This window comes from Hibiscus syriacus, unplaced genomic scaffold, assembly GCF_006381635.1.
Source record: "Hibiscus syriacus cultivar Baekdansim isolate YM2019G1 unplaced genomic scaffold, ASM638163v2 tig00110633_pilon, whole genome shotgun sequence".
Lineage (NCBI taxonomy): Eukaryota > Viridiplantae > Streptophyta > Magnoliopsida > Malvales > Malvaceae > Hibiscus > Hibiscus syriacus.
The window spans coordinates 711,249-783,337 of NW_024062806.1; the positions used below are offsets into that span (position 1 = coordinate 711,249).

Consider the following 72,089-nt stretch of genomic DNA (forward strand, 5'->3'; position numbering starts at 1 on the left):
TTCCAAACGAGAAGTTTGTGAGGAAGTTAGTTTACTCACTTCCAAAATCATGGCAATCCAAGAACACGACAATCATCGAGGCTAAGAACCTAAAATCCTTAACTCTTGAAGAGCTAATCGGTTCCCTCCTCACTCATGAAATGATGCTTGAAGATGAGCTGGACCTCGATAAGATTGAAGAGACACCAAAAGAGAAGGAGAAGAAGAAAAACATTGGAGTTGCTCTCAAATCCACAAAAGATGAGAGTGATTCGGATGAAGATGATGATGATGAGGAGATGGCATTGTTTGCCAAACGGTTCAGAAAAATGATGAGACCTTACCGAGGAAGAAAATCCAAACGAAATGATGGCCTCAAAAATGAACCAAAAGAGAAGGACCCAATCATTTGCTATGAATGCAAAAAGTCGGGGCATGTCAAATATGATTGCCCACAATTGAAGAGGAAGGGTCAATCAAAGAATAAACACAAGGCTCATGTGGCTACATGGAGCAATGAAGGAGGTTCTGATGAAGAGGAACAAGAAGTAGCAAACTTGTGTTTGATGGCATTCGGGGAAGATTCTAAGGTAACCTGTAACTCATCTGAATTAGATGATTTGTCGTATGATGAGTTATTAGAGGAATATAATGGGTTGGCTTCGGATTATGAGAAATTGTTTTTAAAATATAAAAATGATATTTCAAAATTGAAAAATGAAAATAAACTCATATCCAAGACCAACAATGATCTTGAAAGTAAAATCAAAGATTTGCAAATCAAACTAGAAGAGTTTGAAAAGAAAAATTCGGATTTGCAAAATTTACTTTCAAAGGTTAATGATGATCATCAAAAGAAAATTGATGATCTTAAAGCTTCTTTTGATAAAGTTGGATCAAAACGTTTTGAAAAAGGAGAAAATTCAAAAACAACTTTGTTAGAAAAAGTTTTAGAAACTACAATCATAGAGGTCCCCGAAGAATCTCTAATGGAAAAATCATTAGAAGTATATGGGTTCCTAAAGAACTCATTACTACTAAAGATAAGGATATCCTACACAAATAGAGCATTTCTACAAGGCACGGGAAACAAATTCAAATTCATGGTATCTTGATAGTGGATGCTCGAGACACATGACCGGTGAAAAAAGTCGGTTCATTGAGCTTAACACCAAAAATGGAGGAGAAGTGACTTTTGGTGATGATTCAAAAGGTCACATTGAAGGTATAGGTACTATAGGTAATACCTCTTCCATACAAATTAAGAATGTTTTATATGTGAATGGATTAAAGCATATCTTTTGAGTATTAGTCAATTTTGCGATAAAGGATTCAATGTCATGTTTGAAACTAATGGTTGTAAAGTTATTGACATTGCATCTAATCGGATTATGCTTGTTGGTCATAGAATAGGAAACATTTACATGGTTCATTTAGATTCTATTAATGTGACTAATTTATGCCTAGTTGCAAAAGATGAGCATGATAGTTGGTTATGGCATAGGAGACTAGGACATGCTAGCATGAGTGTTTTGCAACGGTTAATTCAAGGAGACTTAGTAAGAGGGCTGCCTAAACTGAAATTTGATAATGATAAAATCTGTGATGCATGTGCTAAAGGAAAACAAAAGCGAGTTTCTTTTAAATCCATTAATGATGTACAACTAGTAGAGTATTACAATTGATCCATTTAGATCTTTTTGGGCCATCTAGAACTACTAGCTTGGGTGGAAAACAATATGCATTTTTCTTGGTAGATGACTATTCTAGATATACTTGGGTTCTATTTTTAAGTACTAAAGATGAAGCATTTGAAAACTTTATCACGTTTTCAAAAGTAATCCAAAACGAAAAAGGTTATTCTATAACTAGTGTTAGGAGTGATCATGGAACTGAATTTGAAAATCTTGGATTTACTGATTTTTGTAATTCTAATGGTATTAGCCATAATTTTTCAGCACCTAGAACCCCTCAACAAAATGGAGTTGTTGAGAGGAAAAATCGAACTTTAGAAGAAATGGCTAGAACCATGCTTTGTGAAAACAATTTGCCAAAATATTTTTGGGCGGAAGCCACAAATATCGCTTGTTATGTTCTAAATCGAGTAATGATTATGCCTATTTTAAAGAAAATCCATATGAACTTTTCAAAAATAAAAAGCCTAACATTAGCTATTTTCATCCTTTTGGATGTAAGTGTTTTGTTTTAAACAACGGTAAAGACAATCTTGGCAAATTTGATGCTAAAAGTGATGAAGGAATTTTCTAGGTTATTCCTTAAATTCTAAAGCTTATCGAGTATTTAATAAAAGAACTTTGGTGGTAGAAGAGTCTATACATGTTGCTTTCGATGATAATCTCCTTCCGAGGAAGGATTCTTGTGTGAATGATGATGTAGGTATTATAAATACAAATAACGTTAGACATGACATTGGAGAACCATCATCAAAGGAAGAAATGAAAAATGAGGAAACTCATGATCCTCTCGAGAATCTAACCATTGAAGAAAGGGAAGTCTCTTACCCAAGGGAATACAACTATGTCAAGGATGGTGAGATTATAGGTGATCCATCCAAAGGGCTAACAATTCGATCCTAGCTTAGAAATATTTTTAATTATGCGGCATTTATCTCATGCATAGAGCCTAAGAATATTAAAGAAGCATTAAAAGATTAACATTGGATTATGGCTATGCAAGAAGAGTTAAATCAATTTGAGAGGAGTAAAGTATGGACATTAGTTGAAAGGCCTAGTAATAAATCTACTGTAGGTACTAGATGGGTATTTAGGAATAAACTTGATGAGAGTGGTAATATAGTGAGAAACAAGGCTAGACTTATTGCTCAAGGCTATACTCAAGAAGAAGGCATAGACTATGACGAAACATACGCTCCCGTAGCTAGGATGGAAGCAATTAGAATCTTATTAGCATTTGCATGTTTTCATGAATTTAAATTATATCAAATGGATGTTAAAAGTGCATTTTTAAATGGTTTTATAAAAGAAGAAGTGTATGTGGAACAACCTCCAGGTTTTGAAGATTCAAAATTTCTGGACCATGTTCTTAAATTGAAAAAAGCATTTTATGGTTTAAAACAAGCTCCTAGAGCTTGGTATGAAAGATTGTCAATTTTTTTAATTGAAAAAGGTTTTTCAAAAGGGAAGGTTGACACTACAATGTTTTAAAGCATAAAGGTAAAGATTTATTAGTAGTTCAAATTTATGTTGATGATATAATATTTGGTTCTACTAATGATGTTCTTTGCCAAGAAATTTCTAAGCTAATGCAAAGTGAATTTGAGATGAGCATGATGGGGGAGCTCTCATTTTTCTTGGGACTCCAAATCAAGCAAAGAAAAGATGGAATCTTCATCAATCAAGCTAAATATGTCAAAGATATGCTCAAGAAGTTTAGAATAGAAAATGGGAAACCTCATGACACTCCAATGAGCTCATCAACAAAGCTTGAGTTAGATGAAGGAGGTAAATGTGTGGATGTTAAATTTTATAGGTCAATGATTGGTTCTTTGCTTTATCTAACTGTAAGTAGACCGGACATTATATTTAGTGTTTGCCTATGTGCTAGATTTCAATCATGCCCTAAGGAATCACATTTACTATCTGTTAAGAGGATCTTTAGATACCTTAAGGACACTCCTAGTTTAGGACTTTGGTATCCTAGAGACTCTAGCTTTAGCTTGCATGCCTTCTCCGATGCGGATTATGGAGGATCCAAATTAGATAGGAAAATCGCCTCCGGTACTTGCCAATTCCTTGGAAATATGCTGATTTATTGTTTTTCAAAGAAACAAAATTGTGTTGCATTATCTACCACTGAAGCGGAATACATTTCAGCGATAGTTGTTATGCAAGTTTTATGGATGAAACAATAACTTTTTGATTATGGAATTGAAGTAAGTACCATTCCTATCAAGTGTGACAATACTAGTGCTATTTGTCTCACTAAAAATCCCATCCAACACTCTAGAACTAAGCACATTGAAATAAGACATCACTTCATTAGAGACCATGTCACTAAGGAAAATGTAGTTCTAGAATTTGTTGATACTTTGCATCAATTAGCGGATATCTTTACAAAACCTTTAGACAAGGAAAGATTTTGGACACTTAGGAGAGAATTAGGTTTAACTGACCTATCTTCACTTAGTGTTTAAAATAATTTTATCACTTTTAAGAATAAATGAAAAATGCTTATAATAGTTGCATTCATTGCTATTAGTTAGAGGGAGTTTATGTTATTTGGTGAAAATTGATTTCATGTTCAAATGTTGTGTAAAGAGTAATTTGATTGATTGAACATGATTAATTTTCAATATATGAGTTGCCAATACCACTAGAGCTAATTAATTTAGCATTTTAAGTATTTAAAATGGATTTTTGATATTTTTGTGCTTCATGCATCGATATACTTAACAGTGCATCCTTTGAATGTGCATCGATTCATCATGTTATGCACCGATGCACGCCTTGAATGTGCATCGATGCACATGGTCATGCATCGATGCATCCGTTGGGTTTTAGGTATTAAAACCCTATTTTCTCATTCTTTCAAATGTCTAAACCTCAAAACACCCCGCCATTCATCCCTCTTTCACTCAAAAATCTCATTTTGCTTAAAATCAACACAATATTATTGGAATCTTTGAGTTTTTCAACTCCTAATCCTGCATTTATCATCAAATCGTACAAAACAACATCACATTCCTCTCAAACCCAAAATTTTCAAGGTAATATTTCAAAAACCCTATTTTATTGATTTTTGATCTTAAGACTAGTTTTAATTAGTTCTAGAATGAACATTATATCGGGCATTGATAGTTTGATGATTACAAACTAGTTTTTAAACTAATTTTATCAAAAACTCACAAATTTTCAATGAATTTGTGAATTTTCGAAATAAAAAAATCAAAAATCTAAATTTAATGTCTAAATTTGATGTTTTTGATTTAATTATGTTGTTTTCATGAAAAACTATACATCTTATTTACAAATATTATTTTCAAATAGTTTTTCAAAACATTGCACATTAGGATTCGGTTTAGAGAACCTTGAATTATTGAGGACTCAATTGAGTTTTGGGATTGATTATTGTGCATACATGTGTTTCATATTGCAGGTTACATTCCTAAACCATGTCTAATCCCAAACGCCCTAGAACTTCATCGAGTCGTTCTCGTTTAAACCAACCTCCAAATCCCATTCCTCCTCCTCCTAATAGTCTTATAGGACTTTGTTTCAACATGCTTGAACGTCGTAGAGATGACCTGTACCATAGGTATATGGAGCCTTTCCAATCCTATAGAATCCAGGAAGAGCGTATTCCTTCTCTTCAAGCCATGATTGACATTGATTTTGAATACCTCCCAATTCTTAAAACTTGGAAGTTTGATAAATTATTTCGTCTCAAACCTGTCGTTTTTCATCAGTTAGTCCGCATTTTCTATTCTAATGCGATGTGCATTCAAAATGATACTCAATGTGGGACTATTGCTATTAGATCCTATGTCTTAGGCCAATATATTAATATTGACCCCTCGACTATAGCCTCACGTTTTGGGTTAGATGATGATGGGTCATATAATGAAAATGAAAATGTGAATTATCCCTATATTCCAAACGCTAGTGTTAGTACCCTTCGTTCTCATCACGATCGTTTTCTTCATTTGATAATCTCATGGTGGTTTCGACCATCCGCTGGTAGGTACTCCACTCTTCGTGCTAGGGATTTATGGTGGATGTATTGTATTAAGAACAAAATCAAAATAAATCTGCCCCACATTATTTTTAGCCAACTAGTAGATATCATAAACATTGTTCCTTCAAAACATGTAGAAACATTAGTTTATTGATGTCTTCTTAGTAACCTCTTTATCAAACTTGGTCTAGATGTCTATCTCGATAATCCCATTCCTCTCCAAAACCCAATCAATCTAACCTCGTTAAAGAAGGCTGAGTGGAAACAAGACGAGGAAACCAGTCAATGGGACTTTAGACCCGGAAAGCAAACTCCGGGAGCTAGTTCCTCACGAGCTGCTCCTAGCTCCTCCCGTGCTCCTCCTCCTCCTCCGGCTCTAGCTGCTGATGATGATCCTGAATTTCAATAGCTTATGCAAGACATCGACGATCACGTACCAGATGACGAGCCTGCTCCACAAGAGGATCAAGTGCCTCCATACTTTCATTCGTTTTTGGAGACATTTGATCTACGGTATGCTTCCATCGAATCCCACTTGACTGATACTCACGAAGTAGTAAATCAATGCCTAGACACTTTGGAAGCTCGACAGATAGAGTTTCAAAGGGAGATGCTTGCACGAATGGATGCTCTCTCTCTTGAGATGTAAGCCCGATTTCCTCCTCCGCCTCCTGATCCCTCTATGGACGAGTAGCCCTTGTTTTGTTTTGGATCATCTTTGAACTTTTATTGTTAAAACATTTTGAATACTTTAGGAATTAGTGTTTTTTTATATGGATTGTTTGAATTTGTTTGGAGATATGATTTGGATGCTTTGTGGATTTTAAACTTAATATATATATATATATATATATATATATATATATAGTTTAGTTTGAATTTTCACTTTGAGCTTAATGTTTATTAATTTCATTTTTGCGTCATTTAAATATTAGACATATATGACCAATTGTGCCATTTCACATTTTATTATAAATATTGATTATGGAACTAATGGCTAATCTCTCTTTTGATTGTGATCTTAGCAACTTAAGCTATATATATCAATTGGCTATGATTATCAATAACTTGTTTAAAACGTTTTTGAGTCTTTTTGATTTAACAAAAAGGGGTAGAAATGTTAAGGTGTTGAAATGTTTTTAAAGGGGAGAAGTGTTATAGTAAGGGGGAGTAGTAATTTCAAAATTAATTTCAAACTTGATTTTTCAAAGAAAATCTTAAAATTACACAAATGTTTTGTTATATCAAAAAGGGAGAGATTGTTGAAAACATTTTGATGTTTCGATATAACAAATTAAATTAAATGAATTTTAAGATTTCACAAATGATTTTCTAAGTATATTCGATTTAATTACTCGAATATCAAATTATTACTCCAAGTCTTTCAAGATCAATTTCAAACCTTACTAAATGTGTAAATTGTGTTTTATACTTAAACTATTTTTGAAACAATTTTCACAAAGATTTTTGAACCAAAATCAAGCCTAAAATCAATTTTTCAAAGTGATGCACCGATGCACCAATCCATGCATCGATGCACCAATTAATTTTTCAAACATCGAATGCATTTTATGCATCGATGCACTCAGTGCATTTGATGCATCGATGCACAAAACCATGCATCGATTCACTCAGGCTTTTTCAAAACATCGAATGCATTTTATGCATCGGTGCACTCTTAGTGCACCGATGCACTAAGAGTACAACGGTCAAAATATTTGAATTTTACACTGATGCACCGATGCACCTAGGGTATGCATCGATGCACTGACGCTCCCAACTGAATTTATTAATTATTTTCACACTTAAACGACTCTATTGACTCCACTAACCATCCCCAACGTTCAAAATCATTTGAAGGTATTTAAACAAGCTTAGAAGCCATTGATCAACAACAAGCAACTAGAATCAAGAGAGAATCAAAGAGAAAGCATCAAACCTCAAGTTTGAGCATTTCAAGCCTATTTTTCATTCAATATTCATTTTGCTTTCAAGAACACTACTTGTACTCAATTGTATTCATTCTTGAGTGTTCTTTTCTTTGTTCTAGAATTGTGCAAACAATTTACCTTGTGAGGATTTCCTTGTAAGTTTGCAAATTTGTAATATTCTCTTTGAGAAAGAGTGTTCTCAAGAATTGGGGTATATTCTTGAGGGTGTTGTAAGGTTATCTCTTTGGTCTCAAAAGAAAGAACAAATTAGTGAATTTGTTGGAAAATCCTTAGTGTGGATAGCTAAGGTAGTGGACATAGACTTTGGTTGAGAAAGTCGAACCACTCTAAATCGTTGTGCAAATCTTTTCAATTTTCTGCAAAAGCTTCCACCAAAATTTTTAATTGCCAATTCACCCCCCTCTTGGCCGATTCCGTCGATCGATTAACTCAACACAGATCAAATGTGTCTAATCTCCTATATTCATCTATGTGCTCGAGTATCACCTTCTTGAGATAATGCCACAGAAACACTCGCTTTCTCTCCTTTTTTGGATGTGCTCTACTATCCAATTTTCTCCCCTACCAATAATCTTCAAAAGTTTGCTTTTGAAGGATTACTTTCGGAGGTCTGAAATAAATTCTATTTACCTGGAGGCTCTCAAAATTGAATAAAGTTGTATACTCTTCTATTGTTGGAGTCAAATTTTGTCTATTGAATGTGAAGCAGCTGTAAGTAGGATTCCAGAATCTGACCAGAGCTTTAAGCAACGATTCATCTATCTTTACATAGAGGAGATGGGCTATGTCACCATATTTCTTGTGGAATTTCTCCTTGGTAGCTACTCCCCAACTCTCCTAAATCTTTATCAACTCTTGTAGATCATTATGCTTGAAATTGACATTGACATTGACATCTATGGACATTGTGATACATAATCTCCAGGAAAACTATCCCTTTTTACTTTTTATGTTTCTTTAGACCAAACTCGGACAACCGAATTAAGTTTTTCCTTGTTATTAAAACTCTTTTCCATCTTAATGATCACTCTTCTACTCTGATGATTACTTGGTTAATCAACACTTTTCTTTTATTTATGATGATCATGCAATGCCAAACAATAAACAATCAAACATAGAAACTGTGTCAGTATAAAAGAATTTAATTATCAAACTAATATTATTGAAAGATAATTGCAACATCATCCCACATGCTTTTCTACCCTTATTTGGTTAAATCCTACCCAAAACATGCTTTTCTACCCTTATTAGGTTAAATCCTACCCAAAATATGCTTTCTGCCCCCATGCTTTGTTCGAAAGTAAAACCTAACCACATGCTTTTCTAGTTCACATACTTTATTCAGAAAGTAAAATAATACGAGTAAAAAAGAGAGGCTTAGTGTCGTTTTTCCTTTGTGTACACTTATTTGGGCACCTAATAACGGACATAGTTTTAGCATGAATTTTATCGGGGTGGGTTACTAGGGCTCACTATATTCAGTATTGGGTTCAAAGAAAAAGGTACTTGAATTGTCCATGTTGGTGCCCCTTAGGCTACCAAACCCTCAATCCTAGCCCATTACAGGCTCATGCGGATCGAGTTCATTTCGATAGGATACATTCCTTTATGTCCATGCAGAGAAACAATTTATCTCACGTAGATATAAAGTATATAAACCCCAAAGCTTACTTGCTAAAACCCATGCAGAGAAACAAATTATCTCACGTAGACTAAGCTTTCACCTCAACTTAAAAGGGACAAAGCTCGTAAGTGAGCTTATGGTATGTAAATACATGTGTTGTGTGTGAGGAGAAAATCATAAACCTTTAAAACGTGACAAAAGGCAATATTTCTACAAGTTCTAAAATTTGTTCAAATATGAAGACCAACAAAATCAAAAATCAACTAGTTTAAAATAGAATAATGCATGATATGTTGAAACCCAAATAAAAAAAATTAAATACAATTTAAGTTTGTAATTCCCAAGAATAAAAACAATGTATAATCGTTTATGGCCTAACTCTCTAAAATCTACGGTGGAATCACCAAACTGTCATAACTTCTCCCTCGAAGATTCTGTTTTGAAAACAATTAATTTGATTTTGGAGTCACCACCAACCTTTAAGTTATGTGGGTTGGAAACCTTCATTTTAATGAGTTCAGAAAAATCATTAAAAGACGAAAAAAATGGTATGCGGTTTACCAAAAAATCTTTTTTAAGAGTTCGAGAGTCGATTACGTGTGGGAAATGATGAACACCCCCACAACACCCAAGTTTGGAACCTAAATTATTATATGATGTTTAAATGTTGAGAAATTACAAACTCGAAAATATATTTAAATTACGATCATTCCATTTATTTGAATTTATTTAAAAGATGCCAATTTAAAAAAAAACTAAAAAAATGATGCTTTTGCCAATAAGGAAATAAAAATTTGATGACAAATGATAAATGATGTGGGTACAAAAAATTAAAGAGCCCAAAAGACATTTTATAGAATAAGGCTATTTATTTAATAAAAAAATTATAATTATTTTTATAAGAGAAAATACATCATTTTGTACAAACAATCCTTGAAAATGCACTTCCTTTATAGTTAGGAGACTTTTTCATGGATTCTCCTCACAAAACGGCGTTTCTTTAATTTTATGGATGATATAGTTTAAAAGAGAATATTATCATATTAAATTTTTTGAAATGTTCAAATAAAAAAATGATTTTTGTGTAAACAATCCTCGGGAATGCACTTCCATTGTAGTTAGGAGACTTTTCCATAAATTTCCCTCACAAAAAGACATTGCCTCACATTTTTTAATATCAAAGATAAAAATAAAATAAAACAAAACAAAATAAAAATAGAACGAGATAAAAAATAATAGAATAAAAATGTAAAACAAAGAGGACCATCGAATACAAAAAAAACCTTTTGTGCGAAAAATCTTCGAAAAGACACTTTCCCTTGTAGTTGTGAGATGTCTTCATAGATTTCCTCACAACAAGAATTTATCTTTTCTATATATAACAAAAAATAATGATTTATATAAAAAATAAAGTTTGAATAATATAGAAGTGTGCATAAAAATGTAGCAATAAATAAAGATGACAAAATTCAATTTCGAATCTAAAATAAGAGTCAAACATTGGTAGCCTACTAGCATAAATGAGGGACCAACATGCAAGCTTTATAAAGTACTGAAAATTAAAAGGAAATTAAGTTAAGATGCTTAAAAGCAAATACTGAAAATTAAGTGTTGGAAATTAAAAGGACTGAAATAAAATGTAGGAAAATTAAAGGGCAGAAAAATAAAGTATTGGAATTTAAAGTACTGGAAAAATAAATAAAATAAAAACAGAAATAAATTGGATAAATTTAAATTTTAGGGGGTTGTTTTTAACCGTTTAACCTGAACCATAAATAATGCGGATCGTTCCCTAGAGTGAGTCACCACAAGGTTGTTGAATATTCGAATGTTAGAAAATTAGCGAGTTAGTTTGTGTAATAAAACAAAATGTTAGTAAGAACAATAAAAATAAAAGTTAGTATGAACAATAAAATTAAAAAGTTAGAATGTCAGTATAAACAATAAAATAAAAGTTAGAATGTTAGTAAGTTAAAAAAGTTAGCGGTTAGTGGTTAGCATGGTACATACCATAATAATGTGGATCGTACCCCGGATTGGGTCACCACAAGGTCGAGTAATAAGAGAAACAATAAATAAATAATAGTTAGAATGCAAGAAAATAAAAGTCAGTGGTTAATGTGCAATAAAATAAAAGTTAGCAGCTAATTCAAAATAATAAAAATGCATAGATCAGTGACCAAATTAAAATAAAGCAAATCAGGGGGTCGGAATCACAATACATAAAACATATATGCATAGTGACCAAGATGTAAAAACAAAGTAGAAGTGGAGGGACCAAAACATGAAAACATGGTGAGCTTTAGAGGACCAGAATGTGATTTGACCAAAACATTCAGTGACCATAACGCAAATAGGTAGGCAAACTAGGTGGATTTAAAAAAGCATTAACCCAAAAACAGTTTGCACATATATTATATTTTGCCATTTTTTGCGTTAAATCTTAATTAGAAGCTGCTTTCGGGAAGTTTTGTTGTGCGGCGGTTAAAAAATGGCTAAAGAATGGCGTGACCGGTTAAATAAGTGATATGTTAAAATTTACACTGGTTATGTTATATCATTTAACTGGAAATATTATCAAGTACAATAACATATTAGGTAGCGCTTATATAATGTAATAGGTATTTAACCGGAAATATTATCAAGTAAAATAACATATTAACGCTTATATAATGTAATAGGTAGCGCTTATATAATGTACCTAGGTAGCGCTTATATTAATAGGTACCTTATTTTATTTTCTAACTAAACCGGTATATTATACCGGTAACATTGTAAATTTACCTATTACATTATAATTATCGGTTTCGATGTTTTTGGGATCGATACAATTTTAAATGTATCGACACTTTATGCGTGCACCTCATTGGGCATTCATTCTGGAAAAAAGTATCGACACAAACTTAAAACGTGTCGATACATTATGTAAACCTATTTTCTCATAAAACTGGTATATTTCTACCGAGTACATTGTAAATTTACCTATTACATTGTAATTATCGGTTTCGATGTTTTTGGGATCGATACTTTTAATAAATGTATCGACACTTTATGCGTGCACCTCGTTAGGCATTCATTTTGGAAAAAATGTATCGACACTTTTTAAATTTGTTTGGATACATTATGTTGACTTATTCTCTCATAAAACCGGTATATTTATACCGGTTACATTGTAAATTTACATATTATATTATAATTATCGGTTTCGATGTAACATATGTGTCGATACTTTTAGAAAATATATCGACACATATGTTTAACTATTCTCTCATTATAATATAATTAATGATATATTATTCTTATTATAATAAATAATAAATATAATTTATAATAATTTTGTTTTAATAAAATATAATAATCATAATTTTTTATTTATAAAATTATAGATATAATATTTTAATAATAATATTGACATAAATAATATTAAATAATTTATTCTAATATTTAACAAAATAATATTATTATTTTGTTAATAAATAATATTATTTTATTATATTTGATGTTTATAATTATATTGTAATTATGATTATTTTTCATCACTTCATTATGATTTTTTTTAAATTATATTGTAATTATACATAATTTTTTTATTAGAAAGCTAATATCGAAATAGAAATACCGTCCTTTTTTTCAATAGTTATATTGTGGCAACTTACAAACTAAAAAAATTAAAATTAATTTGTATAATTTGTGTTTACTAATTTTATCATTAAAAAGTCTATTTTTACCGGTTTTGTTATTGTTTGGCATAACAAAATCGGTAAAAATTACCTAAAATATTATTATTTCTACCTAAAACATTAATGTTTTTTAACTTTTCAAAAAAATGCCCAACAATAACAAAACCGGTAAAAAATAACAAAACCGGTAGAGCTTTATCAGTTTTGTTAAAATAATGATGTTTTCGATAATTTTTACTGGTTTTGTTATTGTTGTATGCCGGTTACATTATAAATTTACCTATTATATTATAATTATCGGTTTCGATGTAACATATGTGTCGATACTTTTAGAAAATGTATTGACACATATATTTAAATATTCTCTCCTTATAATATAATTAATGATATATTATTTTTATTATAATAAATAATAAATATAATTTATAATAATTTTATTTTAATAAAATATAATAATCATAATTTTTATTTATAAAATTATAGATATAATATTTTAATAATAATATTGAGATAAATAATATTAAATAATTTATTATAATATTTTAAAAATAATATTATTATTTTGTTAATAAATAATATTATTTTATTATATTTGATGTTTATAGTTATATTGTAATTATGATTATTTTTCATCACTTCATTATGATTTTTTTAAAAATTATATTGTAATTATATATAATTTTTTAATTTATTATTAGAAAACTAATATCAAAATAGAAATACCGTGTCTTTTTTTTAATTAGTTATATTGTGGCAACTTATAAACTAAAAAATTAAAATTAATTTGTTTTATCATTAAAAAGTCTATTTTTACCGGTTTTTTATTGTTGGGCATAACAAAACCGGTAAAAATTACCTAAAACATTATTATTTCTATCTAAAACATCAATGTTTTTTAACATTTCCGGTAAAATGCCCAATAATAACAAAACCGGTAAAAAAAAAATAAAAAAACCGGTAGTGCTTTATCGGTTTTGTTAAAATAATGATGTTTTCGATAATTTTTATCGGTTTTGTTATTGTTGTATACCGGTTACATTGTAAATTTACCTATTACATTATAATTATCGGTTTCGATGTAACATATGTGTCGATACTTTTAGAAAATGTATCGACACATATGTTTAACTATTCTCTCATTATAATATAATTAATGATATATTATTTTTATTATAATATATAATAAATATAATTTATAATAATTTTATTTTAATAAAATATAATAATCATAATATTTTATTTATAAAATTATAGATATAATATTTTAATAATAATATTGACATAGGTAATATTAAATAAATTATTCTAATATTTTAAAAATAATATTATTATTTTGTTAATAAATAATATTATTTTATTGTATTTGATGTTTATAGTTATATTATAATTATGATTATTTTTCATCACTTCATTATGATTTTTTTTAAATTATATATAATTGTTTTTTATTTTATTATTAGAAAGCTAATATCAAAATAGAAATACCGTATTATTTTTTTCATTAGTTATATTGTGACAACTTACAAACTAAAAAATTAAAATTAATTTGTATAATTTGTGTTTACTAATTTTATTATTAAAAAGTCTATTTTTATTGGTTTTGTTATTGTTGGGCATAACAAAACCTGTAAAAATTACCTAAAACATCAATACTTTTTAATATTTCCGGTAAAATGACCAACAATAACAAAATCGGTAAAAAAATAACAAAATCGGTAAAAAATAACAAAACCGGTAGCGCTTTACCGGTTTTGTTAAAATAATGATATTTTCGGTAATTTTTACCGATTTTGTTATTGTTGTATACCGGTTACATTGTAAATTTACCTATTACATTATAATCGGTTTCGATGTAACATATGTGTCGATACTTTTAGAAAATGTATCGACGCATATATTTAACTATTCTCTCATTATAATATAATTAATGATATATTATTCTTATTATAATAAATAATAAATATAATTTATAATAATTTTATTTTAATAAAATATAATAATCATAATTTTTTTATTTATAAAATATAGATATAATATTTTAATAATAATATTGACATAAATAATATTAAATAAATTATTCTAATATTTAAAAAATAATATTATTATTTTGTTAATAAATAATATTATTTTATTATATTTTATGTTTATAGTTATATTGTAATTATGATTATTTTTTATCACTTCATTATGATTATTTTTTAAAATTATATTGTAATTATATATATATTTTTTTATTTTTTTATTAAAAAATTAATATCGAAATAGAAATACCGTATCTTTTTTTATTAGTTATATTGTGACAACTTACAAACTAAAAAATTACAATTAATTTATATAATTTGTGTTTATTAAATTTATCATTAAAAAGTATATTTTTACTTATTTTATTATTGTTGGGCATAACAAAATTGATAAAAATTACCTAAAATATCAATGTTTTTTAACATGTCCGGTTAAATGCCTAACAATAACAAAATCGGTAGCGCTTTACCGATTTTTTAAAATAATGATGTTTTCGGTAATTTTTACCGGTTTTATTATGTACAATAATAACAAAATCAGTATATTTTACCCGGTAAAATACCAAATAATAATAAAATCGATAGAAATTATGATGTTTTCAGTAATTTTTACCAGTTTTATTATGCATAATAATAATAAAATTGGTACCATATTTTTTTAATCGATAATAAAATCGGTATCGCTTTTTTTAACTGTATATTAAGCGCGAAAAACCTTCTCTGGTTTTGCCACTCTCCCACGACCGACAACTCTTGAAGCTCACACCCCATTCATCTCTTCAGCTAGGGGGTCTCAAACGGCTATGGAGAGACCGAAGTAACCCCCATCGTGGGACTCACAACACAGGTAAAGTAACGACTCCCCCTCGTATCTGTTTTGTTTCGAAAAAAACCAAAGAAAGACTGTAGTTACTCTGGAAATAACAAGAAAAGAAGACCCCTGACCCCTCTATTTTTGTTTGGAATACAATAGAAAAATGATTACTGGAAACGCTAAAACGAAATGCCAACTACCTTAAACCTTGATATTGCTCTGCATTGTTGTTTCGAATTGTTTGGTTTCCAAATAAAAAAAAAAGCAAACTTAAAGGAAAATTCTTTCTTTCGAATGGATCCAGAAAAGATGAACGGGTCCTCTCCTCCTTTTTTTGTCCCCCGTAAACTGAAGAGCCCCTCCTTTTTACATGGGAACCCGAGATTGACCCTTACCATGATTTTTTTTCCAGAGTTTTTATCTTACTCTGTTACAAATCTTTCCCCAAAAATGAAAGAGGAAAACGTGTTTTTACATCTCATCAGTTTTTTATCCTCTTTTTGCATGGATCTGACGAGGAACGGATTTGGTGCTGATGATGGCAGCTGATTTGGGCTCCTGGAATTGGTCCTATTTTTGTATTTGGGCTATTGAAGCCTGGACAAAATGCAGCGTCTACATTCTCATTGTCTGTGGTGCCTCGGGAATGCAATTTAAAAATGCCAAAAAGGGTTTTGAGAGTCTTTGAGTTGGCTTCGGGTTTAAAGCTAAATATGAAGAAATGCAAAATCCTAGGTGTTAATACGGATCCGTCTCTCTTACATCAGTGGGCTCAGGATGTCAGTTGTTTAGTGGAGTCCTTCCCTACGAAGTATTTAGGCCTTCCACTAGGGGCTAGCAGAAATTCGACATTAATTTGGGAACCGGTAGTGAAGAATTTCACAAGTAGATTGGAGGGATGGAAAGCTATATACTTGTCTTATGGTGGACGGTTAACACTGATAAAATCAATTCTTACAAGCCTTCCTATGTATTATTTATCCTTGTTTAGGATGCCGGCCTCCGTATTAAATCAACTAAACAGACTCATGTCCAATTTTCTTTGGGGAGGTAATTTCGAGAAACATAAAATTCATTGGGTATGCTGGGATTCATGTTGTAAATCTTTCGAAGAAGTTGGCATTGGCATTGTTAATCTGATGACTATGAACAGAGCTCTCCTTGGCAAATGGATTTGGAGATACGGTAACGATCGAGCAAGTCTGTGGAGACGGGTGATTCAGTGTAAATCTCCTAGAGGTAAGGAAAGTATCTTGCCTTCTTCAGGTAATCGCTATTTCTCTTGGATTTGGAACTCCATTTTACATTCCTTCAGAAGTGCAGACGGTATGGGTAATTGTGTGAGATTAAATTTGTCCTTACAAGTGGGAGATGGTAAAAATATATCCTTCTGGAATGATGTGTGTCTGGGTAATTCATCTTTGAAGAGCAGATTCCCCCACATTTATGCGTTGTCCACTAATCAAGAAGGATGTATAGCTGATTTTGGAAAGAAAGCTGAGATAGGTTGGAGCTGGAATATTCCGTTGAGAAGGGCTCCATTTGATAGAGAAAAGCCGATCTGGAATAATTTCTTGAACATCCTCAAAGACTTTAGATCAAGCGAATTGGAAACAGATTGGGTTCGGTGGGTGGGTTCAAATGATGGAGCCTTCTCGGTTAAATCTTTAAGGAAGTTGTGCTCGAGTCCGTTACTTGCTAACGATTTTTGGAAAGACTTTATTTGGATTGGTTTTGCCCCCCCCCCCCCAAGGTCGAATTGTTTGGTTGGTTGATTATGTGAAAACGAGTTTCGATTAAAACTGAACTTATAAGGAGGGGTGTTTCCTCAATCTCTAACAATCTTTGCTCTTTTTGTCTAAATTTTCCCAAAAGCATTGAGCACCTCCTCTTCTCTTGTTGGTTCAGTTGGCGGATTTGGATGAGCTTTTGTTCTGAATTGGGAATATCTACTGTAATGCATAGTGACCCCAAGGTGTTTTTGGAATCCTGGGGAGCAATGGGCCTATCTTCGGTTATCCAGATATGGAGTTGTATCCCATTCGCAATAATATGGATTATATGGTTATCTAGGAATGAAATTATTTTTAAAAGTCCATAGATTGGTTGCAATTACTTTTCTTGGTCAAGTTCCGCCTTGCTTCATGGATTAAAGCGAAATTTGTTGATTGCTCTATCCATTTGGATTCAATTGTCACTGAACCCCTCCTGGTTTCAAACAAGATCTTTAGACCAAGTAATTCTGTGGTTTCGACTAAATGGTCTCCTCCTCCGATAGGACTTGTGTAACTCAATGTTGATGGGGCGGTTGCACCCGGTGGTTATAATGCTGGTATAGGGGGTGTTAACGAATTCGGATGGTGAGATATTGCTTCAATTCTCCGAACCATGTAACGATTGTTCTCCTGCACTGATAGAACTATATGCTGTTAAGAAGGGTCTGGGTAAATTCCTTGATTCTGCTTGGTTTAAAACGAATAGGTTAGTTTTGGAATCAGATTGCAATTTGGTTGTTGATTGGTTATCATAAAATCTGAACCTCCTTCGAATATTCTGCCCATGGTTTTGGAGATTTCTGCTGTCATTAAGGAGTTAGGCATAGTCGTTAGATGGATTCCTCGAAGATGCAATTCATTTGCTGACTCTCTTGCCAAAGCTGGTACTGGATAGCACTGTTTTTTGTAGGGAAGTATTATCGGGGTGGCAGTGTGTTTTCTTGCGACCATGGTGGCTGGGTGTTCTATTCTCTCATGGTCTACTCCAGTTCTCCTTGTCCCTATCCAATTGAGATATGTTTTGCTGTTATATAGCTGGTAAATCGGGGGCTGGGTTACATGGATGTTATTTGTATGGTGGTCCCTTAAAGGTTTTTACTAGTGATATTTCCTTTGTGGTTTATGTATGTAATTCAAACTTATATTCTCGGTTTAATGAAATCAAATGGAGCACTCTTTTCCCTTCCGTTGTAGTGATCGAGCTATGTCTTGGTCGAATTAAGAAGAGGTTTTTAATGATGTTCTCTTTTACTTTAAAAAAACAAATTATAGACAGAGGCAAGTGCGCTAAGCCCCCTAATATTATTTTGAAAATATGATTAAATTTTTAATAAGCTAAAAGTGATTATAAAGTAGTACATGTTATAATTACTTTCAATCATTTAATAATGAAGGCTCAATCACCCTTGTAGTTGCTAATGCTTAAACCAATGACTTCTAGGAATAACAACTCCTTTAATCATTGAGATAAGTTAATTTGTGCAAAAATATGATTAAATTTAGTTTAACGTGATAAGAAAAAAAAAGTAAAAAAAATATATATAATCATTATTTTAAAAAAAATAAAATTAAAATTTTAAATATTCATTCTCAAATTTCTACATCAGCAACTTATTATAGCGGTAGAGGGATATTTTTTTTTAACACAAATGATCAAGGAGTTGCACTATGAAATGGAAGTTAAGGAGATAAACCTACGGAATAATAATAATTAGGTTAAAATGATAATTACAATATAATATAAGAACAAAAATAAAATATTAAGCCATTAAAAATTATTATTATTTTATTAATTTTAAAAAATTATTCAAACAAGTATTCTAAAAAGGGGTAAAGTACACAAATGGTCTCATGACTATAAGATATTATTTTGATGAGTCCCTTAACTATTAAAAGTTATAAAATGGTCCCCTAATTATAGAGAGTTGCTTTATTGAGTTCATTGGCTATTAAAAGTTACAAAATGGTTACCGACTATTCATCATGTTTCAAACTCATCATTTTCCGTTAAAAAATTAACGACAATCTGAGTTGGACGTGGTTTTGCTAACTGCGATATGATATAATCTGATATCATAATCTCAAACGAATATCATATCTAAGTCAGCAAGTTAACATTTAGTTCAAATGACCATTAATTTTTTAACAGAAAATGATGAGTTTGGAACATAATGAATAGTTAGGTGACTATTTTGTAACTTTTAATGATCGAGGGATTCAATAAAATATCTCTCTATAGTTAGGGGACCATTTGTGTACTTTACCCTTTAAAAGTTACTTATGATTATTAAAGAAGCGTACCTCTTAGATAATTAGAAGAAAAATCTCCATCATTTTGCAGAGGAAGTTAAATATTTTATGTTTCGAGAATTGGCATTGAAACTTCATATACACAGTCCATGTTATATGCACACTTCGTACCATATAATACGTTTATTATTGATTTTTTAAAATCAAAATTTTAATTATGATTATTTTAAATATTTTAAATAATTAAGTTTTATAAAAATATATTTAAAACTACTTCTTTAGGGTGGGTTTGTTTGTAAACCAATTACGGAATTGGTTTTCCCCGAAATTCCGTGTTTGTTTCATGTAATTCGTTTTTCGAAAATGTTTTCCCGTGTTTGTTTCACGTAATTCATTTTCCGAAAAATATTTTCCCGTGTTTGTTTCACGTAATTCGTTTTCCGGAACGTAATTCATTTTCATAGTAACAGAATTTCCTTTGTGTTTTCTGTAAATGACTTACGGATTCATTTTCCGTAAGTTATTTTCCGAACTTTTGACTTCAAAGCAAAAATACTCAAAAAAATTTATTTTATGAATTTAATATTAATAAAATATTTTAATAGCATTTTCATCAAAATATTAATTATTAAAATATTTAAAATATATTTATTAATATTATAATAATATAATTATTTTTAGTTTAGTAATATCAATTATATTATAATAATAAGATATTATATTTTTTATTTTAATAATATATAATAAATTTTTTATATACTTAATAATGAATAATATTTTATATATTTAAATAATATTTTAGTAAAGATATTTAAATATACTAATTAATATTTTTAAAATATAATATAACACTATTACTTTAATAATTAATAATATAATTTATAATATTTTATTTCACTAAAATATATCATATTAATATTTTTATTAATAAAATTATAAAAAATATTTAATAATAAAAAATTATTTTAATATTTTAAAATAATAATATTAAGTTTTATGAGAAATAATATTATTTATTATATTTAATATTTGTAATAAATAATATTTAAAAAACTAATCAACTAGTGGAAAAAGGTTTAAATAACATCTTTCAAACATCATAAAACGTTTTCCAGATGTTTTCCATAAATGTAATTCATTTTCCAGAAATGTAATTCATTTTGCAGAATTCAAATTCCAGTAATTCATTTTCCAATAATTCAAATTTTAGTAATTCAAATTCCAGTAATTCATTTTCCGGAAAACCAATTACATGCAAACAAACAGACCGTTAAAATTTTTAAAATATATATCTTTGTATTTTTATCAATAATATTTAAATAATAATAAATCAAATTAAAAATTTTGACAAAAAAATCAACGATGAAAAAATTTAATAGGATAGAGAGAGTATAATATTAATATTTACATCATTGTATTATATATTTAATTCTCATAAGATATTATATTTACATAATATATAAAATTAAAAATAAAAGAAAAACAATTTTATAGAATTGAAAAGCTAGTTTAACTAGGCAAGTTTAGACCTTCAATATTTTTTTATTAAGACATTCTCGAATACTAAATTAACCTTCGAACTTATACGAATAACTCGAATAACTCGATCCTCAAATCGTATCTAAAGACGATGATATATGTTGATGGTTCACTTGATTAACGAGCTACTGCCTTGGGCTTGCCAAAGACTTTCGAGGGCTTGGACCAGTCGCAATTCATCACCATTTTGCCTGCTTCTAGTTGCTGACTGGCTATTATGTAAGTGACCGGTGCACGATCGACTTCGCCTATTGGCTTACCTTCCGTCTTCGGCTTTGATTCGGTATGCTCAACAGCTCCAACAAGCCCTAAAGTGTCTTGCTGCCTAATGCTGTGCCAAGAAAGCGCTGCTTTACGTTTGATCCTGTGTGTCCAGAGAATGCTGTTCGTTCTCCACTTTTGGACCTCGCTAAGAGAGAATGTGTTTTTTTCTCCGAGTTCTTCTCTCATTCGTGGAGCAAAGAAAGCAGGCTTTGCCCCAGCTACTGCCACCCTTGGGAGACCAAAATAGTTACCGGAGGAAAGGGATGCGGTCTCCCCCTTGGCCATTGGAGAGGAGAGGGCGGAGAAGACGTCCCTCGCACAAGTTTTTTTGCTTCCTGCATCTTTACTATACAAGGCGCTGTTCGACGAAGGGGACATTTTGGTAGGAGGGCCAACTACAAAAGACGCCGTCGATCCAGAAGAGAAGGAAGCTACCTTCCTTTGATCCACCATCCCGGGCAGGGAAGAGAACGAAAATTGGCCACGGATACTGGTCGTGATAGGATCAAGGATCTCGAGCGGCGGAGTGAACTCCTCTACCGTATTCAATTTCTTCTGGCAAACACTGACCCCCTCGATCCATCGTACTAGAGCGATCCAAGAAGAACGATTAGGGTCATATTCTATCCTTTCCACAATGCCCATAGACGAAGTGCTTCGTTTCAGATCAATTCTTCGCTGCGATCGCTTCGATCCACCCCCTCGGTGAAAAACCGTAATACGCCCCGAGGAATTCCTGCCAGCAGACTTCCCTGTACCCAAAACAAATTGTCTAAGTGCCCTCCTCTCTACTTCTATTGATTCTTCTGAGCCCTTGTTGGCTTTCCCAGCCCGGGCAGCAAATGTTCGTTGACCGACATGAACTGTCTCCTTGGCAACAAGAACACTTCTTAATGATCTGATATGAGCTAATGCCATGACTTTACCCCTGCAAACATTATGTAGAGATGGTTAAAATTATGCAATGACCTCTGCTGGATATCGGAATGCATCCGATTCGACATGTACCCAATTCACAACCATGGATGGTTATCTACAATTAGAGTGCCAATGTTCATTCATGAAATCAAAAGCTACTAAACGATGAATTAAGTAAACAAAAGTTGAGATTTCTTTGTATAAGCTTCTCCTCCTGGAAACAGTTTATTACCAGAGATGCCTAAAGAAGATGAAAACAATATGCAGAATCCATGAACTCACAACATTTTCTTCAATATATTTAGCTCATATATCTTCATTCAATTCCAAACGCCAAATGCCCAAGGAAACAAGATCTAAGGCTTCTTCAAACCTATGGAGAACTAAATCAATTCAACAGAAAACCCAGAAAAAATCCCAGTAAAACTTATGGAGATCGATTGGGAGGTGTATGGAAACAAGAAAAAAGCCTCCCTTTTTTTTCTGTTTGGATTCTAGGAAATTTATGGTACAATGTAAAAGATAAAAATACCTTTCTCGAGAACTCTTAAAGTTGAAATCTTTGCAATATTCAAGTGTAGGAATTTAGGGTTATTTTCTGAAATGAAAGAGCTTCAAGCGGAAGAAGAAGAAGAAGAAGAAATTAGGTTTGGGTTAGTTTGGGCTCATTGTTTTAAAGCTTTAAAATAAAGATAATAGCCCAGTTTTAAAAACTTTCAACTTTACATAAACCCCAACTAAAAACCCTCATTCTCCCAAAAGAAATTAAAAACCCTCGTTAGTGAAAGCAAATTAATCAAACAAGGAACTCCAAGAAAATGGGAAGCAATCAAGCAGAGGTTTCTTTCTTAACCAACGTCGCACGCGCCGCCTTTGGTCTGGGGGCCGCTGCGACAGTCCTCAACGCCTCAATGTACACCGTGGACTGCGGCGAAAGAGCTGTGATATTTGATCGTTTAAGGGAGTGTTGGATAAAACGGCGGAGGAAGGGACTCACTTTTTGGTTCCATGGCTTCAGAAGCCCTTCATTTATGATATCCGTATGAAGCCTCACACGTTCTCCTCCATTTCTGGAACATAGGATCTCCAGATGGTTAATCTTACTCTTCGTGTCCTTTCTAAACCCAAGGTAATTATATATGAAGAACTAAATTTTGATTACAAATATCATTTTTGGATGAATTTATGAAATGGGTTATATGTATGTATTTAAGTTTGTATGATGAATGTTTGGGGTTTAGTTTTGTTCTTCAAAGATTTAAGGTTTAATCTGTGGTGTTTGTTTGTGAAAAAAGGAGGATAAGCTTCCTAAAATCTATCAACGCCTTGGTCTCGAGTACGATGAGAAGGTTCTTCCCTCCATTGGAAATGAGGTGCTGAAAGCTGTGGTTGCACAGTTCAATGCCGACCAGCTTCTCACCGAGCGTCCCCAAGTGTCGGCATTGGTCCGGAATTCACTAAGACAGCGTGCAAGGGACTTTAACATCGAGCTAGCTGATGTCGCGATTACGCACTTGTCATATGGTGCTGAATTCTCGAGAGCAGTGGAGCAGAAGCAGGTGGCACAACAGGAGGCGGAGCGGTCTAGGTACGTTGTGATGAAAGCTGACCAAGAGAGGCGTGCTGCTGTTATCCGAGCAGAAGGTGAAAGTGAGGCTGCAAAGTTAATTTCTGAAGCCACCCAGACTGCTGGTATGGGGCTGATTGAGCTTAGGAGGATCGAGGGAAATCGCCGCAACTCTTGCTAGGTCACCTAATGTGGCATACATTCCCGGTGGGCAGAACATGCTTCTGGCAATGAATCCATCTAGGCCATGATGGTAATTTCCTTTTCCATTCCCTACATATGTTGCATGTCATTTACAGTGATCATTACTTCCTTGCTTATTATCGTTGCTCGATAATCTCCCGCTCTCCGGTGTTAACCAAATACGATACCTGAATACTCTGTTTGATACCCAAATAACCGACGAATGGCATGTGCTTTTCGTAGTGAATCCTATTTCAACTGCAACTTGATGTAGCTATAAGTAATAATTCCTGCAGTCATCTGCTCTCCTCAACTTGGTGTAGGCTCATGTGATTATTCTACCTTCATGGAAGGCAGTATGTCTAATACTACATTTCATGATTCAGGCCTTATGGCGAAAGATCAACTACGGTTTTTTACAGATGTTTCACAGGTTCTGCTCTTGTTTTTCCTTTTGGTGGTTGCAGGATATTACGACACGGAAGGAGGCTCTGCCGGTTGCGAATTCGGGTTATCTCTTGCATCAGTGATGGGAACTTTGTGATGTTTGAAAGCGTCTTATGTCTAGGAAAAAAGAATATAAATAAAGTTTTTGAGGAACATGTCTGGTTTTTGGATGTCCAGTCGGGGAACATATGCCTATTAGAGTTAGATCCTAAGCTACTCCTTAATCCTACACGTGTGTTTGGTTTCTTATTGGTAATAGAATTCTTCAGAGGGATTAGTTGAATCATTATTGGTGTTCATTAGTTGATACTTGAAGGAATTTGCAAGACTGATGGCTCAGTTACATCTAAAGTTTTATCTTTTCATTGATTAGAAGTCAATGTGGCAAAAGACCAAGTATATCCTGTAACAAGACAACACGGCAAACGTTTAGTTGATTTAGATTAATTCGATAATTATCAAGTGTTCTTTTAATTCAATTTTGTTTTACCTTTTCATTCGTAAGCTAAAAAAAATGATAAAATTACGTCATTAGTGTTTAAATTCCTTAAAATTCATAGTTTAAATTTTAATTTTTACCATGTCTTCTATTTAGTCCTTACTTTCACTAATACTTAAAATGTATATATATATAAATAAAAGAAAAAGGAGAACCGAGTAAACGAGTTTACTTATGAACATAAATAAACGAGTTTATTCGTGAACATAAACGAACCGAAAACACATTTGTTCGTGTTTATTCATTTATTAAATGAACATAAAAATTTGTTCATACTGTTTATTTAGCTTAACAAACAAACATAAATAAACGTTATACGATCGGTTCATCGAACGCTCTATTCATTTAGAGCCGTAGGGATAGATGCATGTCTTGGTGAGCATCAGTTGATCTGTTCTAATGGTCAAATGGTCCTGTTAACATATCAATCCACAATCCCTCCTGATTTAACAGTATAAAGGAGTTGAGCATACATTTTGAAAATTATAATCACAATTAACAAAAGGATTACAGTAAAAGTTTGTAAATTGTCAGTGTTAAGACTACAGAGCATTGAACTTGTATAATTCAAGTATTGTACCTCACAGAATATTCCTAAAACTTGGGAATAATGATAAGAAGATTACATAGCATGCAAACAATTTTCTGTAACACAGATCTCCAAGTAAAGCTCAACATTGTTCACCCTAGGTTACTGTTCCACATACATTTCTTCACGCCAATAATTTGTCATCAGTTTCTCAACAATATTCTTCAATGCAGGAGCGCTAGTACTGCACTTCTGTTCAGCAAAACAAGATTTGCCTTCTTCAGCTGCCTTGCAAAGCTGTGGATCCAATGGCACTTTCCGAGGAATGGTACTCCCATTTCTGTACACATTTTTGCTGCATCACCACCACTGCTATCAAAGACTTCAGTGGTAGCTATGAGATCTAGCATTTCAGGTGCTGTCCCCCTCATATACTCGATGACCTTCTCTGTGAGATCGGTATGTTCACCATTCTCTGTCATCTTCAAAAACCTGAAATCTGTCAATGGTTGACACAAACCACTCATGTTCTCAACCATAGTTGTAAAAAGCGCGCCTGAGGCGCAAAAGCGCAGAGGCTCACTGAACGGGGCTTTTTCAACACTGAAGCGAGGCACATAGCCTAGGCGCACCTAGGCGTAGTGAGGCTCGGAGGCGCGAGGCTCAGTCGAGGCGCGATGTGGGCTTAAAACCTTGTAATTATTATTGGCATCAGCAGCCTCCTTGAACTCCTTGTTCCTCATGAAGTGTCTGGTTGTAATCGTCTTGAACTCTTGAAGTAGCGCCTCGAACTCGGATTGGTTGAGATTCTTGTTGATTTCGGTGTTAAAAAGGGTCTCCATCTCATCGAAGTCGGTGGAGTATAACCTCGGCGTCAGAAGGGTCTCTTTGATTACTGTTTTGGCGGCTTTCTTGCCACCCTTGACGACGATCTTTGTTGTTGGCTGCGAAGTGGATGACATCATGATGGTGGTGAACTTCACATAACGTGAGTTGGTGAAGATTGGAGTGCTTGAACTGAACTTGGAGATAGGCTTTACGAGTGCCATTTCAGTTGCCATTTTTGGTGAAGACGATGAAGACAAAAGCTAGGATGTTGAAGGAGAAGCTGTTTGAGTTATAGGCGAGGGACAGTTGATTGAATCTCTCATCCAACGAAATCTAAGTCTGTGAATCGAATACTGACACGTGTGATCTTCATTATCACATTATTAGCAAAATGCTACTTTAATTTTCAACTCTACTAATTTCACCAAAACCCCACCATTGGTTGACAATTTTGGATATTTAGTCTGGTATAGTTGAGACAAGCTTTGATGTATATCATCCATACATTATTACTACTATAGATAATTTTATTTTTGTGGCCCAAACAATAAAATAATCAAATAATATATGATTATTAAATTTTACTTTCTTTATTATTTTATTTACTGTATATTTTTTAATATATTCATTAAACTTTATACATTAAGTTTTTTTTATCGTTCCATCGTTTTCAAGGTAACATAATGAAGACAGCTTATTTTAGTATTAAAACGAACAACCTTTTAAGACCCCTAAAACCCTCAATCGACTGTCAATCAACCTTCTAATCCACACATACTAACCTATCGATCGACCGCTTCTTCCTTTTCTTCGACTGACGACTGCGACATTAAACATCAATTTTAGCGACTTGATTATACTTGTTGATAACTTTTATGACGTTAGGTTGGTATTTTGAGTTTAAGAATGAACTCTATTGAAGCCTAATATTGAGTATCTATGATATTTGAGTTTGATTGCATTAATATATACATGTATTATAATTTTTTGGGTATCATGCGCCTCGCCTTCATAAATCCCGCGCCTTTCATGCGCCTCGCGCCCCAAGGTTCCAGGACACTTTTGCGCCTCGATACGCCTCGAGCCTTTGATAACTTTGTTCTCAACAACACCAAGAACGGGTACTCCGACTTTTTTACAGAAACTAACTTCTTTACGCACATCAATCAAAGAGACTTGCTGTGGCGTAGTGACTATGATTGCTCCATCTATTCCAGTAGCCTGTAGGAACTGAACAATTGAGATGTGCTCATCAGAGGTCCCAGGAGGGGCATCAACAACCAGAAAATCAAGCTCTCCCCAGTATACATCTTTGAGGAATTGTTTGATGAGCCCATTTTTACGCAGTCCTCTCCAAATGACAGCCTCATCAGGGTTGGGAAGCATGAATCCAATTGACATTACCCCAAGGTTGGACTCAACATAAACTGGAGACCGGCCAAGGTTGCTCTGGTGAATGTCTTGACCTTCTAAGCCAAGCATTTTCGGAATACTTGGGCCGCAAATATCAACGTCCAATAGACCCACCTGGAAATCCTTAGCCGCTAGTGCAAATGAGAGTTGGGCAGAGAAAGTGCTTTTGCCAACTCCCCACTTCCCCGACAAAACTAGTATCTTATGCTTAACAGCAGCCATTCTCTCTGCAATTGCAACCAAATCTGCAGAATGCAAAGGATTGAATATTTACTATGTCAGATAACTGACTCATACGCCAGATAACATGGTCAAGCTGAATAGAAGCAAAAGAATTTTTCTTGAAAGGTGGGGTCTCGTTTAAACCCCCCCTTCATAATCAATGTTAAACATGGTTCAACGACGAAAAGCGGGAGGAAAAGAGTACCCAAATACTATTATTAAAGATCTCAGAAAAAAGCTTATGTCCATACAAACATTTGAGGAAAATACACCTGGGGGAATCAATTCCTAATACAACTAAACAGTAACCGGCAAGATAAAACAAAAGCCATGTAACCCCATCAAAATCTGAACGGTAAAAGCCCCCATCAGCTAAGCAAAAACCAAGTTTCATGAACCATCATGAATGTCTGTTTAGCCATATGAATATAATCAATCCACAATATGCCAAATATAAATTGAACATACGGAAAAGGAAAAAAGCAACATGAAAACCACAATGGAGAGAGGCATATTACATAGCCCAAATGCATTCATCAGTTCTCATTTATGGCAGATATGTTCACTGCAAACAACTTTAATCATAAGATGTGAGGTAAAATCTAACTTAACTGATCAGAATGCATCATTAACACTGCTAAATTTTAGACACTGCAGCATTAAAAGAAATTACAACAACAACCCAAGCACCGGACAGTTAAAAGATGATAACCCGAGTCAAAAGTCAAAACCCTTTGCAACTTGATAATAGGAAACCATTGAACTACCATCATAGCATAAGAAACTCAAAGAGTCGATATCCGAAATCATCCTATAGATATTTCAGTTTCCTACTCAAAAGGCCAGTTAAGGTACTATGCTATTCAACCCCGCATCATGAGTAACCTTCCTTTACATAAAACACGAGAACTTTTGAGGCATTAACTTATCATTCAAAACACCAGAACTCTCCATCTCCATTAATCGATTGTGTAAGAACTACAAAGGCTAATCAAGCGCAGCTATCTTCTCTAGTAAAGCTTCATATTCTATTCTAGCCATCAAAAAACAGTTTACAAAATCACCATGAAAATAATACCTGGGTCAGGGCCCTTAGGGGCGGTGGCACAAACTTCTTGATTAGGGCAACCTTGGCATGCATCGGATTTACCCGCAGATTCCGATTGAGGACCAGGACAATCTGAACAGAAATGAAAAAAATAATAATAAAGTAGACCTAAAAAACCCACAAATTTGACTAAAAAAGAAAAACATCATACGTTCATTAGCGTTTTCTGGGATTTCTTCGTTCTCCATGGGCTCGTATTCTTGTTGAAAACAAATGAAATCTGTGAGGAAGAAGAGAGAGCTTCGAGTGGTAACAATGGCTGCAACAACAAATGAGGGAAAATAATGTTCTTAAATAAGCCCAAGTTAATTTCAAAGCGAATTTTCATCTTAATTGTATAATGAGTTAATTCCAAAGTAATTCCCTATAAATGATACACAGTCTAAATTAGTCCCTAAACTTTAAAAACTTCTAAATAAATCCTTAAACTATGTCCTTCATTCTAAATTGGTCTATAAACTTTAAAAATTCCATAATTATCCTCAAAATATTATTATTATCATTCCATTAATATGTCGTTAACTTTATCGGTTTTTGAAGTTCCTAGGAACTGAACTTGTAACGTTCTAAAAATTTTAATTTACTTTTGAATGTCCTAAAAATTAAACTCATGACCTTTTAAAAAATTAAATATATTTTTTAAGATCTTGAAAATTGTTGAGAAAGTCGGGGTCTAATTTTTAAGACTTCAACAAATAAAAAAATTCAACCGATAAAATTAAAGATACGTTAATTAAAGGATTAAAATCGAATAATACTGATAATTTAAGAACTTATTTGATTTGAATTTGTTTATGTGTATGTATATCGTTAACTTCTTTTTCTGGGGAAAAACTTTGTAAAATTAAATTTTAGAATTTTTAATATTTGAAATGACAGATAAATGTGGATTAAATTTTAATTTGATTAATATTATTATTACGGATAATTCCTATTATAAGTCATCTTATTTATATTTATTTTTTATTATAAATATTTAATTTGATTAAATGTGTCGAAATGATTTTTTGATTTTAAAAAATATTAGTTCGATGAGTCACAACTAATCTTTGATTAGAGTGTGATTGAGCACCCAAAATGTTTCGTCATTTTAAGAAGATTTAATTTTTAAAAAATTTTAAAACAACGTTTTAAGGTATGCGTATAAAAAAATTGAGTTCGAGAGTCAATTACGCGTGAGGAAAAATTAGTACCCCACATCATCCTAAATCGGTACCTAGTCGATTAATTAATTGTCTTTGCAATGAAATCTACAAGTTATAATTTAATTTAGTTTAAGATCCATTCAAATAATATTCTTTGAATTTTAGGACAAAAGACAAAAATATTTAATTATTTCCTATCGAGAAGAAAAGATCTCTCATGTCTTAAAGTAGTTTATTTTCACTACAATCGAAATAAAGAAATATTATTATTTCATCCTAAAATTCATTAGTAATTTAAATTTCGAATGCATGAATAATGATAAAAAATAAAAATTAATTAAATATGAATTACCAATCTTTTTAAAAAGAATGATGCTCAATTATTTAAAGACGTTGAGATCGAACTTTTTATAAGTTCTAACGAAATTTTCTCGGGAAATTTAAATAAATGAACATTTTTTTTCTCGTTCCTAAATTTTAGGTGCGATCAAATTTTAGGGTTTCACTTGTAGGGATATACTTCATTTTAAAATTGTCAAAAGTAGCTTTTTCATACGTTAAGACAACCACCCCATGACTACTTTAAAATGAAAGGGTATTACCTTTAATCCAATTATTTGATATGGTCAAGTAATACTCATGAGGATATCATATTTTAGAAATCGAAGATACATACAATTAAATCTATGTGTTTACAATCAAATAAATTCACGTGACTTTACACACATTAAATTGATCAATGTAATTAAAGGACATAAACACATTATGTGCGAATGACTATTACCTATAATGAAATATACTCATATGGCATACATATATATAATTATACGTTACACATGTATTCATGAGATGCAAAATAACTACTTACATGCCAATATATATATATATATTGTAGACACCTACTTTCGTCCAACCCTTTGTATATATTATTATTATATTACATTTATATTGTGCAGTATAAATATGTTTATATGGTATAGCGCACATATATTATATTATATAGTGCATACGTTTATACTATATAGTATAAATATACTATATGTTCATATACGTTATTATATAGTTATATGTTTATACTACATATTATATCTACATACTCATTACATATTGTATATATATTTTATAATACATATATATTATTATTATTCTTATTTTTTTTCTTTTGATTTTGTGCCAGGTCCAACCTAAAAATAAACCCTACTAGGCCCATGTGTGCAGACCCAACAAGGCTAGGGTTTCTGCCTTATGCTCTCAATCGCCTGCATCTCCACTGTTGGATCAAGATGAGATCCAAAATCCATAATAGAAATCAATTTAGGGTTTTTAACAACCCACAACCCGTATAACTGCCGAGCAAGGGGGATTCGGCCACAACCCTATTTTCCAGTTAACTTCAAAGACATTATCCCCTAGTGGGAGACTATTTCGGGATGATAAACCAATAAACTCAATAACCTAGCCTAACTAGGACTCCAAACCGAATGGGAAAAGGGGATTTGTAAAGCTATAAATCCCTGCAAAATCAAAAGGGAAAATGGGTTAGATTTGGAAAAGAAACACACTTGTAATCGCAAAAAAGAAAACATCAATAATAGTTATCACCTTTACCTCTCTCGTTTCTGTTCTTGGTGTGTTGTTGGCTTCGACCTTTGTCTTTTTTTACTATGTTTTTCTTTTGGTTCAAAAAATCCATGTGAAAAGGGAAAAACCGATGAAAAGGGGGATGGTCTTCGAATGATCTTTCTCAGATCTAGTCCTCTCCGAGGCTATTTTGCAAAAACCAACTAGATTTTTGAAACGAGGGGGAGAAAAGCTTTCGAAAAACTATAATTTTTTTTGTTTCTCCGCCGATGAACTACGGTCGACGAGGCGGTGGTGGCCGGATTCTGGGTTCGCAGGAACCCAGGCGGTCGTGTTCTTCAACTTGAAGAACAAGTTGAGATAAAACTAAAAGGGGGCTTTGATCGGTTTGAAAAAATGGAATAATGAAATATTTTGTTAAATTTTTGGGTTTTATAGTGACCCGCCAACCCGGTTTTCGACCCATTAACCAGTGTTTTTTTTTGAAAAAGGGCTAATATCAGTTTCGATCCCTCGTTTTCTTTTCAGATTTTGTTTTACCCCTTTAATTCAATTTTACCCCGATTTCCTTTTTAATTTTACCCTCTATTTTATTTTTATTTTAATTTAGTCCTTTTTTTATTTAATTCCCGTTTTAATTATTTCCCTCTCTCTTATTTATTTATTTATTTATTTAATACTACATTATATATATATATTCATTTATTTTTTCTGTTTTTTTCTTATTTTCTTTTATGATTTTATTTAATTCCATTATTTTATTTTATTTTATTTTTAGTTTTTTATTCTTATTCTTATTCTTATTTATTCTTATTTATTTTATGCATCTTATCATTTTTTTCTTCCTATTTGGACATTAGCTTTTTTACTTATTTTTTATTTAGCTATTTTTAGGGTTTTTATATTTTTATTTTTCTTTATTTCTTTATTATAGTAATTGTTTATCTTTAATTTCGCAATTAGTCTTTTTGGTTTAATTCGATATACTTTTTACTTTTTACATTATTTTTCACTTTTTTTTAATGCGTGATTTGTTCTCTGTGTTCTATTTATTTCTTTTTTTTATATTTTGTTAATTTCTCAGCATGTATTTATATTTTCCTTTTTTCCTTCTATGTTCAAAGTGTCATAATTTAACATACATTTTTTCTTTTAGATTCATCATGTTATTTTTCCAATCTAACATTTTTTGATTTTTTAAGGGTGCACTTTTAAATCCATTAAAGGTAAGTAATTTGGATCGAACTTTTTTCTTTCAATTTAAATTACAATTTTCTTAAATAAGACAACTGGAAATTAATTAGTACCGAAAGGGCAGTTCAAGGGTGCTAATCCTTCCTTGACTGTAACCGACTCCTGAATCTGACATATTTCTGGTAAGACGTAGATTAGGTAAGATGGTGTCCGATCAACCTAAATAATGTTTTTTAAAATGATCGGTGGCGGCTTTAACATTTTTTCAAGTCGAAGCCCAATTTTGGGCCCACCCGAAAGACGTCTGCGACAACTTGGCGACTCCACTAGGGACAGGTAAGTGAGTAAGGCTAAGGTTAATTTCCAGCTGTCTTCTTAAGTGAAAATGGTAAGTTTAAAATTTAAGGTAATTTTTTGATCCTTATTACTTACCTTTGATTAGTTTTGTTTTTCCAAATAAATAGTTGTACTGACGTTTTCTTTCGATGGTTTTAGCTTATCAAACTTTAATCCATCTAAGGCTCTATACCCGAGCTCCGAACCTATTTTTTAAGTGGGGGTGAAAGCGATGCTTTTGTGAGAATTTATTCTCCGTATGTGCCTAGCAAGTAACCTTCAGGATTCATATACCTTATGTCTTCGTGTGAATTTATTCTCTGTATGGCATAAGGGAATGTATCCTCTTGAGTTTAACTTAGTCCACATAAACTTGTAATGGGCTTAGGACTAAGGGTCTGGCAAGCCCAAGGGGGCACCGACAAGGAGAACTCGGGTACTTCTTTAGAACCTAAACCGGGAGACTACAAAGAATTAGAGCCCACCCTGAAACTCCATTTAAAAACCTAAGATGCTTGAATTATTTCTTGTTTTACTTTATGTTCAAAGCATGCGAACTAGAAAGATATACGGTTAGGACTTGTTCAAAATTAACATACGGGATAGAGATCATGTTCAGGTAGGAATAATAAGCATGTGTGGTAGATATCATGTGGGGTAGGACTTTTTATTTTTATTATTGTTTTGATTATTATCCTTACCTCACTAACTCTTTTCTTTTATTTTTTTCTTTCATTTTATTTTTATCATTTACATCATTCAAAATAGGTGTTGATCCATAAAAACGTGTTTGTTAAATGTAAATAGTTTTCATTAATGGATAAAGGGGTTGTAATACAAGAGTTGAAAAATTCGGAGGACAATCTGCAAGGCAACTATGTGTCACATTTAATTAAGAAGACGTTGTGCCCACCATCAAGTACATCAAAAGTCAACTTTTCAAAAATGGGTTGGCAAAGGTTGTTGGGGCAATATGAGAAAAAGGTTATTGACCTGGACTGTCCCTTTATAGACAATAAGAACAAGATGGCTAAGGTTAATTTCCAGTTGTCTTCTTAAGTGAAAAGGGTAAGTTTAAATTTTAAGGTAATTTTTCGATCCTTATTACTTACCTTTGATTAGTTTTGTTTTTCCAAATAAATAGTTGTACTGACGTTTTCTTTCGATGGTTTTAGCTTATCAAACTTTTATCCATATAAGGCTCTATACCCGAGCTCCGAACCTTTTTTTTAAGTGGGGGTGAAAGCGATGCTTTTGTGAGAATTTATTATCCGTATGTGCCTAGCAAGTAACCTTCATGATTCATATACCTTATGTCTTCGTGTGAATTTATTCTCCGTATGGGCATAAGGGAATGTATCCTCTTGAGTTTAACTTAGTCCACATAAGCTTGTAATGGCTTAGGACTAAGGGTCTGGAAAGCCCAAGAGGGCACCGGCAAGGAGAACTCGAGTACCTTCTTTAGAACCTAAACCGGGAGACTACAGAGAATTAGAGCCCACCCTGAAACTCCATTTAAAAACCTAAGATGCTTGAATTATTTCCTGTTTTACTTTATGTTCAAAGTATGCGAACTAGAAAGATATACGGTTAGGACTTGTTCAAAATTAACATACAGGATAGAGATCATGTCCAGGTAGGAATAATAAGCATGTGTGGTAGATATCATGGGGGTAGGACTTTTTATTTTCATTATTGTTTTGATTATTATCCTTACCTCACTAACTCTTTCCTTTTATTTTTTCTCTTTCATTTTATTTTTATCATTTACATCATTCAAAAGAGGTGTTGATCCATAAAAACGTGTTTGTTAAATGTAAATAGTTTTCATTAATGGACAAAGGGGTTGTAATACAAGACTTAAAAATTTGGAGGACAATCTGCAAGGTAACTATGTGTCACATTTAATTAAGAAGACGTTGTGCCCACCATCAAGTACTTCAAAAGTCAACTTTTTAAAAATGGGTTGGCAAAGGTTGTTGGGGCAAGATGAGAAAATGGTTACTGACCTGGAGAGTCCCTTTAAAGACAATAAGAACAAGATGGCAAAGCGATAACTGCAACTGGATGCCATTATTGACGAATTCAAGAAACAAGCAAATTAACTTCGGATAGCTCCTATCAATGGAGGGCTCTAATGGCATTTCCGTTAGGGAACAGGCTTAGTAGAGAGTGAGAGCCAGAGATACAGTCATTCGAGACTCCTTGGAGAAAGTACAAAAAATGGCTCGTCACTTGCACGGTTTAGCCAGAGAAGTCGGAGCGGTTCGACAGGGTATTCAACCAGTGACAGACGAAGGCAAAAGACCAGTCAACATGTTAGAAGTTGTTCGGGGTCTAGAATACTCAGTCGGAATATACCTTTAAGATGTTTTTGTATCTTAAGAAATAACACTTTTGTCCCAATAAAGATTATTTATAGTAACAAATACGTCTTTGGATCAGTGCCTCGAAACTTCATGTATCATGCATATTTCGCATTATTTTTCTTTTCTTTTTTTATTTTCATTACATTTACATTAACTAACAAGAGATGTCTCATAAAAAGAAACAAACACTGGACACACTGAGCATTGGACACACTTCATCCTCATAACACCCGTTCAAAGAAAAGGCAATTAAAAGTGATGCTTTGAAAGCAAATTGAAGTTACCTAAAACGTGTCTGTAAAAAGATCCAAAGCGATGAATGAGATACTAGCGCGTGTTGGTAAGATTGAGAAAATTCAAGAGCAACTCATAAAAACCCAACAGGAGATGATCAATCAAGCAAAAAGATTTTGGGATGAATCAAGAGAACAAATGTCCAAATTAATGGACATAGTAAATGTGGTGATCCATGGAGAGAAGCCACTAGTGGATCCCATTTTGGATGGGACTATGAATGCTGGTGCTAAAATTAAAATGATAGTGGCAAGAGGACCTATTAAGGAGTCGGATATTTCAGGCCAACTCCAAAAATCAAATATGGGCATAGAAGAGGACCAAATGTTGACCAAGAAAGCTAAGAAGGATCAATCTCTCATGATTAGAGGTTATAATCATTTACAATCATCCAGTCAAGACAATCGAGTTCTATCTATAAAACCATTATCAAGTAGTCTCTCGTCATGGGGATTAGATGATAAGAAAAAGAGAGTGCATGGTTTTCAATTCCCTCACTTCCACTTTTCGCTTGAACAATTACATTAAAAAATACTTATAGCTGGATTGATTACACCGAGATATGTCCAGCCACAGTGTCCCCCGAATGAGAAGTGGACCTATAAGGAGATTCCTTGGATAAACTAGAATGAAACCCTTGATTGTTCAGTTAAGGTTCCTAGCAACCTTGAGGATCCTTTAGAGCAAGCAATTCAAGGGTGTAAGGTATAAGATAAAGGGATTAAGGTCCAAAACTCGGAAGTCATTGCTTCACCAGAGATTAATACATGTAATTTCTGTGAAGGCGCAAGAGGATAGGAAAGGAAATCCAAGCAAAAGAGCTTCCATGAATGTAATCTGAGACTGACCCGTGGGTTTAAGAATCAGTGGGTCAGATGCAACTTTGAAGACACCTCAAACACCTATATCAGATTTCCTAAAGGCAAGAGGGATTTTGGGCAGCTTAGAAGGCCTGACGAATATTACGCCAATCATAGCTGCAATATGCGTTCAGGATCCGGCCAAAACTATCACCACCAAGGAAAATCGTTTTGGATCTAAATTTGGGCCCAATTTTCAACCAGGAAAAGAAAAGCTGATAAATAACAAAGAAGTGGGATTTTCTGAAGAAGATGCTTAGGAGGAAGCATAAATTTGGCATCTAATGGTACTTCGAGCATTGGTAAGTGAAACGATTGAGAAATGGGGAGCAAGTACAGATGAAGGCCCTAATCCAATTAGACATTCAACAGTCTTGAAATAATGGGGCATCCTAATGAAGCTCTATTCCATTTTGTAGCATATTGTTTGAATTTGTTTTTGAACTTTCTCATATTTCTTTTTGTAACTTGTTTTTTGAACTTTCTCGTATTTCTTTTTATAAGGATATTTAAATGAATTTATGCTGAGCATTGAACCAAATTTACAACTTGAAATTCTTTGAATATCAACTGAATTAAAAAACTGTAAATGATCGGAGTTATAGATCTTTGACAAAGTGACACGATAAAAATTGGTAAAATAATGACCATTGATTTTACCCAGAAGACACACTCGAACATCATGTCATTCTCTTGCAAAAAACTGATATAGCCTTCTCCTTTCATAAGGGAATGAACAAGAGGCTTGGTATTAGGTATGCATAGGAGCGGACAACATAGAGCATCTCTTGTGTATGACATTACTATACTTTTGTTGATGACGTTAAATGATGATGATGATATTCACAGATGAAATAGTTGAGTAGATGAATCTAGTTTAGGTCAGTTGCTTAGAAATTGAACTCTAAAGATGAGATTTCTTGACTTTCAACAACACCTAGACTATAACAGGTTCTTCTTGACAAACTTAAGAGATTGGATCCGTATACCCAGATTATAATATTAAATGTATACAATAAAGCTTAAGTTGTCCCTCTAGAGCAATTGGTTAAACTCCCCGGCTTTATGGATAAGATTCAGCTAGCCTGATAAAGGTGATTATAATGTATATACAATAAAGCTTTAGCTGTCCCTCTAAAGCAATTGGTTAAACGCCCCGACTTTATGGATAAGATTCAGCTAGCCTGATAAAGGTAATTATAATATTGAGTTGTCCCTCTAGAGCAATTGGTTAAACGCTCCGACTTTATGGATAAAATTTAGCTAGCCAGACAATGGCAAATTAAATTAATCTAAATAAGGAGTTATGGTAAAGATGGACTAAGGGAGTTAAAAAACACCTGTTATAGTCAATTTCATATGAGTACTAAGGAATTTCATTTTTAGAACGATATTTCAATACTGCCTTTTTTAGAGGAGTCTACGAAGCTTGAACAAATGAAATATTTTAGAGAACCAAAATAGAAGGTCGAGTAATTGATTATACTAGCTGTGTCATTTTGTTCGCATTCGATTAAAATACCAAGCTAAGAAAGAGGGGCATGTTGCAATATTCAACAGGACCAAGAAATAAATGACATTGTGGTGGCCGAAACCTTAAAAAATAGGAGGCCAACCTGAAGCCAACTTATCAATTTTGATACTTGTCAAAGAGCTATAACTCTGAAAGCATTAAAGAACTATTGATTCCTTTTATATTCTTTGAACTCATGTTTATGATTTGATTGCGAGCCTGAATTAAGAGGCAATGTTTTACAAAATTCTTATATTCTTTTTTTTCTGAAATAAAAGAAAGGAGAAAAACATTTTCAAACATGTCAGTCTCAAATGTGAAAGTTCCTTAAAGCTGGTGAGGCTCATTTTGCCTATATTGAAGAAGGAATAAACAATGGCTGAATAATGGAGCATATCACATTCTTGAAAGAAAATAGTCTGAATGATCAGATAGAACTTGTGACAATGTCAACAACCATATAAGAAAACGGGACATGGTCGATTCCAAGGACAAGACCAGTAGACAAAAATAAGGATCCATCCAGGAGATAAAACAAGAGCTAATTCATGTTGTATACATTTTAGGCATACTTAAGAGCATCACATATATCATTTTTTAGCATATATAATTTTTTTGCAGCTTTTAAAGTCAAGTGATGTGATCCTATTTAGCACCAACTTTCTGCATGACATACTCACATCATTGAAGAACCATCAAACTCAATATAAGGGAGTTCTACCATACTTTATCTTATATTACTTATTTATGCACTATATATTATTATGAGCATACATTTGCACATTAGACTATACTTGAATTATCATAGTATGTGCATTCATTCATTATATCCTATGGTTTGTATCATTGATTGATATTCAAGTATATAATATATAGTTATAATATTAATATTCATTCATTATCATATGATGCATGAGTTATTATTATAACCTATAGTTCACATCTTTATAATATGCACATCATTATATTATATGCATTATATAGTTTATATACTTAGTTTATTTCTTTATGTTATGCATGTAGGAATATTCGGCCAACACTTAGGAGCTACATTTGAGCTTAACTAAGGATAAGAAGCTAGGAAAACTTACATAGGATGACTCGGGAGATCATGAAGAACAAATGGTGAAAAGTTATCAGCTGACCCCCGAGCTCATAGCTCACTTGAGCTGGACTTTTGAGCTAGCTAGAGACCTCATTTCAGCTGGAGAGTTGCACCATCATCACCACCACACAAAGTACTTCAAATATGGTCTAAGTCAATTTTTGTGGATTCGTATCTTTTCGCGAAGAGTTGCCATTCCAAGAGGTGCCTTTTCACAAGAGCTGGCCAAAGACTCATCTTCATGTAATTCACCTATGACCAGCTCATCTTCAGCTCATACACATGGGAAGTAGCTCAAATCATGAAAGGTTACCTTCCACAAATGTGACCTTTCATGACAAGTTGTTGCCCATTGAAGACCATGACACCTAGATGCATGTTGGAAGCCAAGTCACGCATAGTTGCTGCCATCTTCATTCCATGGACTTCAAGACATTATCCTATGGTTGTAACCTCACCAAAGCCTTAAAAGAAGACCCATGTGCGTTCAAGTAGGCTGCCATGTGCATCATTCAAGCATGTGCACTCCATGTGACATCAAATAGGCACCAAAACACCAAGGGATGCTTCCTATTCGGCCAAAGACTTATTCCTCTCCATTTTGGCGCCCAAATGACTTCCAAAAGCATTCAAAACATCCTTAGGCCGAACCAACACCTTACTATTCGGCCAAGAGCATGTATCTTCATTAAAATCATGTATTTTCATTTAAAAGTCATGTATTTTCAAAGGGGTTTCATGCATAGCCGAACCATCATGTACCTATTCGGCCTAAACCCTTTGAAAACTATAAATAGGCTTTGTCATTTCATTTGTAAGCATATCATCTCTTATATAAAATATACTCTTGTGAGTTATTTCTCTTCAAAGTTCTTTGTGAACTTTATCGATTAAACAAGTATAGTTCCTATACTTGTGGCGTCATTCCTTCCATTTTGATTCCAAAATTCCTAGATTGATATCTAGTGGGTTGAAGACACTATCACCACCCCTCAAGCAAGTTTGTGAAGACCGGGATTGTGCTTCATAGCATAGTTTCCTCTTTGGCGTGTTTGAGATACAACATCACCACCATTGCCATTTCATCATCAACATCATCCATCTCTTCCATCAATTCCACAACCATCTATATCCTTTATTTATCTCATTTCATTCTTATTATTTATTTTCATTACTTAAATTATTATCCCCTTTATTAAATTCTATTATTAATCATTATTTTCTTATCTTATTTTGCAACCCGAACTTATAAATTCAAGGACATCAGTACTTGTCAATCCTAGATCGGGACACAATAAGGCTATCTACTCTCTTCCATCAAAGCGTGTAGATTCACCTTACATCAAGCGGTAATCAGAGCATAGTCGGATTGACAAAAAAAAGTGTCATTGGCGTGCAAAGCAAAAAAAAAAGAAATTCAAAAGAGAAAAAGACTCCTTCAATAAATTGGAGTGCAAAAAGAAGAGAAAAATCAGAAAAGAAGAAAAGAAAAGAAAAAGAGAAGTTCAAAAAGAGAAAGCAAGCCAAGGAAAGTGCTCTACCATTACAAGAACATCAAAGAGGCCATCTATACTAAGAGAAGATAACCTTATTGTTTCTTAAGAAAGGTTGCAGTAAGTGTTGTTTTTTGAATTGTAAGTCACCTCTTCCTTTTTTTATACTTTCATTTTCCTTGTCTTCAACCATTTTATCTTTTAATACATTTAAATCCTTTCTTCCATTTCTTCTATTCTTTCTACCCTAACCTTATTTGCAGCCGACGCACACAAGGAAAGAATTAACTTGTCTAATATTGAGTAAGTTCCTCAAAGGACTTAGCAAGAGAAATTGAGTGAAAAAAGGCTACTGAGAGGGTGAGATCAGAAGGGGAATTACAAAAGCCAAAAACATATTCCCGAGTGAAATACGAGTTCTTGAATGGAGTGACATCACAATTTTTTTTAGTAACCGTGAGGTTTTGTTGTGTGCAATTTGGTAAGGTCCTATTTTTCACATTTCAAAAAAAATTTCACTAACAATGTTACTTGATCTTTCCTCTTCCCAAGTAATGGATAACATTCAACAAAGAGAGAATGCATTTCATACTCATTTCCATATAAATGGTAAAGTATGTCTTGTAACTATTAACGGAGAAAGTTGTACAAACATTGCAAGCACATACATGGTGAACAAATTGGGGCTTACAACGATTAAACATTCCAGCCCATATGAATTGCAATGGTTGCATGGCAATGAAGAATTGAAGGTTACTGAACAAGTACTTGTGCCATTCTCACTTGGAAGTTACAAAGAAGAGATTCTATGTGACGTTGTACATATGAATACGAGTCATTTACTCTTAGGGAGGCCATGGCAATTTCACAAGCGGGTTGTCCATGATGGATTCACCAATCGATATTCATTCATGCACAATGAAAGAAAAATCATATGGACTCCATTATCTCCTAGCCGAGTGAATGAAGATCAAACTCATTTGAAAAGGAGCATTAAAGCAATGAACGAGCAACTTAAAGACAATGCAATTGAAGGAGAACATTTGGAGGAAAATTCAAATGATGAAAAAGTTGGGATTGCAAATAAAAGAATTGAAAAGAATGGAGTTGGAGATAAAGAGGAGAGTGAAGAATTAATTTTATCTAACATTACTCTTTCACCTATTATTCCTTTTGTTTTGCAGGACAATTCAAGAGACATGTCTTTTCAAAGAGATGATTCAAGAATCATGGTTTTGGAGAACTAAAATATGTGACTTTTGGTGATCCACAAAACATGTCTCTTGATATTTCAAAAGAAGTGTCACTCGAAGTGCCAAGAGTTTTAGTTGTTGACATTCCAAATACATTGCACATATTGAAGGGAATTCAACAACCAATGGAGTTCTCCATCATTAAGCAACCAACTCCTATTAAACATCCACCTTGGTTTGATGTTTCCATTCATCTTGTTAATAATTTCTTATATTTTAACTTTGATTTACTTTGCAGGAATTTGAGTTATGTGCATGGTATTATCTTACCAAACGTTAATGACAAGATCATTTGTCATTATAAGCTTGATTGGTGCATTGAACTCAAGCATTTCAAGAAGTTTCAAAGGTTAAGACTCTCCACAAACCATCATGATGATTCAAAGAGTGGAGATGAAGATATACATATTCTTTTTAACGAATATGATGTGTCGGATCAAGGAGATATTCCAAATGATTCAATTTGTCAAATGGAGGAACCAAAAGGGGTGATCCTTGGAAGCTTAAGAGAATTATCTTCTCAAGTACTAGAAGATATGACTTTTCATTTAAAGGAAGTGATCTTTGAATAACCAAAGAATATGTCTTTTAGAGTGCAAAAAGAAGTGATCATTCAAAATAACATGTCTTGTGATTCAAATGACATAACTTTTGGCTATTCAAAACATGAGAACAGGGAGTACAATTTTCACTTGTTCATAATTAACAATTCTCTTACTTATGAAAGTTTCTTATCTTTTCAGGTCATGGACATTCAAGGAACCTATTCAAGGGATATGACTCTTGATAAGAATCCTTTCATAAAGATGATCTATGGAAACAAACCAGCAACGATTGAATGGGCGTACAATTTGGAGAAGTCATCTTTCGATTTGAGGAAAAATCGCCCAAAAAGAAGGGGAGGATGATGTGATCTTGTTTAGCACCAACTTTCTGCATGACATACTCACATCATTAAAGAACCATCAAACTCAATATAAGGGCGTTCTACCATACTTTATCTTATATTTACTTATTTATGCACTATATATATTATTATGAGCATACATTTGCACATTAGACTATACTTGAATTATCATAGTATGTGCATTCATCCATTATATCCTATGGTTTGTATCATTGATTGATATTCATGTATATAATCTATAGTTATAATATTAATATTCATTCATTATCATATGATGCATGAGTTATTATTATAACCTATAGTTCACATCTTTATAATATGCACATCATTATATTATATGCATTATATAGTTTATATACTTAGTTTATTTCTTTATGTTATGCATGTAGGAATATTCGGCCAACACTTGGGAGCTACATTTGAGCTTAACTAAGGATAAGGATCTAGGAAAACTTACATAGGATGACTCGGGAGATCATGAAGAACAAATGGTGAAAAGTTATCAGCTGACCCCCGAGCTCATAGCTCACTTGAGCTGGACTTTTGAGCTAGCTAGAGACCTCATTTCAGCTGGAGAGTTGCACCATCACCACCACCACACAGAGTACTTCAAATATGGTCTAAGTAAATTTTTGTGGATTCGTATCTTTTCGTGAAGAGTTGTCATTCCAAGAGGTGCCTTTTCACAAGGAGCTGGCCAAAGACTCATCTTCATGTAATTCACCTATGACCAGCTCATCTTCAGCTCATACACATGGGAAGTAGCTCAAATGATGAAAAGTTACCTTCCACAAATGTGACATTTCATGACAAGTTGCTGCCCATTGAAGACCATGACACCTAGATGCATGTTGGAAGCCAAGTCACGCCTAGTTGCTGCCATCTTCATTCCATGGACTTCAAGACATTATCCTATGGTTGCAACCTCACCAAAACCTTGCAAGAAGACCCATGTGCGTTCAAGTAGGCTACCATGTGCATCATTCAAGCATGTGCACTCCATGTGACATCAAATAGGCGCCAAAACACCAAGGGATGCTTCCTATTCGGCCAAAGACTTATTCCTCTCCATTTTGGCGCCCAAATGACTTCCAAAAGCATTCAAAACATCTTTAGGCTGAACCAACACCTTACTATTCGGCCAAGAGCATGTATCTTCATTAAAATCATGTATTTTCATTTAAAAGTCATGTATTTTCAAAGGGGTTTCATGCATAGCCGAACCATCATGTACCTATTCGGCCTAAACCCTTTGAAAACTATAAATAGGCTTTGTCATTTCATTTGTAAGCATCTCATCTCTTATATAAAATATACTCTTATGAGTTATTTCTCTTCAAAGTTCTTTGTGAACTTTATCGATTAAACAAGTATAGTTCCTATACTTGTGGTGTCATTCCTTCCATTTTGATTCCAAAATTCCTAGATTAATATCTAGTGGGTTGAAGACACTATCACCACCCCTCAAGCAAGTTTGTGAAGACCGGGATTGTGTTTCATAGCATAGTTTCCTCTTTGGCGTGTTTGAGATACAACATCACCACCATTGCCATTTCATCATCAACATCATCCATCTCTTCCATCAATTCCGCAGCCATCTCTATCCTTTATTTATCTCATTTCATTCTTATTATTTATTTTCATTACTTATATTATTATCCCCTTTATTAAATTCCATTATTAATCATTATTTTCTTATCTTATTTTGTAGCCCGAACTTATAAATTCAAGGACATCAGTACTTGTCAATCCTAGATCGGGACACAATAAGGCTATCTACTCTCTTCCATCAAAGCGTGTAGATTCGCCTTACATCATCAAGTTTCAACTTCAAGATGAAAAATAATCGATTTAAAAGCACCTTAAAAAAAAGGTCAATGGTAGTGGCTTAACTCAATAACGAGAAGCTATACCTCAACCAATTTGACCAATTGAAAGAGCGATCGATTTTATAATGAACTTCAGACGGGTTTGAGAGCCAATTTCGAATGGATCCAGTTCAGCTTAACTCAATGACGAGTGGCTAGCTTTCAGTTAACGCCTTCAAGCCAGACTTTAACTCCACAAAGGATGGTATCCGGCTAGCAGAATTTACCATTTGACTTTCCCGTGAAGGGGAGTCATCTAAAGAATTATGATCAGCTTAGACCCGCGAAGAGGGGCCATCAATCATTTAGAGGAAATTTACAGCACAACTTAAGCCAAGAAAAGTTGTCTGTCAACAAATAACTTTCCAGTTTCATTCAGAGTCAATTCCAACTTCACTGTGAAAGATATTGAACTCAAAAGAAATGTGATTTTGGATTTCAACTTTGCAACGAATGACATCCAATTCAAAGCTCAACTTCACAGCAAAATAGCCATCCACGATTTCAACTTCACGATGAAGGATATCGTGCCCAAGTAGGTTGACTTAGTTTCACAACAAATGAGTCATCTGCAATAATATAGGGTTATCTCCCAGCCTATTACAATATAGCTCAAGGTGAGAATGGTTATCTATCAACGAGAACCTTCTAGTTTGATTACATTCAGCTCAAGGGCATATCAAATTTACAACATAGCTCAAGGCGAGAAGAGTTATATGTCAACAATCCATTCAGCTCAAGGCCATATCAAATTTACAGCATAGCTCGAGGTGAGAAGAGCTATCTGTCAATAAAAACCTTCGAGTTCGATTCCATTAAGCTCAAGGCCATATCAAATTTACAGCATGGCTTAAGGCGAAAAGGGTTATCTGTCAACAAAAACCTTCAAGTTCGATTTCATTCAGCTCGATGACAGCAAGGAACTACTTTCTGGGTAAAGTTTAAGCTGAGGTCTTTAAGTCAGGAAGAAGATCTGGGGCAATCTCTTAGCCTAGTACAACATAGCTTAAGTCGAGAAAAGCTATATGTTAACGAAAACTTTCGAGTTTGATTTCATTCAGTTCGAGGGCCTATCAACCACACGGTAGTGTCAAAGAACTACTTTACAGTTGAATTTTCAGACCGAGGTCTTTAAACTGAGGAAAAGACCAAGGTTGATTACGATTTGGCAATAAGAAGTCACATTCTTATTCAAATTCCGAACCGTGATTTCATTTCATGAAGAAGGATATCATTTCAAGACTGACTCGACTTCGCGACAGATGAGTCATTTGCAACATAATTTTACAGGGAGTTATTCCTAACTGCAATATCAGAGTCAATTTTCAACTCCACAATGGAGGATATTAGATTAAATGACCCCTTAATACCGAACGAAAATTTGTGTCCTTTAATCTTTGTCTTATTTTTCATTACATGAAAAAGGACAAAGAGGGGCAGCTATAGACACCTATTTTCATCCGAACTTTTGTATATATTATTATTATATTACATTTATATTGTGTATTATAAATATGTTTATATGGTATAACGCATATATTATATTATATAGTGTATGTTTATACTATATAGTATAAATATACTATATGTTCATATACATTATTATATAGTTATATGTTTGTACTACATAGTATATATACATACTCATTACCTATTGTATTTATATTTTATAATACATATATATTATTATTATTCTTATTTTTTTTCTTTTGATTTTGTGCTAGGTCTAACCCGAAAATAAAACCTACTAGGCCCATGTGTATAGACCCAACAAGGTTAGGGTTTCTGCCTTATGCTCTCAGCCGCTTGCATCTCCACCGTTGGATCAAGATGAAATCCAACGGTCCACAACAGAAATCAATTTAGAGTTTCTAATAACCCCAAACCCATGTAGCAGTCGAGCAAGGGGGATTCGACCACAACCTTTATTTTTCGATTGACTTTGAAGACATTATCCCTTAGGGAGAGACTATTTTCGGAAGGATAAACCAATAAACTCAATAACCTAGCCTAATTAGGACTCTAAACTGAACTGGAAAAGGGTATTTGTAAAGCTATAAATCCCTAAAAAAACAAAAGGGAAAATAAGTTACATTTGGAAGAGAAACATACTTGTATACAAAAGAAAACGTCAATAAAAGGTATCACCTTTACCTATCTCATTTTGGTTCTTGGTGTGTTGTTGGCTCCGATGTTTGTCTTTTTTTTCTATGTTTTTCTTTTGGTTCGAAAAACCCATGTGAAAAGGGAAAAACTGATGAAAAGAGGGGATGGTTTTCGAAAGATATTTCTTAGATCTAGCCCTCCCCGAGGCTATTTTGCAAAAACCAACTAGATTTTTGAAACAAGGGGGAGAAAAGCTTTCGAAAAACTATAATTGTTTTTTGGTTTCAAGCCGATGAACAGCGGCCGACGAGGCGATGGTGACCGAATTATGGTCGCCAGGAACCCAAGCAGTCGTGTTCTTCAACTTGAAGAACAAGTAAAGAGAAAACTAAAGGGAGCTTTGATCGGTTTAAAAAAATGGAATAATGAAACATTTTGTTAAATTTTTGGGTTTTATAATGACTCACCAACCCTGTTTTCGACCCATTAACCCGCGTGTTTTTCGAAAAATGGCAAATATCAGTTTCGATCTCTCATTTTCTTTTTAGAGTTTGTTTTGCCCATTTAATTAAATTTTACCCCGATTTCCTTTTGTATTTTACCCACTATTTTATTTTAATTTTAATTTAGTCCCTTTTTTATTTAATTCTCATTTTAATTATTTTTCTCTCTTTTTTATTTATTTATTTATACTATATTATATTATATTATATATATATTTTGTTTTTGTTTTTCTTATTTTCTTTTATGATATTTAATTTCATTATTTAATTTTGTTTTGTTTTTAGTTTTTTATTCTTATTCTTATTTTATTTTGTCTTATTTATTTTATGCATCTTATCATTTTTCTTCTTCTTCCTATTTGGACATTAGCTTTTTTTACTTATTTTCTTTTTTATTTAGCTATTTTTTAGGGTCTTTATATTTTTATTTTACTTTATTTCTTTATTATAGTAATAGTTTATCTTTAATTTCACAATTAGTCTTTTCGGTTTGATTCAATAGAATTTTTACTTTTTACATTATTTTTCACTTTTTATTTTTAATGTATGATTTATTCTGTTTTTATTTATTTTATTTTTTTATATTTTGTTAATTTCTCAGCATGTATTTATATTTTCCTTTTTCCTTATGTGTTCAAAGTGTCATAATTTAACATACACTTTTTTTCTTTTGGATTCAACATGTTATTTTACCAATCTAACATTTTTTTATTTTTTAAGAGTGCACTTTTAAATCCATTAAAAGTAAGTAATTTGAATCGAACTTTTATCTTTCAATTTAAATTACAATTTTCTTAATTAAGACAACTGGAAATTAATTAGTACCGAAAGGGCAGTTCAAGAGTGTTAATCATTCATTGACTGTAACCGACTCCCGAATCCGACATATTTCTGGTAAGACGCAAATCATGTAAGATGGTGTCTGATCAACCTAAATAATGTTTTTTTAAATGATCGGTGAATGCTCTAACATTTTTTCAAGTCGAAGCCTAATTTCGGGCCCACCCAAAAGACGGCTGCGACATATATATATATATATCACACACATATATATAGAATATAGAAAGCCACCACATATATACAACACGGATTTATGAAATATATATATACATTCTAAATTCGAATGAATCATTAACGACAAAAAGGATTCAACACAAATTGCTTGACTTACAAAGGTAAAATACTAGAGATGAATATGCACACGAAGTAGAGAAAAATGATGCACTTGGATCAAAAAGAACAAAAGAACGATGGTCAAATCGGGATAAAACAATCAACATGTAGGGGACTAAAATACAACTTAACAAAATTACATGTAATATACAAAGAACAGGTGAAAATTTGAAATAACTCAATCCAGGGATGAAAATATAAGGCGCATAAACAGGGAGATGAAATCAGATATTCAAAAATCATAAAATAGGACCAATATCGAATAGAGCAAAAACCAAGATGGTTTATACAGTAAATATCCCACCCTAAGCGCTGAAACGGGGTCCTTTCCCCAAAACGTCATCATTTCATGGATCCCACTTAAAGCCTTACTTAGGCTAAAATGATAACCCTAAGGGGGTGTTTGGATCAAAGAATGTGAGATTTCTATAGGAATGGAATCCACATTCCCATGTTTTGTTGGTCGGGAATTTCATTCCCGAAAATGTTTTATTACCAATAGTAGATTTTTTGGGTATATTATTGGGAATGTCATTACCTCCCTTTCCTTAGGTATTGTTGGATTACCGACGTTTTGGACTAAAATGCCCTTAATTATTTTTCTTTAAAAAATATCATTTTTCTGTCATTGAATAATAAAAATTCTACGAAGGTTAAATTAAAAATTTATCCTTAAACTATTTTAGATTTACAAAAAAAAATAATTAAACTTTTATATGAAGTTCAGGGGTTAAAATAAAATTTTACCCTTTCATTAAACCTTTTTATATTTTCAATTTTGTAAAAAAATATATATAAATTTTATGAATTTAAATTTTTTAAAGAAAATATATAAATATTTTACATTAAAAAAACAAATATATAATAAGGATCTTTTATTCCTTTAACCAAACACGGTAATCTTACATTCTTGCTAAACCAACCAAACACAAAATACAACATTTCCAGTAATCATATTCCCTGATAATCTTGCATTCCTACTGGTAATCTTACAATTTGTGAACCAAACACACCCTACTTATCATTTTCTAACCAGCCATTTCCCACGCCGTTTTTCCTTCTCTCAAACCCTCTCACTTTCCTCTATTGGCCAAGGCAGCCACCATGGCCTTCGTCGCTTAAAATCCCCGATTAGGGGATAAAATGCCATCGAACGCTACCCTTCGAACCCAAACCTTAAAAGTAACCAAAACCTCGAAGAAATAATCCCTTCAAACCCTGAAAAATGACACATTCAACTATTACCTTCGACGAATCGGTGAAGTTTTAACACCAGAGTGCGACGGTGATGCTTTTCCGACAATGAATGTGTTGTTTCTCTTTTTTATGGGGTTTTTCTCTCCTTGGGTATTTGGCGGCTCTCTCCTAAGAAAGAGACCCCCTCCTTTGTTTTTCGGTTGTTGAAGGGAAAAAGAACTCGTTCTTTTCCTTATGTGTTTCTCATCATTTTTTGCTCTTGTTCTCCCCTACTGTTTTTTTTTGCTGATGATTCTTCCTCATATACGTGCTTTTTATTTTCCTTTAATATGTTTTCTTTTACATTTTGTTTGTTTGCATGCATCAAGAGCAAGGAATTCTGCCTCTCCCTTCTGTAGTTGGCATTGTCGCGGTAAAGGGGTCTACTAGGGTTGTGCGGGCGCTCGGGTAAAGTAGTGGATAGTAGTAGGGGTTAGATCACGAGTGCGTGGAGGCTTGGGAGGCCCGTGTCCAATGCACGCATAAATCTAAACGGTTTGACACTTTACTGGGTTGAATCTGGACCTTTGGATCACTGATTGGATCCAACGGTTATAACACATTGGCGGTGACAACTTCACATTTGGGTAAACAAACCCTAAAGGGGTCTCATCCTCTAGACCAATCTGGGCCGTCAGATCTATCCAGATATGACGACTATTATCTGGTGACATGGGAGTTTGATGAGGCAATCTAGGGTTTCCTCCAAACCCTAACAGTTGGGCCATCGCTTCTTGGGCCTTTCATTACTGGGCTTCTACATTTTGGGCTCCAATCGATTGGGATTATTTATAATTAATTTGGGCTTTAGATTGTGGCTTGTAAAAACATATGAAATATAAGTTAGTAATTATGTTTAATTTTCGTTCTTCATATATATATATATATATATATATTTAACATTAATTATTTATTTATTTGCATTCTCACTATAATATAATATATATAGATATATAATATGTTGACATACACCCCGATTATAGTATAACCTATAAATAACCAATAATAATAGTAACTAATAATTTTCCCATGTTAATAACATTATATATATATAATCATAGCTAACAACGTACTAACTAATGACGCTAATTAATAATAATATATACATATATAGACACACATGCAAAATAAGATATATAACTAACACTAGTATGATACTTAAAAATTCCTACTTGATTGAAAATATATAACTAATAACATATAGTTAATACTAATGGTAATAATAATTAATAACTAATCCTTATATAAGCAAAACTAATATATATATATATACACAAACAAAAACTCAAATGAAATCCCCGAACAAAATAAGCATCTACAATTGCCGTTTTTGCTCATTATCGTGTAACGAGAATAGAGAAAAGATCAAAGGATTGTCATATTTGTCCATTTATAAGGAATTTAAAAGGTTAATCCACTCCACTGTAACTTCAGGGTAGGTCGGATTTGATCTGCTATGCTATTTTTTGGGTAATCAAATCTCGAAAAATTTTGATTTACTTTGCTGCTCTTCAGGGAAGATTGAATCGAACTTAATTTGTTTCACTGCTCTTCAGGAAGACCAAATCTGAAAGAATGAGGATCTGCTCCACTACACTTTATGGGAGATCAGACTAAATTTTTTTTGATCCACTATGCTGCTTTTCAAGGAAGATTGAATCGAATTTGATTTGCTTCATTTGTCTTCAAGAATATGAATTTGAAAACATTACCACTTGTTAGTGTATGTTTGAGAATTTAAAAAATCAATCCCGAAGGTTTAAAATCTGGGAGAATCTTTGAAAATCAATTTCTCCTGTGGAAACTTGTCTTGCAGCCACCATATATGGGAATCTGCCTTGACTCGAGTGTCATTTGAACATCTCCTTTCTTGGGACTTTGAATCTTGAGGTTTCAACATCTTCAACCCTTAACTTTCTTTTGGAAGACCTATAAGTACTCAGTTACATTTATTATCATGCCTTTATGAATGTCATGATCCCGTTTATGCCTAAAATGTGTGCAATAATGTGATTTTAGTCTATTTTCTTTTTTGAATGAGAGCCCTCTTTTTTGGTCATCTTGTGACTCGGTCCAATATGCATTTGTTAGTTATTTTAATCGATTGATCAACTCTTATATATTCGAAATCTTCTCTATTTACTTGCCCAAATCTTCTATGTGTTGGCGAATCTGTAAAAGACACAATTACCATTAATTAGCACATCTGAAGGTTTATTTTTTTATTTATTCTTCATCTTCTTCTTTTTCTCTATTTTTCTTTTATTTTTCATATTATTTTATTTTAAATTTCTTTTTCTCTTTTTTTATTTTTTTCTTTTAAAAAATTAAATGAGAAACTTTGAAAATCACTTTCTCATTCTCTTACAAATACCATATGAAAACATCTTGCCCAAAGGTCTTCTAGATGACCCGAAGGACTTATCATCTTGCTCGAAAGACTGAAAGATGACCAGAAGGATTTAATCATCATGCTCGAAAGACTTACTGATGGCCCAAAGGACTTACCAATTTTGGAAATAGTTTACTAGGTGAGAAACTTTGGAAATCGCTTTCTTATTTTTCAAAAATTTCATTTTATGAAATATTAAATAAGAAATTTTGAAAAATGTCTTCTCATTTTTCAAATTATCATATGAAAACATCTTGCCCAAATGTCTGATAGATGGCCCGAATGACTTATCATCTTGCTCGAAAGACTGGCAGATGACCCGAAGGATTTTATCATCATGCTCGAAAGACTTACTGATGGCCCGAAGGACTTACCAATTTTGGAAATAGTTTACTAGGTAAGAAACTTTGGAAATCGCTTTCTTACTTTTCAAAAATTTCATTTTCTGAAAATACTAAATGAGAAACTTTATAAATCGGGTTCTCATTTTTCAAATTATCATATGAAAACATATTACCCAGAGGTCTTATAGATGGCCGAATGACTTATCATCTTGCTTGAAAGACTGACATATGACCTGAAGGATTTAATCATCATGCTCGAAAGACTTATTGATGGTCCGAATGGCTTACCAATTTTGCAAATAGTTTACTAGGTAAGAAACTTTAGAAATCGTTTTCTTACTTTTCAAAAATTTCATTTAAAAAATACAAAATAAAAAACTTTGAAAATCGCTTTCTCATTTTTCAAATTATCATATGAAAGCAACTTAATGGTGGGGTAAAATGTCCTACTTCAAAGTAATGATTCTTCTGTGGATTGGGCCCCTCTTTTCTTCATGTTTTGCCTCTCTAAACATGATTCCCTATATTTGAGGTTTGAATTCTAGCTTTTACTTATTGTAATTTTGACATCATGAATCTTCTATTTTCATTGGAAGATCTGTAAAAAGCATGTGTTTATGTGTGAATGCAATTAAATGTATCAATGTAATGCATTTTCTTTTATAAAAATGATGTTCTCATGACAGCATAAATCTTGATTCAATTTTCTTTTGACTCCAAAGTGGAGAACTCGATCTTCTTCCACTTGATCACTCATCTATAAGGTTTACTCAGATATCAGTGTAGCAACTTATAATTTCAAGCTTACATTTTGAAGACCCATATGATCATCTTATGTCTTTGTGTATTCTTTGCCTCTTATCTACATTAAAGTCTCAGAAGAAATATTTAATTTCTTGAATTCTTGCTACGGTCAGAAATATGACCTTGATACCCCTTTCTGTCCTTAACTCAATTGTGCTATCAAAGTTGTTTTTCCAAGACTCCACAGTTAATTGATGCTCGGCTGATTTGCTTTACAAGGTAAGCTTTGCTCAAATTCATGGCATGCACCTGACACTCCAAGTTGTGAGGCTCATTCTCAATGTCTTTTCGGCCTGAACCTTTTATCTCAACATGATATGGGTTTTTGGTTATGTCCCAATGTGGGTACTTTCATGACTCATCACTATTTGGGTGCCAAAATTTCATCCTTGACTGGTCTCACTCTTACATCATTTATCAAAATCACAAGCCCTTCTTATTAAGGTGATTGCATGCTTCATTATCTATTACTAATGTTGATGATGTCACAATAAAGTATGAGAAGTTTTGTTCTTGAGTCTTCTGATATTTCAAACTTCATTTCTTCGAAAGAAAATGAAGAATGTCTTCATTTCTCCTATGTTGTTTATTTTCTTGCCTTGGCTCTTATTTTTTCCTCTCACTTCTTCATTTGAGGAAAAACAAGTCTCATCATTTTCAAGGAACTCCTTCATTCTCGAGAGATTGTCCTGTTTGAAAATGTTTTTATTCCTATTTCAATTTTTCAAAATGTGAAAAAGTTTGATGATTTTTTTTTTTTAAAACTGGTGCCTCATACAATGGCTCGCAATTGAAACAAATTATAAACCAAGAGTTTATCGTGTATCAAACAAATCAATTACTCTTTTAATTCTTCAAGAATTATAGCCTTTTAACAAGTGTCAATATTAATGACAAATTTGAGATATAGGTTAATTCTGGAAAGGTAAGGTCTCTCACGTTGGCCTTTTTATTATAGAATATATGGTTCTTTAGTCACCACTAACTTGAGGAAGTGATTGTTATGTTCATCTTCTAGAGATACTCATTGGTTCCAAACTCTGAAGAGCACATTTGGATGTCAGGTGCTTCATCAAGAGATTTGTAAGATCGTCTCTTATGTCATAGTTGCTCAATTTAATATTCGAGTCGCCCTTTCAGGTTTTCAACTCGAATCTTCTTTTGGCTTAAAACATCTTTCAAAATTTTACGTCTTAAACCCTCATTTATTACTTTTCCTATCATGCATTAAAGATTTTAGAAAACCTTTTGCAAATAAAATTAATCCTGAGAGGCAGAATGAAATCTGAAGATAATCACTTCTGCTTAGAACTCCATGTATGATTAGAAGGAATTTTTTAGGCACGTAATGTAGGCTACGGTTCACGGTTACGAAAAAAGGGATAATAGGCACAAACAAGTGTTTATAGTTGATCGACCCAAGGATCATTTCATTCTGATGCCTTCAATATTGTCTTATCAAATTTGAATATGCTTGTCACTTGTCTTTTATTTTCATTCTTTTTATGGATTCATCTAGACTGCCCATTTTTGAGTTTTCACCATAGAGTTCATCTCTATTTTCATATATCTTCGGCATTTCTCGCTCTTCTTGTTGAATCTAGATCTTTGAACCATTTGTACTTGATCAACCTTGTGGCTTGAGGCTCAATGAGTCACTCATCTTGAAGTACTTGATTTGTTCTCATTCTTCTTTTCATTTTTTCTCTTTTTTTTTTTTATTTCTCTTATTTTCTTTTCTTTTTGTTTTTTTCTATTTTTTTTCTCTTCTCTTTTTTCTTTTTCTCTCTTTTTTTCGAATATGAATTTATTGGATGAGTTTAAGACTTTAATTGCTTTGAGCACACTTATATATGAGTACAAATTGTTTCTTGTATTCGAACATCTTTTGTTGTTCTTGACCTGATTTGATTTTCGCACTCAGCATTTGATATACCTTGTGGTTCCTTGTTATTTCTCACTTGACATGAATTGATGATCTTCACTCATGCGAGCAGATTTCCTTCACCTTTACCCCTTAGTGTAGAGGGTGATCCTTGGTTAGGGTTGGATTATAAGGAAAATAATTTAGGCTAAAATGGGGACAACAAGGGATATATTTTTTTCTCTTTTTTGAATGGAAATTGAAAGAAAGTCTTTCATCATTTCATACACAGAAGTCATTGTAAAAAGAGATATCCTCAGGGGATGAATATTCAGAACTAACTTTCATTTACATGAAAACAATATAATTAATACATGATAAAATTATTTAAATCATTCCCTCTATTTCTTCTTCTTCTTGCTTCGAGCATGGTATACTCTAATTATTCGAGCTTATCTTCAAAAAATTGATCTAGGATGCCCCATATCGCTTCTTTTTGCAGGAAGATTCACAGACAAATGAAAGATTTTTCACTAAAGGCATTCAGGTTTTATTGGCATAAAAATGAGGATTTTGTGTCTGAGAAGACAATGATGTGACTTTATTACCTCAAAGAGAGGTAAGGGAATGATTTTGGCGACTCAGATAGATGTAGTGTCAAAATTTGGTTTTGGTAGTGACCATGAATTATTTAAGGTAAAGAATTGAGTGATTGTGCTTTTGGCTTAGGACAAGGTATGAAATGTCTAATTTCGCCACTTTCCAAAGATCTATAATTCTTGAAAATTTAAAAGTATCTTTAATTCATTTTATACTCGAAGAACTTCAAGATTAAAACTTCTTTAATTGCTTATAACCCTAAAAAGTAGCATAAGTTCAATTACTAAATATTTTCGCAAAATATTTAGGTAAATAAAGAAAGAACGAAAACAAACTTAAACAAGACAATTCAAGTGAAATAAAGCTTCATGATGGATGAAATGATCTTTTCATAATTAGGATGCCCCATATTATTCATATAATGTAGTGGCACTTGACTCCACCTTACATATTGTGCTTTGATGCCCCACTCGAGTTCTTCATCTACAGCTCCACCAACTCTTATGCCAACATTCAATTTTCAACAAACATTTCTATCTCTTTTAACAGCGACCTATAATTCCCCGTAGAATGCCCAGATGCCCCTAAGTGGAAATCATAGACATTATTTTGATCATAGCTTTGGGTAGAAGGGTTTGAAAGCACTTTTGTTAGCCTTGGTGTGAGGTGTTGACCTTTACTCGAATGGGAGTACAAATCTAAGATAGAAGTTTGAAACACCTTCAAAGTACTTCTTGATCGTGAGACTTTCTTTGGTCGGTTCGAACGATTAGCTGCTCCTTTTCTTTTATAGCTGTGGGGGCTCTAGATGTGACATTCATTCACCTCGTCAGTTTTCGCTTTTTGATCAGTTGGGCTTGTAAATTTTAAGTTTCCTTTACTAATTGCATTTTCAATTAACTCCCCATATATCACAAGATCCTCGAAGTCCTTTGTTGAATTTGCCAACATTAACTCGAAAAAAAGAGTTGTAAGAGAATTATGAAACATGTACGATATTTCTTATTCTAACATGGGAGGCTGAACTTGTGATGCCACCCTTCCTTCATCTTATGACATATTCTTTAAAGCTTTCAGCATATTTCATCCTTATTCTTTGAAGTTCTTGATATTTTGGGGCTAAGCCTTTAACATGTCGATATTGCCCCAAAAAGGCATCAGCTAGACCGACTCACATTTTGATATTCTTTCTGTTTAAATGGTTATACCATACTACAATTGGCCCAACAAGATTATCGTGGAAGTAATGAATCAGAAGATTATCATTATTTAAATACCCTTCAATCTTTCTACAAACATTTTCAGATGAATTAGAGACAATTGGTGTCATCATATTTCTCAAAATTAGGCACTCTAAATTATACGGGATGACCAAATCAGAGACCAGGCTGAGTTCTCTCTTCTAGTTCTTTGTGGGAGGTATTAACACTTTTCATAGATCCAATTGCTTTATTTAACCATTTGAATTTATCTTCGAATTGCTTATGATTAATGAGGCTCTTCCCTAGGTTCTAGTGGGATGCCTCAGGGTAGGTTATCATTCTCGATGCATTAGTCTACTAACATTGATATCCTTTAGAAGCTATTTTCCCTTTATCAGCAGCCTTGGTTGCCAGCACCTGGATCATTTGATTCGGTACATCTTGTAGATAACCCAGTATTTGATTCCTCATATCTTTTCGTAACTCGGTCAACTGCCCTTGCAATCGATCTTGTGATTCCTCATGAGATTGCTCCATTGTTTCCATTTATTTGTTCATGAGGAAATAATATGAATAAATGATCTTGGTATTACTGTCACATAACCCTCTATAAGTTATTTTCATATTTTCATAACTAATGCATGTAAAATGCTTAAATAAACAAATGCAATGCAAATACATGTATGCAAAATGTATTATTCCAGAATGACCATCTTAAAACAACTTTCATTGAACACAAAGGTTTTCATCAAACAAACTTTACATATAAGGAATAACTTTAACTCCTAACTTTGTTATCTCTCTCAAAAGTCATGTTAACTTCCACTCATACTCGGGTGTTGAGTTGTCAACCTGCTTCAATTCTCTTGAAAAGACAACTAAATCAACCAATTTATGAGCCACATTGTTTACTTGGGTAATAGATTCTTTCATGACATTATCTTTTTCCTCCATCTTATGTGACAATTCTCGGAGCTATAGACAATGTTCATTTTTTCTTGCATACATGCAAGAAAGTCTTTGTGGTTACGAATCAAATGTTCAACCAATCAGATTTTGAATATGTCCATAGCCAATATGGAAGCCTCATATCAGCACCACAAGTGTGAGAATGATGCTGAGCTAGAAGCCACTAGAGCCAAGAACAAGACATTGATGAAGCTTATAAATGATTATAGAGATCTTGTACGAGAACTTTGTAACCACAAAGACTTTTTTACAAGAAAAATGAACAACGTCATGAAAGAAGCTATTCCTTACATGATATAGGGATAGAATCAAAATGAAACCATTTCTCGGCTTGGATTGAACTGGAGTCTTCATGTTTATTTCCCCTGATGTTGGGAGTAGACTCTCAAATACCAACGAGTTCTGATTGCATGACTTCTTTTCATCTTTTTGAACTTCTACCATTGTCACCATTTTCTTGGTGTCTCCAAATAACTTGTTGATACGAATGGTGATTGTGCGTGATTTATCAGATTAACTAGGATCAACTTGTTATAAAGTAGTCCCTTGTGTATCTGACACCGCGAGATTATTTTCATCGAGCTCTTTCTTTTCTTTTACATAAGTCTCTTTTCCTTTGGTCAAAGAAGATATTTTATCCATCATCTTATACATTTGCTCTCTCATCTCTCTTATCTCTTTTTGCTCTTCGTCGGACATACGATATTTGGGTGCATAACTCTCCACTATTCTCGGAGCTTCCTCAAGATGCCATTGCCTAGTTGTGTTATAGTCTACTTGATCATGAAACCCTTTGTCCCTCATGAAAACTTTTTAATCTGATGACCAATTACAAATCAAAACCTTTTGATTATGTCATGATAAAGCGATGCAAGAAAAAAAGAAAAGCAACATAAAAACAAGTTAGTACAATAAGATAACAAAATGACAAGAATTATTATAAAAACAATAATATCAAAATAAAAAATTAATAAGCTAATGCAAAACAATAATGAAAATGCAAATGCAAATGCACAAGGTGTTAATTCCAAAAGTGATCACCCTGGAACAACCTTCATCAGACCATAAATTCTCCTTACACTAGAAAGATGAGCTTCATTTTCTTCATTTACTTGATCTAGGCCTTTCTCATGATTTAGTGTTGTATTTATATTCGTTGTTGGACTTCTCAAAGTGTTGATCCACCTATCATCGTTTAATTCACCTACTATGATTGTTTGATCTCTAGACCTCCATTTCTGTGAGATTCTCCAAGAGGAGAGCGACATTGATATCTTGTGAGGGATCTTCTCATTCTTGACTAAACTAGCATCTAACTGTTTGGTACCATCTCGATCTTTGTTCATTTAATAAGAGTCTTTGATCATCTTTGAGCTCTTCTTTCATCGATGAACTTTATTTGTAAGTCACCGCCCTTACGGATTTGACTACCTAGTTATGGAACTCTTATTTCATTATGAAAATCTTCTAATTTGGTCAATCACCTGCGAATTAACACCTTGTTTAATTATGATGTAAAAATGCAAATGTAAACAAAAGACAGAGAAAAATAAGATAAAACAAAAGAAATTGTTAGTATCACTCAACCAAAAAAGCAGAAAAATATTTATGAAAAAAAAGATCATACCCAATATGGTATCTACCTTGACATGTCTCTATAACAGTTCTACCTAGACATGTTTTCTACCCTCATGTTTTGTTCAACATATAAATGCTAACCTCATGTCATCTAGTTTACATGCTTATTCGGAAAAAATAAACCTAACCACATGATCTCTAGTTCTCATACATTTATTCGGGAAGTAAAATTATATTAAAAAATTAAAAGGTCGAAAGAGCTTTTCCTTGTGTACTCTCCTCATGGGATTCTTAAGGTTTGGGTTAGGCTCTACCTAGTTTCAGGTTCTAGGTTCACTATACGTTGGGTTCAGCTCTAAAATAAAAGGTTCTCGAATCGTCGTTGTCGGTGCCCCCTTGGGCTGCTAGACCCTCAATCCTGACCCACCACAGGCTTTCAGATTGAGTTCAATTCAAGGGAACACACCTTCTTATGTCTATACAGAGGTGAAAACCATCATGAGGACCATAAGGCATGAGCCCAAGAGCGATTCACTATCCCATACGGAGGTGAAAACCACACGAGGGAGTAGTTTCTCACTCCTACTTAAAAAGGACAAAGCGAGGTTTTAGCTCATATTATGATAAAGCAAGTGCACAGTGTCTGAGGAAAAGCGGAAAAAAACACACAATCACACAACACACAAAACTCATTTCTCAATTACTTTTAAGACACATTTAATCTAAAAACATTAGCAAACAAATCAGTCTAACTATTTAGTGGTTAATCAAATTACAAACAAAACTTTATTTAAACTACACAAGGGATCAAAAGTTAAATTAAGACGAATTTATAATTTTCATTGAAAAGATAATTAATTGACTAATGGCCTGATTATCTAAAAACGTCCCCAACAGAGTCGTCAAGCTGTCGAAACGATCTCTTTGTTCGATGAGTTGCCATCAATATTTGATTAGGGTGTGATTAGGCACCCAAAATGTTTCGTCATTTTAATAAGATTTAATTTTTAAAAAATATTAAAACAACGTTTTTAAGGTCTGTGCATCCAAAAATTGAGTTCGGGAGTCGATTACGCGTGGGCAAGAATTAACAGCCCCATAGTGCCCTAAATCAATACCTAGTCGATTAATTAATTGTCTTTGCAAAGAAATCTACAAGTTCAAATTTAATTTCATTTAAGATCCCTTCAAATAATATTCTTTGAATTTTAGGACAAAAGATGACAATATTTAATTATTTCCTACCGAGAAGAAAAGACCTCTCATGCCTTAAAGAAGTTTATTCTCACTACAATCGAAATAAAAAAAATATTACTATTTTATCCTAAAATTCATTATTAATTTAAATTCCGAATGCATGAATAATGATAAAAATAAAAGTTAATTAAATATTAATTATCAATCCTTTTAAAAAGAATAATGATGTTCGATTATTTAAAGACGTCGAGATCGGACCTTTTATAAGTTCTAACAATCTTTTCTCGAGGAATTTAAATAAACAAACATTTCTTTTTCGCTCGTTCCAAAATTTTAGGTGCAGTCAAATTTTAGGGTTTCACTTGTCGGGTTGCACTTTCATTTTAAAATTGTCGGAAGTAGCTTTCTCATACGTTAAGACAACCACCCCATGACGACTTTAAAATGAAAGGGTATTACCCTTAGTCCAATTATTTGATATGGTCAAGTAATGCTCATGAGGATATAATATTTAGAAATTGAAGATACATGCAATTAAATCTATGTTTTAACAATCAAATAAATTCACATGGTTCAGCGGATGATTTACTTATTTTTTGCAAAAGTTCAGCGGATTCAGTTATTGGTGTTACTAGTGTTTTGGATCATTTTTATGAGATGTCAGGACTTCAAATTAATGCCTCCAAAAGTGAATTTTATGCAGCTGGAATGTCTACGGGAAATATCGAGACTATTAAGCAAGCTACTGGCTTTAAACATGGTTCTTTGCCAGTACGATACCTAGGAATTCCACTGCTCACCAGGAAAATCTCTGAAAAAGACTGAGTGATTCTCATCGACAATATTAAATCAAGATTGTATCACTAGTCTAGTAAATTGCTTAGCTATGTAGGAAGGCTGGAGCTAATTCGAACAGTGTTATCTTCAATTACAAATTTTTGGTGCAGACAAATCTTTCTGCCAAACTCAGTCTTGAAAAACATTGAACAGCTCTGTTCCCGCTTCTTTTGGAAAGGGACTGATAAAGCAGCAACAGGAGCTCGCGTAAGTTGGAACAAAATCTGCACCTTGAAATCTGAAGGAGGCCTAGGTATCAAAGACATCAAGACATGGAACAAAGCTTGTATGTTCTCTCTAATTAAACAAATTCTTGCTGGTGAAGGCTCTCTATGGGTATCATGTCTTTATAATTACGTTTTCAAGGACAAAAATTTTTGGACAGTTGAAGTTAAACTCAATACTAGCTGGTGTCTTAGACGACTTCTGAAATTTAGAACAAAGGTGCATAATATCCTTCCGTCGGGTGCTAACAAAGCAAGCACTATATGGGATTCCATCCGGGAAAAAAGACATAAGGTTCCATGGCAGAAGCTCGTATGGTTTCCCCTTCATATCCCAAAGCATAGTATGATAACCTGGATGACCCTACTTGACAAACTCCCTACCAAGGAATGACTCCATCGAATAGGGCTTATTAATGAATGCTCATGCGTTTTATGTAACTCTGATCTGAAACAAGAGATCATCTTTTCTTATTATTCCCTACTGCTGCTTCTCTATGGGAGAAAATTCTCCTTGTCTGGTCTGTAATTTACAGCCTGTTTATGGGACGTTTTCTGGCTAAGGCGAGCTCAAATTGGAAAGGAAAATCAATCTTATCTATTGTAATGAAGATCACTTTGAACGCATTGGTTTACTTGCTTTGGGAAGAAAGGAACAAACGATTGTTCCAAGGTCGTTCAAGGTCAGTTAATGATTTGCTAAAGGACATTAAATTTATTGTATGTCTTCAACTCAAGGGTAGGAAATTCAATAGAGTAGAAAATGTGAATATTACTCTCTCTAATCAATGGGGTATAGATGATCATTGATTTTTGTATGTAATTGCTTTGTAAATGATCCCTGATTGTATTTTGTAGCGTTTTGCTATTTGGATAATAAAATTCTGACTTATCCAAAAAAAATCACATGACTTTACACACATTAAATCGGTCAATGTAATTAAAGGACATAAACACATTATGTACGAATGACTATTACCTATTATGAAATATACTCATATGGCATACACATATATAATTATACGTTACATATGTATTCATGAGATGCAAAATAACTATTTACATGCCAATACATGTATATATATATTATACATCACACACATATATAACACGCATTCATGAAATATATATATATATATATATATATATATATATATATATATAACGCATTCATGAAATATATATATATATATATATATATATATATATATATATATATATATATATCATAACTTGATGTACATGAACAATGCTCGGTAAACATGAAATAGATAATGTGCGCAACATATATTTATTTGCATTTATAAGCATATTAAATTACCTATAAACATCAAAGGAGAGGAATAAGCCATAACCCAACAACATTCTAAATTCGAATGAATCATTAACAACAAAAGGATTTCAAAACAAATTGCTTGACTTACAAAGGTAAAATCCTATAGATGGATAGGCACACAAAGTAGAGAAAAATAATGCACTTTGGATCAAAAAGAAAAAAAAAAGAATGATGGTCAAATCGGGATAAAACAATCAACATGCAGGGGACTAAAATACAAATTAACAAATTACATGTCAAATACAAAGAACAGGTGAAAATCTGAAATAACTCAGCACAGGGATGAAAATATAAGGCGCGTAAACAGGAAGATGAAATCAGAAATTCAAAAATCATAAAATAGGACCAAAATGGAATAAAGCAAAAACCAACATGGTGTACACAGTAAATATCCCACCCCAAGCGTTGAAACGGGTCTCTTTACCCAAAACGTCGTCGTTTCATGGACCCACTTAAAGCATTACTTAGGCTAAAATGATAACCCCAATCATCATTTTCTAATCAGTCATTTCCCACGCCATTTCTTCCTTTTCTCAAACCCTCTCACTTTCCTCTTTTGTCCAAGATAGCCACCATGGCTCCGTAGCTTAAGATCCCCGATGAAGGGCTAAAAGGCCACCGAACGGCTACCCTTGAACCCAAACCCTGAAAGTAACCAAAACCCCAAAGAACCAACCCCTTCAAACCCCAGAAAATGACATATGCAACTATTACCTTTGACGAATCGGTGAAGTTTTGACACCAAAGGACGACGGCGATGCCTTTCCGACGAGGAAGGTGATGTATCTCCTTTTTATGGGTTTTTTTCTCTCCTTGGATTTGGCTGCTCTCTCCTAAGAAAGGGACCCCTTTTATTTTTCTATTGCTGAAGGGAAAATAACTCATTCTTTTCCTTATGTGTTTTTCCTCTTTTCTTTTTCTTTTTTTGCTCTTGTCCTCCCCTCACTATTTTTTGCTGATGATTCTTCCTCATATATGTGTTTTTTATTTTCCTCTAATCTATTTTATTTTTACATTTTGTTTGTTTGCACGCATTCGAAGCGAGGACATGGAAGGGGAATTCTGCCTCTCCCTTCGACAGTCTGGCGTTGTCGCGACAGAGGAGTCTGCCAGGATCGTACAGACGCTCGGGTACAACAGAGGACAGCAACAAGGGTCAGATCACGGGTGCGTAAGGCTTGATGCACGCGCGAATCTGAATGGTTTGATGCCTTGCTAGGTTGAATCTGGACCGTTGGATCGCTAATTGGATCCAACGGTTGTAACACATTGACGGCGACAACTTCACATTTGGGCAAACAAACCCTAAAGGGGTCTCATCCTCTGGACCGCTTCTGGGGCCTTTCATCACTGGGTTGCTGTATTTTTGGCTCCAATGATTGGGGTTCTTTGTAATTAATTTAAGCTTTCAATTGTGGCCTGTAAAAACATATGTGATATAAGTTAAATAAATATATATATATATATAACATTATTTATTTATTTATTTGCATTCTCACTATAATATAATATATATAGATATATAATATGTGGACATACACCCCGATAATAGTATAACCTATAAATAACCAATAATAAAAAGTAACTAATAATTTTCCCATGTTAATAACATTATATATATATAATCATAGCTAACAACGTACTAACTAATGACGATAATTAATATATAAATATATAGACACACATGCAAAATAAGAAATATAACTAACAATAGTATGATACTTCATAATTCCTACTTGATTGAAAATTATAACTAATAACATATAGTTAATACTAATGGTAATAATAATTAATAACTAACCCCTATATAAGCAAAACTAATAATAATTATACAAATAAAAAACTCGAATGAAATCTCCGAACAAAATAAACATCAACAAAATGATGTCATTTAAATTTAATTTTTAACAAATTAATTTTTTTTTATTAATACTATTCATTTATTTTAACGATTTTTTTATTTTACATAAATTTAAATATCAATAAATTAATATCTAATTGTATTAAATAATTTTAAATTTGTTCTCACATTAAATTATTTGAAAATTTTATTTTTCATTGGATAAAGATGAATCCTATAAATTGGTAAAGATTTAATATTTTCATATATGTTTAAATAAAGGTATAACTTTTCAATACGGTCAAATAAGTACATAACTTTTTTGAATTTATTCAAATAAAGGTCAAACTTTTCTAAAATAATTTATATAAAGACTCATTTAATCAATCATACTCGAAAACATTAGACTTTATTCGACTTTTTTTTATTAATCAGAGAAAATACAAGATAGTATCTATTCAAAGATAATTCTCAATTATTTATTCAATGATCAAACTAACCCGATTTTATGCTGAACGTAAAAAACCGAAACCGAAATCAAAACCTTAACAAACATTCCAAATACAAGCTCTTAGAATTACCTTAACTTGCTATAACCGGCAGGCCAGGTTGTTCGATGTGTTACAAGCAGGCCTTTGACGAAACCTCGACTTATATGGCGACCATGATGGAATGCCGCAAGATTCTACAAGATGGGAGGAACCCAGATATATCCATGTGTTTGAATGTAACTGGCTTTAGCCAAAAGCTCGTCTGCTTCTTCCGGTCCACGGCTACCTGGTCGGTACGGAATTGGCTTCATTTCACCATTGTCAATTCTATGTAGAAGAGGCGTGAAAATCTCCCATGCCGCCTGATGTATGAAGCAACACGAACATTAGTTCGAATCCCCTATGAGTTAACGTCTTCTCGAGTAAATACCAATTCTTACCTTCAACTCGTCTCTATGAACAAAATGCTGCTGATCACCTCTTATCCTAGGTAACCAAAAGAAGATCGAGTTGTTCATTACAAACCAAAAAGCGAAACTAGCTATCATAGTTCTGATCCGCATTACCGGACCTACTAGCGTTAAGAGTATGCATTGCAGACAATAACATTTCAAGGATTGGAGCAAGTGAAAAGATCATACGTGTCGAGAATAAGACGTTGATAAGCCTCCGGGATCGTAACACCTTGATAGAGTAGAGGAATTGCAAGTCAATATACAAGCACAAAGATCTCATAATTCCAGCAAACAAACATATATGCAGTTTTGTCCAACTGAAAATTTATAAACATAAACGAAACATCCGAAACCACCAGCACGAAGATCCTCGGTCATTGTTATTCTAGTTCTAAAAGATTTTAGATGGCACGACAAACTCACCGTTAGCTTCATATACATGGCTTCGGAAGGTTGCAGGCGTATGACAAACTCATTTCTCCCTTGCTTTTTAGCTATAGAAAATATTACCGCATTTCCTCACGATTTAATCGAAGAACCAAGTAATTGTATAAGCAAAATTATAAAGAATCTTAAAGTTATATTCATACATTTGAATATATCACCGGAACATCCTTAAACTGAACACTTATCTCTGCCTTTCTCGAATTCAATGCTTTCCCGGCCTTTGGTATAAATGGGACACCTTCCCATCTTTCATTATGTATATGCAGAATAACAGTTGCAAACGTTGGAGTATTCGAGTGATCGGGATTTGTCGGATCATATCTGTAACCTTCATACTGTCCGAGTACAACCTCTTCATCTTTAATTGGAAGTACCGATTGAAGAACCTAGATTTCATATAGTAATCAGCATATAGTAAAAGGAAAATAAGAAATTATAAGGGAGTATTGCATCAACCATGTACTACAAAATGGATCAAAACTTAATCGGTCTGCTTAACGGGGTCTGTTTAGCGGGCACAGAAACAACTAGCAGTCACTTCTAAAGTGTGGAGTGAAAAGACGTGCACCTTCACTTTTTCATTCGAATGTGCTCAGGTTTGAGAGAGACAGGCTTCTCCATGGCAACAAGACAAAGAACCTGCATTTGGTATGAACTCGATAAATAACTCGAGTAGGCTAATGGTACATACCATGTTCTTCCTACAGCTTGTTTTTGTTTCGGTTTATAGCAATTACCTGTAACAGGTGATTTTGGATAATATCGCGGATAATGCTGCACAAAAGGAAAAAGAACTAAGAAGCGAATATTCAACATACAAATCACATACAAGGTGATTCTTCATAAGTTCTCCTATAGAATAAGGATCTGAAATAAGTGCCCGGAACTTATCCATATTCATCAAAATATCCACCACGACCTTCGGTTCCGAAATCCTCTCTGAATACAATCTGCCAGAAGAAATGAAGAAAGTAGAGATTAATATGAGAAGAATAATCATAACATCACAATTGACAAAGTTCAGCCAGTCCAACAACGATAAACATCGACATAAATCATAAACTAATCAACACCATGTAGCACTCTATGATTTCCAAACATCTGCAAAAGAAGGATACTCACCTGTACATTATCAATGTTGCCACGATTCCAAAGGGGCAAGAAAAAGCGATTAGCAAGACGAAGCACCAACTGCGAGTACCATAAAGCCAGATTTGAGCCGATATGATAAAGAAATCAAGAAATACAAAGCACTGTTTACACATTGATTACCAGGTTCTGGACCAATTCCTTTCCCAAGTAGTGATCGATGTGGTAAATTTGTGGTTCGTTAAACAACTCACCAATCTGAGAACTCAATTCATCTGCGGAGCCTAAATCTTTGTTGAATGGTTTCTGATAATTCTGTAAAAAGATTGTTTTTGTCTTTCTACTCAAGTTATTGTGTGCCTAAAAGTCGTTGTCATAGCATTTTAGTTGCATTAGTTGCCTTTAGGTCATATTTGCATGCGGTGGATAAGTTTTGTCTAGACAAGATTTATTTGGCTTAATTGATGCTGCTGAGGAGGAAGGTTCTTTGTTGATTGTGTTGATGTAGGAAATAACTAAGGAATAATTTATTTCCGAGACAAAAATTATTTCCCAGTGCTAGAGGAACATAAGAAGACGACAGTGAAGAACAAATTTATCTTACCTAGGCAAGATTTATCTTGCAGATCTGAGTGGCTTAACAACTGCTGATGTCATTTGCCCAGCTTCATCCTCACGCGCAATCACGCCCTTCAAGAAAATTGATCACGTCTAGCCCTTTTCCATTTATAACATGGGTAAGTCAACGAGGGTATTTAGAGAATTTTCAAGGACACAAAACCCTACAAATTCTCATTATAAATACCTCATTATAGCTGCCAGGAGGATTGAGAAGCAAGGAGAGGATTTACCGTAAGCTTGGAGTAAGCGGCTGCAGCACCTTATTTTCCACCGTTCCCCCACTTGATCGTCCTTGGTGCCCTCCATAGCTGGACTTCACCAGAGCAGCGACTAGGCCCTCGAGAGAGACTGACCGCTGGAGCAGGTGTGGTGGTCAGAATGTCACAACACAGCTCTGTTTGTGAGTGTTTCTTCCTAATTTCTTAATTTCTAATTCGCTTAAAGGTCTTGTACTTAATATTTAACTCTTGGATGATATTTGTCGCACCATGAACTGCTATACTTGGTGTTGGTTATGGTTTTGATGAAACGTTGTTTGATGTTATTGAATGAAGAAGTTTGTTTATGCTTAATATTGTTTTGTTCATTGTTTTAATATTTTTCCTTGACACTGTAAGAGCTTTTGAGAGATTGTCTGGTGCCTAGACAAAACATTCCTATACTTTGTAAGAGATTTCAAGAGATTGTCATTTTTCTAGGATTGGATGCCTAATATCGAGAGAGTTAGGGAAGATCTACGTGAACAATGGGACTGATACGGGATGGTGAGGTTCTAATCCATCTTAGAGATAAGGAGAGGGTTTCATTCAACTAAAAGGGGTAATTACTTGAGTAGGATAGGCAACGAATGTAGTTTACGCTGAGGGGTATTGTCTCAACAACAGTTTGACAAACCAAGGGTTGTAGTTCACGCCGAGTAGTATTGTTGTAGCAACAGTTCTTGAATACTCCAGTAATCCTTTTGGGTAACTTAAGCATAGCACACTAAGTCATTCTAGACATAGAATAACTTTTTGCCTTAGCAAAACTAACCTAAGTGCTCCTTAAAGAAGTCTGTTGTTTGAGGTTTCTCTGAATATATTGAACTCAACACTTTTAATTGTTTTAATAATTTTGATTCGTTGCTTTTACAATTTTTCCTTGCCTCGACTAAACTTTTCTGCACACCATACTTCACAATATTTCTTACCTGATAGTACTTTCCCATTGGTTTTTTTTTTTTTGGTATTACTTGTTTTTGTTTCGACAAGAATTTTTGGATTAGTTTGTGATACCTAGCTCTAGCTATAGAAAAACATCAATAATTCTCACCAATCCATGAGGAGACGATAACTCTACTTACTACTATATTTTTTGCATCGATTGTGTATACTTGCACAGATTTGCTTGCCTTAGCATATACATTCACAAGTGATCAAGTTTTTGGCGCCGTTGCTGGAGATTGGCAACTGAAGGAATTTTGATAATTTTTGTCATAGCAAATTTTTATTTCTTGTCACATTTTATTTATTTAGTTTAACTTGTTTATTTTCTTTTGAAGGTTTTTGTCGTTGCATGACCCTGGATCTACTGGTAAACCATTCGACCTGAGATTGAATAGTCTTTCAGACAAAGATGACATAACCAATGTGCTAGAGACTATATGAATCGACTGCAATATCAAGCTGACAATAATATGGGAGATCAGGCAGACCCCAATCACGACAAATAATTTTCTAGAGATACTGCAAGATCACGAGCAATACGAGATCACTTAAATCCGATTCTTGACGATCTCAACCCTGGAATCGTGGCACCTAAAATGCAGCCCGTTTTGAACTTAAACCGGTGATGTTTAACATGCTAAACTCAATCGGTCAATTTCGTGGCTCGCCTAATGAGGATGCTAGATAGCACGTCTGTGCCTTACTTGAAGTGTGTGATTCGTTAATGCAACAAGGAGTGCAAGAAGATATGTTGGAGCTTAAACTTTTCCCTTATTCTCTACGTGATTGAGCAAGAGCTTGGCTTAGTGGAGTCCCTTCTAGATCAATGGAATCTTGGGTTGACTTATGAAAAGTTTTTACTTCGCTACAACCCGCCCAACACGCACACCCAACTCTGTAATGACATTAATTTAAAGTTTTAGCCAAGGTAATGATGAATCTATGTATGAATGATAGAACATATATAAAGCTTGTTTCACAAGTAAACTAACCAGGGATTCCATGATTAGACTCAAGTCGTGATGTTTTATAATGGAGTTAATGCACCTACTCGTATGATGTTAGATATGCCAGAAAACGGCACTTTGCTTGACAAATCACCTGAGAAAGCCTTTGATATCCTCGATCGGATAGCTAATAATGACTATCAATTCTTGTCTGTAATGCTTGGAACTGGCAGAAAAATATATGGGGCGTATGAACTTGACAGTAAGGATTCAGTTTCTGCCCAACTTTCTGCTATAACTAACATGCTAAAAAATTTGCACGTTCTAGTGAGGTGAAAGAAGTCAAGGCAACTAACTCAGCATGCATTTTATGCCGAGGAAACCATCATGAGAATGAATGCCTAGAAAACCAAGAGTCCATCAATTTCATGGGCAACTTCAATAGAAGCAGTAACAACAACCCTATTCCAATACATACAATCCTGGATGGCGACAAATTTAAATTTTTGTGAATAATAAAGGGAATAACAATAATAATTATTTTAACATGCCACAATCAAAAAGTTTCTGAACACTCAAGTTCGCAACATCAACAGGTGCCATGGCAAGGTAACAATAAAAGTAATGCATCTTTTTCAAATTATAACGCTCTTGAAGCTTCATTACAGGAGTTTATGGCCTCAACAAAAGACTTCATGGCTTCAACAAAGACCTTGATACATGAACACTCATCAACAATCAAGAATCAAGGAAATCTGTTACAAATCCAAGTAACTCTATTACAAAGCCATAGCTCATCGTTGAGGGCATTGGAGAATCAAGTGGGACAAATTACCACGTCATTACATTCATGCCCATAAGGAAGTCCCCCTAGCGACACTCAGGTCACTACACCTCTTGAAAATGAGCAATGTAATGCTCTCACATTGAGAAGTGATACTCATATTAATCTTGAGGATAAGTTTTGGGAGAGCAACCAGAAACTTTTAGCCAAGGCACCACACACGAAGAACCTGAAAAACAAGCTGAGATTACTGAACACGCAGAACAAACTAAAGAGAATGAAAGAAATTAGGGTTCGACAAGTTAGCACATTAATAGTGAAATATATAGGCAAAAGTTATTTTCCACCTGTAGCAGATGAAGTTAGACCTCAACCACCTTTTCCTCAGCGATTGAAGAAACATAATGAAAAAAATCAGTTCAGAAAATTTGTTGATGTCCTTGATCAGCTGCATTTCAATATTCCATTACTTCAATCCATTGAATAGATGCTTCCTATGCCAAATTTCTGAAAGATATTGTCACGAAGAAGAGAAATGTGGAAAGAATAGAAATTGTTTCCAAGGCAACAGAATATTGTTAGACAATTAGTAAACTTCCG

The 72,089-nt window shown here is 33.4% G+C and overlaps 3 protein-coding genes and 2 pseudogenes across 3 annotated transcripts in view; 1 reads left to right on the forward strand and 4 right to left on the reverse strand.

The window, feature by feature from the left end:
• Positions 1–21,434: 21,434 nt before the first annotated feature.
• LOC120136566 (60S ribosomal protein L2, mitochondrial-like) lies at positions 21,435–37,659 on the reverse strand. The gene is made up of 3 exons (XM_039152557.1): positions 37,656–37,659; positions 23,064–23,075; positions 21,435–22,541 (listed from the first exon to the last, which is right to left on the reverse strand). Exon 3 carries the CDS (start codon positions 22,529–22,531, stop codon positions 21,467–21,469), a length of 1,065 nt encoding a protein of 354 aa, XP_039008488.1. The 5' UTR covers positions 22,532–22,541; positions 23,064–23,075; positions 37,656–37,659; the 3' UTR covers positions 21,435–21,466.
• On the forward strand, positions 23,284–24,426 carry LOC120136567 (annotated as a pseudogene).
• LOC120136565 lies at positions 25,723–29,652 on the reverse strand (annotated as a pseudogene).
• Positions 37,660–66,019: 28,360 nt separating the features above from the next.
• Positions 66,020–67,302, reverse strand: LOC120136512 (glucose-6-phosphate 1-dehydrogenase, cytoplasmic isoform-like). The gene is made up of 5 exons (XM_039152523.1): positions 67,294–67,302; positions 67,002–67,229; positions 66,583–66,650; positions 66,382–66,427; positions 66,020–66,303 (listed from the first exon to the last, which is right to left on the reverse strand). Exons 1-5 carry the CDS (start codon positions 67,300–67,302, stop codon positions 66,136–66,138), a joined length of 519 nt encoding a protein of 172 aa, XP_039008454.1. The 3' UTR covers positions 66,020–66,135.
• The window catches only part of LOC120136513 (glucose-6-phosphate 1-dehydrogenase 6, cytoplasmic-like), a 14,451-nt gene continuing 9,406 nt past the window's right edge, over positions 67,045–72,089 (reverse strand). Inside the window, exons 5-11 of the mRNA XM_039152524.1 lie at positions 68,813–68,908; positions 68,116–68,247; positions 67,966–68,034; positions 67,735–67,793; positions 67,581–67,617; positions 67,412–67,482; positions 67,045–67,229 (exon numbers count right to left, since the gene is read on the reverse strand). Coding sequence (XP_039008455.1) covers positions 67,414–67,482; positions 67,581–67,617; positions 67,735–67,793; positions 67,966–68,034; positions 68,116–68,247; positions 68,813–68,908 — 462 coding nt within the window. The 3' untranslated portion in view covers positions 67,045–67,229; positions 67,412–67,413. The remainder of the gene's footprint in view (positions 67,230–67,411; positions 67,483–67,580; positions 67,618–67,734; positions 67,794–67,965; positions 68,035–68,115; positions 68,248–68,812; positions 68,909–72,089) is intronic.

What these genes read in the sequence shown, in the direction of transcription:
- LOC120136566 (XM_039152557.1), bottom strand. Translation starts at nt 22,531, where the DNA reads ATGGCATTAGCTCATATCAGATCATTAAGAAGTGTTCTTGTTGCCAAG.
- LOC120136512 (XM_039152523.1), bottom strand. An exon ending in CAACGTCTTATTCTCGACAC is followed by an intron (nt 66,428 to 66,582) that starts GTATGATCTTTT and finishes TTGGTTACCTAG; the next exon opens with GATAAGAGGTGATCAGCAGC. An exon ending in TTCATAGAGACGAGTTGAAG is followed by an intron (nt 66,304 to 66,381) that starts GTAAGAATTGGT and finishes TTCATACATCAG; the next exon opens with GCGGCATGGGAGATTTTCAC.